Below are 72089 nucleotides of genomic sequence, written 5' to 3' on the forward strand. Positions count from 1 at the left end.
TACACTGATAGATGGTGGAAAGCGTCTTCGCATTCAGTCTGCCAGCTCCATCAGTACCTTTGGGTGGATCCCATCTGTCCCTATGGACTCTGTAATATAAAAGCTACAGTCCCAGTTCAGGCCCTTAGAATTTTATGATCTGATGCATTCTTTAAGTCTAGATATTTTTTTCAGTGTTGCCAGATTATTTCAAGAGAATAAGCAATCATTCCTTAATGTATGTCAGTTTCATAGATACAAAATAATATCACGGCAGGAAAACTTGTTGTTCATGTTGAGCACATAATAAACTCATTTTTCATCCCAAACCAATTCACATTCTGAAAATCATATTTGTCATAGTATTTTATCAGGGTAACTTGAAATATTATATCACTAAAATAAGCAATTTAAGTCCCTTGATTCAGTGAAAGGACTTTATCTCTCCATGAAATCAGTACACATTTAATCCAATTTACCATCATGCAGTGTCTTGGCATTGTTCTCGCATGCTGAGAATTACAAATATTCAGGCTGATAAAAGAATAGGGTGCTAACTCACAGCCTCCCAGTTCCCATTTATTTTCTTTAAATCATTGTCTTAGCTCCTGGCTTTAGGCATTTTTTTTAAGAGACCAAAAGGGAGAATATAATCTCTTGATAGAAAGTACAAATTTAGCACACTTTCTGTATTCATTAAATTTATCTTCACACACCTGAAGTTCTCTCAAAAGAAGGAAATGAAAGAAAAACAAGAAAGAAAGACAGCCTTTCACCAGTAAAGAATTCAAAGCCAGAAAGTTGATGAATTGCATCTACAATACCACATTGTAGCTTCTGTCTTGATCCTGACTGCCATTTAAGAATGTTGTTAAAAAAATATTCAGGAAGCACTTTTAGCCTACTCCTACTAAATGTTATACAAATATACAAAAGCAGTTTTGGATAACTGTAAGGTATACTATGTATAAACATAAACTTTTTTGGAAAATATTCTGTATTATATTCAGCAATAAATTAATGGCAGAAACCATACGTAGCACAGCTAAGGACTAAAGCTAGTGAACAGGCTAGCGATGATCAGACATAATCAGTGTTATGTAAGAGGTGAGAGAATACAGAAAAGGAGGATAAAAAATAATAATAACAACCTTCTGTTCTTTTTTGCACACGTGCTGAATGAAAAATGAGATTGTCTACACTTTGTCACAGACATCTGTTTTTTGACCAGATCATAAATGGATAAAGTCCTGTCTCATACTCAGGTCAAGATACTTGTTATTTATTTTGGTGGAACTAGGCCACTAATAGAGACCTTATTTTCTAAGCTTACTTACGAAGATGCTATGGGAGACAGTGTTGAAAGCCTGTAGAAGTCCTGCAGAGAGGTAGACAACATCCACTGCTTTTTAAGAAATGCTACTTATGAAAAGCATAATTATCTATGATTTAATCTTGTAAAAAAAAAAAAAAAAAAAAGTATTATGAGAATATTGTTTCCCTTTGAATCCAATCTGCAGGAAATATTTCCACTGAAATGTACTTTCAAAGAGGAATTACTTATGAAACTATACATAAAAAATATAAAAACAGTAAGACTGACTGATCTGCCTTCATCAGTATTGCGCAAAAATTCTGTATAAGAATTATTAAAACTACAATTAGCAGCAAAAGGAAAACAAAGTTGCTGAGCTTAAAACAGATGGGAAACTACTCCATTAAGAGTGGCTTCTTTTTAGGGGGGAGCTGGAGGATATTCTAACATTCCTTAACAAGCTCTATTAAGTGAAGAATCATCTCAAAAGCTGATTGTATCATATCAATTGTAAAAGCTGTTTTTTCCCGGCAAGACCATAATATTCTTGTAGTAATGCATTTTTAGAAGAAGCTCAATCTATTCCAACCCTTGAATCAAGGAAAGATGACAGAAGGTAAAATTTGACATTGCTTTGCCTACCTAGCTGTTTAGGTGGTGTGGAATAAATATTGGTTAATTCATACATCTTTGCCTTCTAACTGTGAAAAATCTAGTAGCCTTAAGAATTAAGACATGCTTGCAAGAGTACATTCTGTGGAAGTTAAGAACGTGGCTGTTATAATCTCAGGTAAAAAACCTAAAACTAGAAACATTGTTACAATTGAAAAAAAATAAAAACACATTCAAGTTTGCTCTCCTGATTTGAATTAAGTCTTATGTTAATAGTGCTAGGCGATCCTTGATCGAGGTTCGCTGCTTCGGAGCTGCTCCAGCCAGAACCGCAGCGACTGACCGCGACATGCAGGGCGTTTCGGCCGGTTCCCTCATCCACGGATCCCCGAGACAGCCGAGCGGCCGGGCAGCTCTCGGCCGGGCAGTTCTCGCGAGAGCGGCTGACGCGAAGGGGGCGTTGCCAAGGCAACGGCTCTGCGTCCACTCCCCTCGACTAGACTAGAAAACGCCTCCGGGAAGGCAGCGAGACGTCTAGAGACGGAGAGGAGTTGGTGTGCGAGATTCGCCTGGAATATTTTAACGAGGAGAAACAGTAAGCCACCCATACACGGGACTACACAGCAAGGAGGGTTGTTATCACTTTCAAGTGAGAGATAAGTGCGCGGGCTCCTGTTAACGACCCGGCAACGGGGCGAGGGCAGAGCCAGCCTACGGGCAGTGGGTGGGGCTGATCATTCACACCCCATTAAGGCTACCGAGTGGTGTTACTGTGCCTGCTGGTTTGCAATGGCTACCGCCACAAAAATTGTGGGGACCCAGACAGAGGTCCCATGCTTATGCAGAAGGCAGACTGCAGCCAAAAAAAATGTGGAGACCCAGACTGAGGTCCCGTGCACACTTGAAAGGATAGCTGATGCTAAGAAAAGTGTGGAGACCCAGACTGAGGACCTTAAACAAGATGTAGTTAGCACTGGTGAGGCTGCACCTCGAGTATTGGGTTCAGTTTTGGGCCCCTCTCTACAGGAAAGACATTGAGGCCCTGGAGCGTGTCCAGAGAAGGGCAACGAAACTGGTGAGGGGTCTGGAGCACAAGTCCTATGAGGAGCTGCTGAGGGAGCTGGGATTGTTAGTCTGGAGAAGAGGAGGCTCAGAGGAGACCTCATTGCACTCTACAACTTCCTGAAGGGAGGTTATGGTGAAGAGTACTTTGGCCTCTTCTCCAGGCAATGAACAGGACCTGGGGAAATGGCCACAAGTTCAGATGACATTTAGGTTAGACGTGAGGAAAAACTTTTTCTCTCAGAGAGTGGTCAGACACTGGAATGGCCTGCTCAGGGAAGTGGTGGAGTTGCCATCCCTGGCAGTGTTCAAGAGACACCTGGATGAGAAGCTACGAGATATGGTTTAGTTTGTGGTAGCAATGGTAATGAGGAGATGGTTGGACTAGATGATCTTACAGCTCGTTTCCAACCTTGTAATTCTATGATTCTATGATTCTAGTATGCAGGTCACTGGCTGTGATGAGTGCCAGAGCCTGCCCTTTGCAGTGCCAAGTGATGGAGGCAGCACTTGTATAAGATGTGACCAGCTAAATGACTTACTCAGCCTTGTGGTCAACCTGAAGGAGGAGGTGGAGAGGCTGAGACCATAAAGGAGTGTGAGAGGGAGATTGATTGGTGGTGCCAGTCCCTGTCAGCTCCGAGATCTTGGCACACAGCTGAGGCTCCACATGGAGCATGTCATCCCCTGCTATCTTGCAAACAGGTGGGAAAGAGGAACCAGATGGCAGACCGTGCTCCAGTGAGCCCCCTGTCCTCTCCTTCCCCTAGCAACAATTTGAGAAAGGAGGAGGAGTGGAAACAGATACCAGCTCAGTGAAGTGGGCATCCCCCATCCCGACCATCCTTGGCTCCCCAGGTGCCTCTGCGCAATAGGTTTGAGGCCCTTGAACTTGAGGGAGAGGTGAGTGGGGTTGTGGAGGGAGGTCCACCCATGAGGTTGCCTCGAGTGAAACGGTCGACCCTACGCCCCAAGACCACCTCCATCCGGAAGGACAGAAGGGTGTGGTTGTCATAGGTGACTCCCTGCTGAGAGGAATTGAAGGCCCTATGTGTCGGCCTGACCCTACCTGTAGGGAGGTGTGCTGCCTCCATGGGGCACGGGTCAGGGACACTTCTATTCCTGGATTGAATCACCCTTCTGATTATTACCCCCTATTCTGATAGTTCAGGGTGGTAGTGACGAAGTCACTGAGAAAATCCTGAGGACTATCAAGAAAGACTTCAGGGGACTAGGGCGGGTAGTTGATGGAGCAGGCGTGCAGGTAGTTTTTTCTTCTATACTTTCAGTGGCAGGGCAGGATACTGAAAGGATCCAAAAAAACACCTCATAAACATATGGCTTAGAAGTTGGTGCAAACACAGAAATTTTGGTTTTTTTGACCATGGAGCAATTTACTTAGCACCTGGTATGATGGCTGCAGATGGAAGGTAGCCTGTCTCCGAGGGGTAAGAGGATCTTAGCCGAGGAACTGGTGGGACTTCAAACTAGGTATGAAGGGGGAAGGGGACAAAACGAAGGCCACTGGGGCTGAGTGGGTCATTTGAGAGTTTGTTCCAAACTTGATGAGCGAAGATGGTGGAGTACAAAGGGAGGGACTAGGGCAGGGGGATGCTGGGGATGCTGCTGTTCTAGGGGATCCTAAATCCTCTATAAAACCGGTGAGACGGAAAGCCCAGCTGAAGTGCCTTTATACCACACACAACTTTGGAAATAAACAGGATGAGTTGGAAACTGTGATGTGCTTGGAAAGTTATGACCTTGTTGCTATCATGTAAACATGATGGGATGACTCCCATAACTGGAGTACCATCACTGAGGGATATCACTGCTTTAGAAGGGATAGGCGAGGTAGGAAAGGTGGGGGAATTGCCCTCTGTGTCAAACAGTGGATAGACTGTGAGGAGCTCCCTCTGAGAAACAGTCAGGAACAAGTTGAGAACCTGTGGGTTACAATTAGGGATGGGACTAACAAAGGCCGTATGGTGATAGGTGTATAGCACAGGCCACCTGATCAAGGGGAGACTGTTGGTGAGGCTTTCTTGCTTCAGCTGTGGGAGGCATCCATCCTCACAGGCTCTCGTCCTGATGGGGGACTTCAACCATCCGGATACCTTTGGAAAGACCACATGGGAACCTCAAGAGTCCAGGAGGCTCCTGGAATGTGTTGATGATAACTTTCTGGTCCAGGTGTTGGACAGACCGAACAGAGGTGAAGCGTTGCTGGACCTGCTGCTCACCAATGCAGAGAAGATCATTAAAGGCATTAAGGTTGGAGGCAGCTTGGGCTGCAGTGACCAAGCCCTGGTTGAGTTCGTTATCTCAAGGGATGTGGGCCTGGCAAAGAGTGGCATCAGGACCCTGAACTTTGGAAGAACAAACTTTAAGCTGTTCAATGGACTGTTGGCCAAGATCCCCTGGGATGGTGTCTTTAAGATATTGAGGAGAGCTGGCTGCTCCTCAAGGATGCCTTCCTGAGAGCACAAGAGGAGAAAAGAAAGCAGGCAGAGAAGGAAACTGGCATGGCTCGGCAAGGACCTGCTGGGCATGCTGAAGGCAAAGAAAGGTGTGTACAAGCTCTGGAAACAAGGGTGTTTCACCTGGGAAAAATACAGGGATGCCATCCGGACTTGCAGGCATTTTACAGGTACATTGCCCAGAAGAGACAGGCCAAAGCGAGTGTACTTCCTTTGGTAAATGTAGAAGGAGAACTGGCTTCAATGGACAAAGAGAAGGCTGAGGTACTGAATGAGTTCTTTGCCTCGGTCTTCACTGGCGGCCAGGATTCCAGTGTTTCTCACATCCCTGAGCCCTGCATCCCTAAACCTCTAAGTGGAGACCGGTGCGGTAAATACCCCCCCACTGTAAGGGCAGAGCAAGTCCAAGACCACCTCATGAGAATGAATGTGTTTAAGTCTATGGGGCCGGATGGCATGCATCCCAGGGTTCTGAAGGAGCTGGCTGAGGCAGTTGCCGAGCCACTCTCCATCATATTTGAGAAGTCATGAAGAAGTCGTTGTCAGGTGAGGTCCCGGATGACTGGAGGTAGGGTCACATCACTCCCATTTACAAGAAAGGGAGCAAGGAGGACCCAGGGAACTACAGGTCAATGAGTCTCACCTCTGTGCCTGGGAAGATCATGGAACAGATTCTCCTGGACGACATGCTTGATCACATGAGGAATGAGTGTGTGATCCAAGACAGCCAGCACAGCTTCACCGGGGGAAGGTCATGCTTAACAAATCTGGTGGCCTTCTATAATGGAGTCACAGCATTGGTGGACAAGGGAAAGGCGACCGATGTCATTTACCTGGACTTGAGCAAGGCCTTTGACATGGTCCCCCACCACATCCTTATCTCCAAATTGGAGGGATGTGGATTTGATGGGTGGACCACTCGATGGATAAGAAATTGATTGAAAGACCACAGAAGAAGGGTGGTCATCAATAGTTCTATATGCAGGTGGAGACCGCTAACAAGCAGCGTCCCCCAGGGGTCTGTCTTGGGACCAGTGCTCTTTAACATCTTTATCAATGACACTGATGACAGAATCGAGTGCACCCTCATCAAGTTTGCTGATGACACCAAGCTGAGTGGTGCAGTTGACGCAATGGAAGGAAGGGATGCCATTCAGAGGGACCTCGAGAGGCTGGAAAGGTGGGCCTGGGTGAACCGGATGAGGTTTAACACAGCAAAGTGCAAGATTTTGCACTTGGGCCGGAGGAATCCCAGGCTTCCATACAGACTGGAAGGAGCAGTCCTTGAAAGCAGCCCTGCGGAGAAGAACCTGGAAGTCTTGATGGATGAAAAGCTTAACATGAGCCAGCAGTGTGCTCTTGCAGCTCAGAAAGCAAATGTTATCCTGGGCTCCATCAGAATAGGGGTGGCCAGCAGGGATAGGGAGGTGATTGTCCCCCTCTACTCTGCTCTTGTGAGGCCCCATTTGGAGTACTGTGTCCAGGTCTGGAGCACCAATGCAAGAAAGACAGGAGCTGCTGGAGAGGGTCCAGAGGAGGGCCACGAAGATGATCAGAGGGCTGGAGCACCTCCCCTATAAAGACAGGCTGAGGGAGTTGGGCTAGTTCAGCCTGGAGAAAATAAGGCTGCAGAGTGACCTCACTGCAGCCTTTCAGTACCTAAAGGGAGCCTACAAACAGGAGGGGAATCAACTCTTTGAAAGGGTAGATAGCAGCAGGATAAGGAGAAATGTTTTTAAGTTGAGGGAGACAGGGAAGATTTAGGTTGGATGTCAGAATCACAGAATCACAGAATGGCCAGGATTGGAAGGGACCTCAAGGATCATGAATCTCCAACCCCCCTGCCACATGCAGGGACACCAACCTCCTCATTTAATGCTAGACCAGGCTGCCCAGGGCCCCATCCAATCTGGCCTTCAACACCTCCAGGGACGGGCCATCTACAACCTCTCTGGGCAGCTTGTTCCACTACCTCACCACTCTCTCTGTAAAGAATTTCCCCCTGATGTCCAACCTAAATCTCCCCTCCCTCAACTTAAAACCATTTCCCCTTGTCCTGCTGTAATCTACCCTTTCAAAGATTTGATTCCCCTCCCCTCTGTAGGCTCCCCTTAGGCATTGAAATGCTGCAATGAGGTCACCCTGCAGCCTTCTTTTCTCCAAGCTGAACAAGCCCAGCTGCCTCAGCCTGTCTTCATAGGGGAAGTGCTCCAGTCCCCTGATCATCTTTGTGGCCCTCCTCTGGACCCTCTTCAACAGCTCCCTGTCTTTTTTGTACTGGGGACTCCACACTTGGACACAGTATTCCAGATGGGGCCTCACAAGAGCAGAGTAGAGGGGAACAGTCACCTCCCTGTCCCTGCTGGCCACCCCTCTGTTGATGGAGCCCAGGATACCATTTGCCTTCCGAGCCGCAAGGGCACACTGCTGGCTCATGTTAAGTTTTTCATCTATCAAGACCCCCAGGTCCTTCTCCACAGGGCTGCTCTCAAGGGCTGCTCCTTCTAGTCTATATGGATGCCTGGGATTCCTCTGGTCCAAGTGCAGAACTCTGCACTTTGCCATGTTGAACCTTGTCAGGGGGACATTCTTTACAGAGAGAGTGGTGAGGTGCTGGAACAGGCTGCCCAGAGAGGGATGCCCCGTCCCTGGAGCTGTTGAAGGCCAGATTGGATGGGGCCGTGGGCAGCCTGGTCTAGTATTAAATGTGGAGGTTGATGGCCCTGCATGTGGCAGGAGGGTTGGAGATTCTTGATCCTTGAGGTTCCTTCCAACCCTGGCTATTCTGTGATTCTGTAGTGGCTATAAAGAATGATACCAGAATTACAGTCCTGGAGCTCAGACCTAATCTTTTAAGTGGTTTAACATCTGCCTACTCTTCTGTGTGGTGCAGATTAAATTGCATGTGAAACCCATTCTATTTAGTTTAGGTAATTCAGTTGCAACCATTTAGGTTCAGAGAATGATCCAAGTCACCTAATACAACTGCATAAATTCCTAAAACAGTCATTGAATATTGTGAGGTAAAACTGAGGATCAGTAGAAAACAATGTTGAAGGTAATTCCAAATCATTATATTGTTCCAACTTAATTCAGTCTCTACTCTAGCCAAAGATAGCACTGATATTCAGTGAGATGTGGAGGTGACTCCCATTCTTCCCATAGAATACCAGCTCATCAGAGAACAGGAAGGTAATTTCCACACTGGCAGTCTGTTGACTGTGGCTGGAACTGACCCCAGGGGAGAGGAAAATAAGAAAGGTTGAGTTTGTATGTTCCCAGTGTTCTAAGACAGTGCCAAAACTACCAAGGAAGAAATCACTGTGGATGAGGACATTTTTTCCTCTTAGTACTAAGCTACCAAACCACAAGGCACATTTACTGAAGTGACATAATCCAACTTCAAATGAGGGGGTCACTTGTACCATATGCCCTGTTAATCAGGACATTCTCCAGCAGTTTGAAGATGAGGATTCATCACTCTGCTCAGATTAAATCTAGTCTCTTACTGTTCAGATTTCTTATCTATTACCCCTTATTTCAAAAAAATGGTTCCAGAATTTTAGAATGCTTTATAATTCACGTACCTGTATTCCCAATCTTTGATCACAACCTATTTCTTTATTTATTGCAGACTTTATAGGACATACCTTAAGAGTTTTTAAACAGTTGTCAATGACTTCTTTAAAGCAGCTCAAGAGGTACTCCAATCTAGCAGGGAGGCACTTAATGAAAGTTGGAATGAAAAGAGTTAAGTAGACTTTGAAAATTGCTGACTCCAGTTGTGATGGGTATTAGGCACCTGCATACTCAAGCTATATTTAAGCCTACTGGATACCATCTAGTTGTTTTGCATTCAGTTGGCTTCCACACATACAGATCATTTTCCTGCAAAATATCTGACCTTTGAATACACATACTTAAAAAAAAAAAAAAAAAAAATACTGGTAAAACACAAAACAACACAGCAGAAATACATGCAATCTAGTCAGAACATCATACACCTGTCAAATCTTTATAGCTATCCCACAGTGTCCCACCAACTAACTAAATCTCTGATTTCTGGATCATCTTCAATGGAAAATGTATTAAATTTAAATGGTTCTTAAATATTTAAATTTAAAGTAAATGCTTAAATCCTGGGGGCTCCTCAGGATCTGTCCTTTCATCTCACAGACTTCTGTCATGATACTAATAATTAACTCCACACTTGTTTGAAGAGATTCCTCTTCCTGTGTTTTGACATCTTCCATCCCACTACTGAACCTGCCAGTAATTCAGGAAAACATGTCAATTCTCCTTTTTATTCTGTGCTGATGCTATCTTGGCATTTCCTTTTCCATAGCCTTTTGCCAGAGTGTTCCTTCAGTCTATGGCCTTTACTTGCACTCCTGACCACTGTACTTTCATTCAAGTGGTGGCAGTGTAAGGACAAAGTTTTTAACTAAGATTTTTTTTTAATTATTTTTTTTTAATTAATGCTGCCTTTGTTGCACTAAGTGCAGAAAAAAATAAAAATTGAAACAAAGGTCAATATGTTCCATAGCTGACATTTTTATCAATTCCTTCAGCTGGGAAATCATTATAGTTCTTACCACATAACTTAGCAAAAGTACTGTGTTAAAACACTCAACTGAGTGTTAAGAGCTATAATGTTGAAAATCATTCTAGTCATGATGCCAAGAAAGATTTACAAAAATAAGAAAAAAGGAAATAAGAGCCTAAGTTAAAGAATTTCCATACACTGTTCTATGTCCCGTAGAGTTCTACACATTTTGTAACATGCTTCACACAGAAGTCAACAATCTAGATTCTCTTCGTGTTACTGAAAAGAGTAACAATGATAATAAAAATTCCTGAAGGAGTGTTTTCCATTGTCTGAACTCTGAATGGGAATTGTCAGGACCCAAAACACCACCAGCTGCATGAGCCAGAGAATCTTCAGGAGTTAATTAACTGCAGGGTTCACAGCTTTGGCTGGCCCAGAGACAGTGCCATGTGGTGCTGATTAAATTGCTTCCAGGTCCCAAGTTGTTAGCCTTCTTTTGAACTGTGCTGCCAAGGAGACCTACCAACAGAAGAGAACCAAAGTAGAAATCCCTATGTGATCGTCATGTGATCTAGACATACTCCAAACTGTCAGCAGTATAGAAGTTTCCATTCTGATATTTTTGAATTCCAAGGATGTATTAAATTTTCTCACATACTTCAAAATTATGTAACACCAACACTCTCAGAATGTTTGTTTGCCAATACCTTCCTCATAAAGTAGATGTGGATTTCATAACATTTTTTTCCACCATTTCCCAACTACTGATATTCTCACATATTCCATAAAGGGAGCATGATTTCAAATTATAGTAGGCATATTTCTAGCTTGTCATTAATACCCACATATTTTTTGGAGGACTTAACTTCTGAATTATATTCAGAGTGTTGTTTTCTTCTGCTATGACATGTATTATATTTGACTTTCATATTTACTATATCCTTTTCGTTTCCTAAAAGTAACTCATAGATTTTCTAGTGATCTTCCTGCTGCTGCTGAATACTGACCAGTTTGAAAAGTAGGTAGCTAAATTGAAGGATATTGGAGGTAATACACTGTTACAATTAGTTATTTTCACGCTGAAATCTTAAACTGAGTTTAGGAACACAAAATTATTCTGTGCTCAGTGAAGATTGAACATTTGGTGAAGTCTTGCTCATCTGTACATGAGAGCTTCAGTGAGTATCCAAATACTCTATTCCTCAGGAATCTTTCCTTTACTAGATACAATCTCTGAAATACTTTCTATAAAATGCAGTACTTCATAAAGATAATATTACCATAGCATTATAATACCACATGCAATAACAAAAATAAAACAATAATATTACATACGATAAAACTTCATCTATTACTTGTAAGTTTTATTATCAGCCTGAAGCTCCTATGGTAGTAACTAGTCATTACCCTTTGGCTCCTATGTAAAACTGTAAAGACTGCTTAAGCAGTCTTTAAAGCAGAATGTAATCTGTCTCTTTCCAGAGTGACAGAATGGCTGAGGTTGGAAGACGCTTGCAGAAATCATCTTGTCCACCCCACTGTTCAAACATCCATCTAAAGCTCCTTCTTTAAGACAGTATTTCAATATCTCAAAGGGTGGAGACTCCACAGCCTCTCTGGGCAACCTGTTCCATTGCTCAGTCACTCCCATATTAAAAATTGTTCCCTTATGAAAAAAAAAAAAAAAGTGTAAAAGTGTTTCCCAATGTAAAAAAAAAAAACCAAAACTTTTTTTTATTTTTCCCTTCTCAAAAGAAATACAGATCTTGCTAACAAAGTCCAAGGAATCTTTCTGTTGTATAAAACTATCCATTTGATTGTGAAGGCCTTTCAAATCTACTGAACAGACATTAGTAAATGTCCTCTTCAGATTAACTAAGGTTTGTACAGGATCAAACAATAGTCACGTTGATGCTATCTGATCACAGGATTGGCTGGGGCACTACTGTCAGTGTCTTGATCTAAACTATCACCTGAGAGAAATTATTTCCCCAGAGATATTTGTGTATTCTAGTGCATTTCAGTGCCAAATTTCAATTTGCTTACATTAATAAACTTCAATATTGATAGACAGCAGCCTGAAATTGTATCATTTTGGATGAAGGTAACAAGAATTCTCCTTGTTGAAGATCTGTTTCAGCATCATATCTTAGAGCTGGGTTGAGATTTCTGAGAAATGAATATCTCAGAAGATTTGAGAGAATTACCAGCTTCATATTAACATCCTTCTAGTCAGTATGGTATTAATCACACCCCTTTATCTATGTTTGCATCACTGTGATGACTACAAATATGTACTTGAATATGTATGAACACACATACACAGAGACAAACATATTTGAAGATTACATGTGTGTGTGTTTAGATGAATACATTAACCATTGCTTCCTTCAGGTTTTCCATCAGTGATTTCTCTGGAAACAGACCTAACTTTCAGAAGACAAGGAATGAAAGATGTGGAGAAATGGGTTAGAAATATTCACTCTTATCAGCTTTGCCATATGTTGCCATCATAACATTACCAATTTGGTCTCATTATACTTATAACACTGGTATTTTTTCTTTCACATCTAGAAGGTAGGGCTTAGAAGGTCTGTATCGCTGACTTAGATAATGGGATTGAGTACACCTTCAGCAAGTTTGCAGATAACACTAAGCGAAGGGGTGCTATTGATAAAACATAACAAAGAGATGCCATTCAAAGGAACCTGGACAAGCTGGGCCTACAAGAACTTGATGAGATTTAACAAGGCCAGTGATAAGGTGTTACGCTTGGGTTGGAACAATTCCAGATATGTGTACAGACAGGGATAAGAAATCATCGAGAGCAGCCCCACGTAGGTCCTGGAGGTTCTGGTGGATGAAAAGCTTGATGTGAACCTACATCATGTGTTTGTAATCCAGAAGGCCAACCATATCCTAGACTGCATCAACAGAGTGGTGGCCAGCAGGATAAGGGAGGTGGTTGTCTCTCTTTACTTTGCCTTTGTGAGAACTTGTCTGGAATACTGCGTCCAGGTCTGGGGCCCTCAACACAAGAAAGTTGTGGAGCTGTTGGAACAGGTCCAGAGGAAGATTATCAGAGGACTGGAGCATGTTTCTTTTGAAGAAAGTTGGAGGGAGCTGGGCTGGTTCAGCCTGAAGAAGGCTTTGGGGAGACCTCATTGCAGCCTTCCAGTACTTAAAGGGAGCTTATAAACAGGAGGAAGACTGACTTTTTGCATGGACAGACAGTGATAGGACAAAGGGGAATGGTTTAAAGCTAAAATTGGGAAGATAATTAGACTAGATATTAGGAGGAAATTTGCTACTCACAGTGATGAGACACTGGTGCAGCTGCCCAGAAGAACTGTGGATGCCCCATCAAGGCCAGTTGAGTTGGGACTCTGGGCAGCCTGGTCTGGTGGGTGGCAGCCCTGCCTATGGCAGGGGGTTGGAACTAGGTGATCTCTAAAGTCCCTTCCAACCCAAACCATTCTGTGATTCTATCGTTCTATGATTTTATGATTCTATCATTCTATGATATCTCTCACCTTAGCTCTAAAAAGTCATATATAATAGAATGTTCCCCTGGAATCTTTTGGAAAAAAAACTTTAGAACTGAACTTTACACATCACAAATCAAAATGAGAAACTATTTGAAAGCTCAAATGTTAGTCAAGGCAAAAAAATTCCACACGTCATTATTTTAGCAGGAATGATATGCACCAGAGAGATTCTTCTTTAACAGATAATTTAGACAATGAACTTTAGTTGGAGACTCAATATTTATTTGACAAAGGAAAATGTAAAGATAGATAGAAATCTCAAAATGACTTGGCCAGTATTTAAATTTAGATACTCATAAGTGTAAGAAATTATCTCAGTATTTTGAAGTGTGGAATAGAATACAGATAATGTAAAGTAAGTCAGCAATAGTTCTAAAAAAAACAGGAACAAATAAATGAACCATCATTTGTTGAATGCAAAATCAAAACAGACTAGAAAGCTCTCTTTAATTTTTTCTGTTTCTACTTCATGAACGGTAATAACTCAGTCCATTTGTCCAGACTCAAAATGGAAAAGTGTGAGAAGTTCAATGTATATTGGAAATATAGCATCTTGCCAATATGTATTATTACTCATTTGAAACAATTATTCCTCATAATTCAATAAATTCACTGTGCTTTATGCAAAGTCAGTGACTCATAAGGGAAAAGTACCATGTTGCAGCTCTTAGATTACTTAATTGTGATGTCGAGTAAAAACAGTATTTTAGTAGTTTACTCCTTCAGTTGTCTCTGTACAGCATGCTTATGACATTCTTAAATTGTCTTCACCAAAATTTCATAACAAAGCAGGGTTGCTGTGTCTCCGTTTTTAGTCTGGGAAAGTAAGGGAATTATCTGTCTTCTCCTTTGCATTAATTTGCTTGTATTATTCCATGAACATTGAAGAATCTAGGAACACCTATACCAACTTTGGTTTCTAGGAGTTATTTAAATGAAAAAGACAAATTACCCACATCAGTTTCAGTCGCTTAATGACCACACAATTAAGACAACTTTTTTTTTTTTTTTTTTTTTTTTTTTTTTTTTAATAACTGCAGCATTGATATGCATCTGGCCTGTGTCTGCATTAGAGAATTCTAAAAAATTCATAATGGAGCCAGTAGTAACTCTGCTGCAGCAATAACTGATCTAATGGGGACAAACTCTGCTAACTTCTACTTTTCCCATCATTATGTCGACTAATACATTATCTCATGTAGAAAAAAGCACAGTCAGACTGAGCACCAAACTACTGCAGTAATCTGTATAAGATCAAAATGATCTTCGTCATGTGACATATTACTGCATAGAAATTGAATGTATACCAGTTTCTTAACTATGCTGGGAGAACTGTCCCAATTTTTTCATTAAGTAAAGTTGAACTGAATTCTTCTTAACTTACTTTCACCAGATGTAAGACAAATTTTAGATATGAAGCAAGCTCTCTCTGTCATCAGTAAAGAACATCCAAAGGACAATTTATGTGAGTAATCTTGTGCAAATACTTTGAAAATGCCTAACTTTTCCACTGACTATAGAAGAAGTCTAGATGACTACCTTAGATTAAGTGCTTAATTTCAGTACAGCTTAAAGAAGGTGAGGTCAGTCATATCCCATATATAATATAATTTCAGTACATAATGCAGGTATTACATAGTTCTGTGCAGAAGTAGTGTAGTTTTCTTCTGTGTTTATATGTATATACACATGGAAGCAATATGGGTGGATGTGTGTATGAATATGCAAACTTAAATATAGAATCTGTATGTCTTAAGAGCTTCATAAACTTAAATTAGCACAGATATAATGGAGCACACAAAAATATATTGCTGGATCTTTTTATACAATAAATAGTTTAAAACTTTGAAGGTAGAGATCAATAGTACACCAAAGAATATTTCCTTTCTGATCTCTGTTTCAGTAGCTTAACATGTACTTAAACATATTCAGGGCCTTAATCTTGAGACCAGTCACAGCATGGCATAAAAATAATGCTACAAAGAGTGAGAGAAAGCATGAGATTTTAATCCAGCAATAATGAGATAATCTTATTCATGTCTGGTGAACAGTGAAATCATTTATATGGATTCTTTTTGTTGTTGTTTTGTTTGCGTCACAGAATCACAAAATGGCTTGGGTTGGAAGTGACCTCAAGGATCATGAATCTCCAACCCCTCCACCACAGACAGGGGCCACCAACTTCTACATTTAATACTAGACCAGGCTGCCCAGGGCCCCATCCAACCTGGCCTTGAACACCTCCAGGGCCATGCTCCCTAACTGATTTAATCTGTGCGTTCCAAAATCTTTGTGCTTAATCTAAGCCCACAGACTCAGTTTCCTTAACAATCACTGACCATTCTTCAGTATATTCTCTACAACAACACACATGGTGTAAACTGCATAAGGAGGATGCAAAACAAAAGTAAAACGAGAAGCCAAAACTACTGCTACTGCAACAGTGGGACAAAATTTGCTGATTTATCATTAAAATGAGATGTTGGTTGTCATTTTCTTTTTGCCAGATTTTATGCATATATACGTTTGCATAACTCCCACTGATTTCATTAGAATTTATTATGTACTAGAGAAGTGGGTTTGGCTTAAAGTTTGTAATCATATAACATTGAAATACTTGTTCTTCAGGTGTAGCCAGAAGTTCAATGAATTAGCGTCACGCAAACCACAATATATAAATATTTAGGTCATTATTTTTTATTTTGCAAAACATCTCAGAGTGAGTAATGTATTCTGTTACACTGCTTGTCTTATCAGGGACAGTATTTCTTGTCAGTGTATAAACAAACCAAACAGGAGAACTAAAAACCTATAATGCAGAATGCAGGAAATAATGTATACTGAGAGGAGTCACTGAGAAGCAAGTGACTTGTTCTGTTCCACCAGATTATATCAGGAAGATGATAGGATGTTCTTAACAATGTCATTACTTCTTGCTAGTGACACAAATACTATATGTAATAGAAGAATTCTTTTTCAAAATCACTTTGACAGTATCTTTATGAGAAAAGACATTCACAGGAGGCATAATCAGTGCTGTAGGTTGGAATAAGATTATTTCTCCAGTTCTCAGCATTGTACAAGTGATATGAATGTTCCTCTGAGTAGGATTTAATTTCCAATTAAAGCACTTAAATTTAGGTGTTCATTTCAATGTATCTATGAACTGTGTATTTATTTTATCTCATATTATAGACACAGCACCCTATTCAGAAACCTAAATATAGATGTCTGGTGTCCTCTATAATATCAGAGGGTACCTGAGACCCCATATAGTGCTGACAAATATGAGACAGAACCTACACAACAGCTGAGTTCTTCTAATTAATAGCAAAAAGCCAAGCAGAATAACCTAGACAGTGGAGTCAGGCGTTGGCCAATGCACAATTATAATTCGCTTCCCTGAAGGTAGATATCATGTGGCGTTAGACACTCCTAGGATGTGAAAATTTCTGTACTTATCTGATGGACGTGAATCAAGACTGGAAATTTTCCACAAAAGTGACTATATTCTACATGTAAGACTGTAGACAGTCTGAAATGGTGCAGAAGATACATATTTAAGCAACTGCAAATGTAGTCTGAAAATCTATTGGAGTAGACATCCTGGGGTAAGATTCATTTTGCTAAAAATAGGTGTGATATTTGAGATTCCATGGGAGATTTGAGAAACCTTCATGAGTTGAGGAAGGTACGAGAGCACATCTTGTGCTCTTCCAAAGTTGCAACTCACTGAGCCTAAAATGACCCGTCACCTATCAGCATGCAACAAGGTTCATCTCTATGCTAGTTGAGCTGAATAGCTCAGTGCTGTCTTGTAATGGGCTTTTTTGACTACAGTGGGATCTTGTATTGCATATTGGTATTTATAAAATGGACACATAAATTTGTGTGACTGAATATAGAGTTGAAATCAAATCAGTTAATGTGTCTGGTTAGAGTCATTCCAATATTTGATGTAAGACTGTATATAGCAGTATTACAATGCTATATAACATGAAACTCAAATTTTATACCAGCCACCATGATGCTAGAGGACATCCCTAGTATTCCTGTAATTCCATCTTGCATCTAAACTTTTAAACATGAGTCATACATATAAATGGCCCTCTACAGTGACCTTCATATGAAGCCAACTCTACTTCGTAATCATGGTCAATACTGCTGAAAAAAACCAGCTTTTAACGCTGCAATATGAGCAAGAAAATCCATGAGACATTGTTGAATTCAATACCTTCTATACAAAGTATGAATTTTGTAAAAATTTTTATGATTTCTTTCACACAAGAAATTTGATACATTGGAGGGAAGGGAAGCCATCCAGAGGGACCTAGACAGGCTGGAGAAGTGGGCCCATGAGAATCTAATGTTGTTCAACAAGACCAAGTGAAAGGTGTTGTACTAGGGTTAGGGCAATCCCAGGTATTTATACAGACTGGGAGAAGTTCTTGAGAACAGTCCTGTGGAGAAGAACTTGGGGGTCTTGGTGGATGAGAAGCTGGACATGAGCCAGCAGTGTGCGCTTGCAGCCCAGAAGGCCAACTGTATTCTGGGCTGCATTAAAAAAGAGGTGGCCATCAGGGAGAGGGAGGTGATTGTCCCCCTCTACTCTTGTGAGGCCCCATCTGGAGTACTGCATCCAGACCTGGAGCCCTCTGTACAGAAGGGGAAATGACTGTTCACTTGGGTTTATAGTATTAGGACAAGGGGGATTGCTTATAAACTGAGACAGGGTAGGTTTAGGTTAGATACTGGGAGGAAGTTTTTTATTCAGAGGGTGGTGACACACTGGAACAGGTTGCCCAAGGAGGTTGTGGATGCCCGATCCCTAGAGGCATTCGAGGCCAGGCTGGATGTGGCTCTAAGAAGCCTGGTCTAGTGGCTGGTGACCCTGCACATAGCAGGCGGGTTGAAACTAGATGATCATTGTGGTCCTTTTCAACCCAGGCCATTCTATGATTCTTTGATAATTTTTCCCTCTCATTTGTACTATCTAATGTGCTCATTAATCTATACAACGTAAAACAAGCCAAGTGACGAACTGCAAACTGAACACATCAGTTTAATATTCTGAAGTGTGGGTACTGATACATTGGAAGAACACAGATTTGATCTTACATTTCTACTCTGAAAACAAGACAAATGCTTATATGTCTGAGAGGCAAACAGACATTTGTTTCTATTGAAAATAACTGGTCCACACAGTTTTTATACTATTGTATACACATGATGTAACACGATCTAAACCTCAGAATCTTACCTCTATCTTCTTGCTAATAAAAATAAATGACTTAAGATTCATGTCTTTAACCAAGAGAATTTAAATTTGGAATCATTTTTAAGCTGAAATATAGCTTACACTGTAAGTCATCTTTTTTTCTCACTTTTACGAGTTAGACATTTAAAAATTAAATACCACATAATTAATCATCAGAAGGTCAGGTTTTGCACTCACTTGTGCCAGAATGCGTTCATAAAAGGACTAGTGAAAGCAGTGTATTTACATTAATGATATATTTATATCACTGAGAGATTAATCACATTCAGTGTATTTAAAAAGAGCGGGACACTAATCTAAGCAACATACATTCCCACGAGTATTACCTTCCAACCGAGGTTGTCAGATTAGATACCGAGAACTTACGTGACACTCCAAATAAATGGAGCCTGATGAAAATTCTCCAAAGGTGATTTCAAGATCTATGTAAGTTTAGATGATTGGAGCTTCATTAAATGCTCTAGCGAAATCCAGTGCTCAGCCAAATACAGCACCAAATATTTTTCTGTCAGCCTGGAAAATGACATATATTATTATGAATATAATGAACAGGGTCACTTAGGGTCTGTGTCCTTCAGTGGCATGGGGTTATAGCCTCTGACTGCAGCTCTCAGTGTGAAGTCAGTGTCTATGAAAAGCAAGAAAAAAATATATTGTATATTACAGAGTCCACATTCAGAAGGTCCAGGCAATTGTTATCTTTTGCCATTTTGTGTTTGAAGTGCCCAAACTGCAGCCCAGCACAATGACCATTTGGTAGCAGGGAACTGAGAGTGTGTGGTATACTTCTTGGAGTGTGACTGCATGAGTGACTTTTAGGCTTGAGGATTCCTAAACTGAGAGATTCCTTGGGAGTACAAGAGAAGATGTGGCATGGGAGAAGCCAGCTATAGTGCTTCCACATGGAGAATAAGCATGAAGGTCTACAGTGAAGAAGGAATCAAAATGGAAAGGTTATGAATGTAAAACAAGATGCATAATAACAAAACCAAATATGCCTTGTTTCTGTGCCTTTTTATCCACAGCAAAAGTGTGTACCCTAGCAGTTAAAGGGCCTACCAAAAGAAGTGCTCCGACTCATCAGATACCGTTTGAGGAATAGCCAAAACAAATGCAGATAGCTGATAAATGCACCACGTATGTCATCTACAGATAATGTTTAGTAAGAACATGTTAGTTTAGAAGAACACTGAAACATGTAGATGCTGTCATAGTCAGCCTGACTTAATCATCTACTTCAGAAAACCCACAAAAGAGAAAAGAGGGCAGTTACTGTTCCTATTGCATTCCCATAGAAGCATTTCCAGGAAAAAAAAAAAAAGTTTACTAAACTTTTCCAAGGTGTACTTTTCAGAGAAATATATGTAGTATAATTGTTCTGAAATAGCACATCCCACAGGTATTGTGACCATCCTCTGATTATCACTCATCAGTCAGTTTTAAGGTAACACTGAGGTAAACACAAATTCTGCAGTCATTTTGCATAGCGGCAGTCTGCCCTGGAAGATTCTTTCTTATCATCTCTGTGTCTTTCCTCTGTGCCTTACCACAGGTATCAGGAATGATTCTCTTATGTTATTATCTTTTTGCATGAAATGAGAAACTTGCTGAAATTAGTGTTTATAGCAGTAGTTCATACTGTAAGCAGTAGTTATATACTGTAAAGGAAAGGCAACACAAGGAAGGTCCTGCTTTCTTGTAGTCAATCTAAAGCTATCCAGATATAGCTTGCTGGCTCCTCCTTGCCCTTTTCAATATCTAAATTGCATTACAAGATGATAAGAAATACACTGAATACTCCCACAGTGGTTGTTACAGGAATGCAATGAAGTTACGGATGAGAAGAGAGATGGTCTGTCTGAATATAAATGAGGGGAAAGGCAGTTCCCCTAGACAATCTCTCCCTCTCTCAGAACACTGCTGAGATTCATATTCTGGGACCATGATAAACTGTGGGAAAACAATGAATAATTGGCAGTCTCTTACAGTTGCTTCAGAACTCAGAGCTACCATACAGCTAAGTGACCTCTGGTTCTGCAGGGTCGCAAGGAGGTAAATAATAGGACAAAGGCAGTAAATGAAGTATTATTGTGCAGACTCTGCCTGTACTGTATCAGTTCTGTAGAAAAATAAAGGTTTCCTGTGTTCTCTTCCTCCATGGTCTCAATTGTGTGATTAAGCACAGCACTGTGTGGTGTGAGTTGCTTTGCCCCAGGCTAAGCACTGGGAGGTTCAGAGAAACAAAAAAATTCCCAGAATGATGTAGTTTACATAATGAAAGCTTGGGTAAACTGCTTTATATCTGTGGTCTGGGACATATGGAGTGACCAAGGGGCAGTCCCATGACCGTGCCAAGCAGCAAGAGGTGAGACAAGGGGAGAAGTGGTCGTGCAGCCTGCTTTTCCTTTTCCAAGATATGTGTGCCTCCTCTACTCTTCTCCCCAAATTTACTCAGGTCGTAAGAGTATAATCTTCAAAACTATCCCTTCAATGCATGAGCACATTTGCTTCAAATCAGTGACTGCATTTCAATATGAAATACATCACTGGGAGAAGGGAGAAACAAGATGCATTATACTAGACAGAATGCAATAGGTATATTGTCCTTCCAGAAATCTTGTCCATTCGGACATGGCACTGCAGAAGATCTTGTAGTGATATTCCCTGGGAAGTTCTTATCTCTTTCTAGCAAAATGAAGAGTTAGAAAACTGTGGAATTTTAATAATACTCAAAACTCAGAATAAAACAGATATACAAAATATAGAATTACAATAAATATATACTTTTTTTACTCCAGTGATTTCTAGACTCCAGTGATTTCAGTCTCACAGATCATAATTTACAATTTTTAAACATTCAATACCCATCACATCATGGTAAAGTTATTTTTATCTAGCAAAAGATGGTTGGCTTGTCAATCAAAACACGCACCATTTTCACAAATATGCAGTATCTCTGCTGCCTTGAAACAAGATCTGGGCTTCCTCCTAGAAGCCTTTACTGTTGTCAGTAATCCTCCTACACATGAACAATACCAATGAAATAATCAATATTATTCATTTCAGATTAAAAATATTATGTCAGGAACCAAATTTGAATTTTAGGCAGTGTCTCTTCCAGTTAAATGAGTCAGAATTGCACGTTATACTTGCACTTCCTTTGAACATCAAGTCAGCTCCAGCAAGTTTTCGCAAGCAAAATTAACGACTTTCACACCCCATTTTAATCTAAGTCATTCATCTAATACTCTCTAATGATCCAGACAACTATTTATCCTCTACTTTTCTACTACAAATGAAACATCATATGCTTAATGGGAAAAAGGAAATATATAACTTCTAAGAATCAGAAGCAGATTTGAAGTAGTTGTAGCTGTGGGATGTTTTGTTTGTAGCTTACTAATATTTAAGATAATTATAAATGACAAAATCTCCAAATTGTCATCTGAAATCTGGGAAGAGAACTCAACTCCGATGTGGTGTTAGAGAGCAGCATTCCTTTATTCCTCACGATATGTACTGGGCGACTTGACAAATCAAGCACACGCACTCAGAGTTCAAGGTCTACATTTAGGCAGTTAAGACATACATATGCAATACATTTGTCCTTAAACTAATATACTGATTCCTAAATTGCTAAACCAGCATATATGAAAGTAATAGAAGACATTTCTCATCAAAAGCTACATGCTACACTTATGGGCAGAGCTATACTATGGGCCAACAGTATAAACTTAAATAGCTCTTTTGTATCCAGTAGCCTTCTAGGAATAGTGAACAAAATGTGAACTTGATGTGGTGGCAATTCAGTGAACAAGAAAGAGAAGAACGATGGAAGACGTGCGTTTACAAGAGAAAAAAGGGAGGAAGCTGATAAAAGGGCCCACAACAGACAGAGTTTTTGGAAAACGTGCAGAGTATCTGTTGAATATCTGAGTCTGAAAATGTTTTTCACAACAAGCTTATCTGCTACAAGAGAATTAATAATATATTTCATTACATCTGGCTTTCAACAAAGTATCTGAAATACATCAGTAATGGCTTGGGTGGCCAGTCTGCTTTGGTGGTCACTTATTTTCCCATCAGAGACATTCAAGTTTATCTCGGATTAAAGTTCTACTATAATTAAATTTTATGATCAGTAACAGCAATCCATTTTCTTTTAGATTAATGATATATCACTCTGAACATTCTGACAAGACAGAGAAGGTCTTGGAAAACAGGCCAAAAATGCTGTAGATGTTTATGTACATCATACCATTCAGCTGTTTCACAATGAATTGGCTTGGAGATATTTCTATCTGTGTTTTTATAGGAGATTTGAGGTATTTATTTTTGCCTCCAAGAACTGTTGATTAAATAATTCTTTTCAAATGAACTTTAAGTTTACTCAGTTTTCAAGAAGCAATCCGACAATTAACTTTTTAAATGTTGAATCAGATTTTCTTGTAAAATGCGAGAAAATCTGCAGTCTAATAACTGAGGCCTCATTAAGGACAACTATGCTCAAGCTAGAGTCTTTGGGTTTGAAGTTAGTTTAATTTTAGTTATTAATGGAGAGGGTGACCAGACAAATACAATAAACGAACCTGGATTTCATCTGGAGACATCTGTCCGTGTAAACATCTCTCACTCAGACAAGATCAGGGGAAAGAGCTAGGTATGCCATCCAGTCAATAATAATCTGACCAGTATCAGTGTCAGAAATATATCTCTGTTTCTGACAGTATACAGGCATAGGAGGAGCTGAGCGACCCAAGTGAATACAGATGAGCACATAGTCACACCACTTTCTTCTTGCTTTTTGACAATTATCATATAGCTGATATCTTTCTCAATACGCAAGTGCCAATTATGCCCACACGCTACAACTTCAGTTTGGTCCTTGACAGAATGACTTTGTTCTTGTTTCTGTGGTTCCTCTCCTTTGGAAAACATTGCAGTCTAACACATTCTCAGCTGGAAGACTCACTTCATGAAACTGTCAGAATAGCTTGGCATATCTGCACAGAGCCAAAGTCCTCAGCTGTTTTCTAGGGGAAACCAAGCAGGTGTCAGACAAAAGACATACTTCAGAATATGAAACTCTTAATATATGAATCTATAACTCTCAGTCTGCAGTGACATTGTCACGAGAAAAATACTTCATATGCTGTGAAGAAAAACCATAATGGGGGAACTTTGACAGCATGAGCACTGAGGCTAGCCATGAGAAACTCTTGCCTGACAAAACATACAAGCATTTCATTTTCTAAATAATTGGTACTTTATGAAATATTTGTACACACTTATCATTGTGTCAGAGATGTCAGGGCCAATCGAACGTCTGAGGCATTCTGCAACTGAGATGACAAAGGCCCTCCACTGTGCAATTCACGCTGCTGTACTTCAGTGAAACCTTTTATGTCCATGTCAGACAGACATACTCAAATGTATCTGCTCCGCATGACATTGGTGACATTCTCTTTTGATAGCAGTGGACTTTCATTAGGCTGGATGTGTTAAAGTTATGTGAGCAGGAAAGGATGTGAACCCCACACTGAGTGCAGTTTACCATGTGCTATACACAAGGTCTTTGCTTAAAAAAGCTTTCAAATATTTCTCATATCTGTAGGTTGTTATTCTATCTGATTGTCATTTTGAGTCATTTCTGCACTCTTAACATCAGTGCATAATATGCAGAGGAACACAATTTAAGCAATAGTAGAATATACACTAAGCTGGAATTTGTTTCATATCACCAGGAATTCTATTGCAAGCAAACACCCTCACTCTTTATCTCCAGTTCATCATTAAAGAAGAGAACACTCCCTCTGGTATGCTCTAATAGCCCCATGCCATGTCAGATATGCAAAGCAATCATAAATCCACTTTAGCTTGTTAGTTTACTGCTGTTTTCTATCACCAGACAAGCACAAAGCAACTGGAATTTGTCAGTGAATCTGGCCCTAAATCACACTTCCTTTTTTTCTTTTTCAAGTGGTATTTTCAAGCCATGCCAAGTAATGACATTCCAGGGAAGAGTGTTACACCATATTCAGTGGCTTTCTAGTATGCAGATAGCTCAGTTCTCTGGAAGCACTGGTTGCATGGCACTCTTCAGGAAAAGGCAATCTGATCCCAGCCCTGTTGATGAATTAAATGGAATTTACTAGAGTAGTATGTACAAGTATATTCTTTGTGAAAGAGGTGCAGCAGCATTCAACAACTTAACTCATTTATTTGTTTTATTAAAACGTTCAGAAACATTAATCAAACTATAATTGTAGTGGAGAAAGTTTCTTCCTATCTTCCTTCTATTCGAACTGCGCTACATCTACATTGTACTGTTGTTTTATCAAGAGAAAACCAGAAGTATGAGTGACAATTAGGAAGATAGTACTGCACTGCTGAGTTTAAAAAGTCAGATCTGCACAAGGTTAAAAGACATGCATAGAAGATGCAAAGACATCTAGTGGCTAGTAAGCCTAGAGAAACAAAAGGTTTTCTTTAGCAAGACATAGAAACCTATAAAAGTCTCATTAACACCACATTCCAAAATTACCATGCTGGTTCCATAGCCAGACCAAATTAAGTGACAATACATTTGACAAGGATGCTGCAGGATGCTGCTGATACAAAAAAAAAATTATTTCTTTCACATGTCACTGACCCAAAGAAAACTATGAGATTACATCACAAGCTACTGAAACATTAGGATGATGAATACTCCTGTGGTCAGGGAACAACTTCATAAAATGTATCTTTGGAAATCATGGGACTTCAGTATTATTTTATTTTGCTTAATGTGACAGGAAAAAGAAGTCTGACTGTTTTTCTCAAAATCATGTATAACAACTTTAGTTGCCTTAAATAAGTACGTGGATCAAATTATCTACATGCTTAAAAAAAGAAAAGGAAAATTCAATACAAGTACATTTGGTCCATTGATAGACAGCAATCCAAGTAACCTAGGACAGGAGAAAAAGTATTTATATGGGGAGCCACTTTCCACATTTGTGACTTAATTGTCCAGCCTAGCAGGGCTTCAAATACAGGCAACCGTTTAAGGTAGTTAGGGAAATAAAGCCTATAACTGGGGTGGAGGACCATGTTTGTTAAAAAAAAAGAGAGAAAGAGATTTCATTAGTGTATATTCTTCTGCTCTTATTCCATGGGTGATCTATTTCATAGATATTCCACAGTGCTATAACTTAGTGGCACATGGCTTCTTAGAGTAAATTAGTGACGTAGAGGTTGGTATATATTAATGGCCTGATTTCACAAAGTCAAACAATGTGATCCATCTCCTCTCCAGGCTGAACTACCTCCCATCCCTTGGTCTTTTCAAAGGGCAAGTGCACTGCTTCCCCAAAGCATCCTGGTGGTCCTTCTTTGGACCATTCTCAGGAGTTGCACAATTACTTCTTTGGCATAAACAACTCAGAAGAGAAGTTAGGTAGAAACACTCCATTTTAAAGTTAATTCAGCATGTATTTGAAATATATATTTATAATCCAGTATCTGCAGGAGTTGTTCTCACCTAAACCTTCCTTTACACTGTTGAGCTTGAAATGTTTTTCTTTAGACTTTCATATCCCAAATGTCTCTGTATAGTATAAAACTCTATGTAGTATTCAATCACTCCCTTAGGTCTTTAACATCTCTCTCACTCTTTTTCTTTCTAATGATCTCTTTCTCTTTACATCTTATCTCCTTTTATACAAAAAAGGTATCCAAGAATATATTTCTAGATACTTTCAGAGAGAGCACTTTTAAACTGATAAGACTGTAAAGTTGCATCATGCCCCAAAAAGTTTCAGCTTTTTTTTCTCTGGTGTTTTGAGACTTACTTGGAAGAAGAAGAATAGCAGTAATAACTATAGTGCACTCTGAAGCAAAACCTGGCAATCTGTGATGCAATTTGAAATGAAACAAAAGAGAAGAAAACAAAACAAAAACAAAATAGTCCTTTTCTGACAGATACAAAATGTTTCTGTAACTATTTTGAAACAATTAAATTTCAAATTATTTTGAAAAAAATATATCTGTAGTTAGTTAACGTTTTAAAAAGAATACTCACTGTAAGCTGACAGTCTAAACCATTTTCTATCATATCCAATATTCATAATTAGATTCCAGAAGATTTCAAAGACCTATTAAAAAGAGAAGGATGGTATTTCTTATCAAAGTATTATAATTTTGATTATTACAAAGAAGACACTATTTGGCAGCTTTGGATAGGGAGTTCAAATTCAGCTTTAGGGGAAATACATTTTGGAATTGGCTAGTCAATTTTTTCCTTTGGTCCTTACTAAGATGACCTCTAATATATTCAACAAGCCAGAGAATGAGTGAATTGAGACACTTTATTGTGCCTTTAGATCCCTGTGCATCAAAATACTGCTTTTTTGAACTGAAATATTTCCTTCTGTTATCTAGACTCCTATGTATAAAAACACTTCACTGACCACAGCCTAATCTTTAGGCCAGAAAGGGAAGATATCCCTATGAGCATGATGATCCTTACAAGCTAGATGGTCAGAGCAGATTCAGGAGAGGAGGCCATATTTCTTGTTCCTGTTCCTAGCTTACTCAAAGCCTAGAAAAAATTAAACACAGCAAAAGTCCTTGTAGCTGATGCCAAAACATTCTTAATTGTTGCATAAAATATATCATCATATAGTCACTGGCTGTCCTTCTAAAAAAATGAAAGCAAAACCTCTTAGCATAAGTTACACTTGTCCAGAGTATATTGGTTGTATCAACTTTATCAGGGCAGATAGGCAAATGAATTTCAGATTCAGGACTCCAACTCTGATAGGTCAGATGCACAACCCTGTAAAAAGCAGAGTAATGCTGGGTATAGTTGGAAACATGAAAGTCAAAGAGGGAATTTTCTGTGACATTTAAGTACTTCAAGTTATGAGATACCTGAGTGTAGACAAATTTGTGTATATATATAATTTGAGTTTAAACTCTCAGTACCTACATAATTCCTGAGATGTGATCTAGCTCCTACTGTAATCATACCAGTTTTTCTCTTTGGTTTCCCTGGTTGTTTACATCTAACCTGCGCTCTCAAAGTCAGAAGTTTTTTTCCAAAATTGTAATTTCAAAAGAGTGAGATAACTGCAGATGAACCAGCCTTGTTTAAATATCTCGGACAAAAGAGAATCACATGTGCTAAATGCCAAAACACATGCCAAAGGTGGTTCTATCCTACGTTTGTGAAATATTTTCTAATGAAAATTTAATCTAACATAGCACATTTCTACTAAGGATTTTAGTTTTCTAATAAAATTCACTTTCCTAAGCATGCCTAACTGCTTCTACTTACAAGCAGGATTTCAGTGTCTTTAAGAGAGTTAGATTATGACACACCGTCTTCAGTTAAGGAAGGGTCGTACAGGAATCCACTGCAGCATGTTTTACTGGATGAGGAAAAGTGTGACCAGTGTATGTGAAGATGAAGTCCACCTGTGCAGTACTATTACAGATCAAAAATCTTACGAGACTTCTAAAGCTATTGAGTACATTAAGGATTTGGAACAAAAAAACTGCTTAGGATTTGCAATGGGAAGATCAAGGCAGCAATTTATCTCCTATATTACTGGAGAGAGGGAAGAACAAATTCTCAAGGGACTGCAAACGGACTAATCTTCATGAGGAAAGAAAAGTTGTATGAAATCCTAGATGTCTCATGAAGAATCCAAGTCACTTCTGAGAGATAAAGAACTGAGCATAAAGTATTACCAGCATTTTAATGTATTTTAACAACTCCTTCTTGCCTCAAGAATTATTAATATCTAATTATTTGGAGCTTTTAATTCTTTTGCCATTTTCTGCATTTCAGCCACCATCAAAGGGAAAAAAAAATAAAAGAAAGCACAATAGCAGGTATGTATAAATGTTCAGAATTCAAAACCTGTTGACAGTGTCTTATATATTAAATGAACTATCAGAAACCTTTAGATCAGTTTTTTGATCATAAATTAACATAAATAATCATAAATAACACAAAGGATAATCAAGTCTAGACGTATTTAGGCATGTATGGATCACTTCTAACATGCTTTTAACACTAAAAAAAGATGTTGTTGGCATTACTGCTGGTGATAGAAAATGTTTTCACAAGTTTATTAAGTAGGAAGCAGAGTGATCTCAGCAGGCATAGAAAAAATCTTTCGGATGCTCTAAACTTAGCATTTGTTACCGTATGATTTCCTCAGACAGAAAATTTATTACTGCTGAACAGACCCTGAACTATGCACTGAAAAGTATCTATTAAAGTCTTATCTCTGTATCAATGGCACAAATATATTTTACCAGGACCAGTATAATATCCATCTATTCAATTCTGTCCACACGGCCATAATTTGAGACCAATACTAATTCTCATTCAGTCTGTTCATACTGACAAATTAACAGATGTAGGCTTTAATTTCCTACCATCTCTGTAGCCTTTTACTGAAATATTAATATCAGAGCACAGAAAAGCCACACAACTGTATGTAACTAATGATAGGATTTGCAGAATTACCACAAAGCTGTACCAGATGATAGATATTCAGACTAGATATTAAGAAAAATTTGTTTATAGTAAGGGTGATCAAACACTGGAACAGGCTTCCTGGTGAAGTGGTTGATTCCCCAAGCCTGTTAATATTCAAGAAGCATTTGGATAATGCCATCAATAATACACTTTAATTTTTGTTTAGCCTTGAAGTGGTCAGGTAGTTGGACTTGATGATCTTTGTAGATCCCTTTCAGCTGAACTATTCTCCCCTCCTTTCCTTAGAGTAGAAATCCAGACTACTCTCATGATCTCTGTTCAATCTCAACATTACAAAATACTTATTTGCTGAAAGTAACTGGCCACTGGCACAGGTCTCCCAGAGATGTGTGGAATCTCCCAGCCTGTAGATACCTAAAAGCTATCTAGGCATCATCTTGGGCAACCTTCTCCAGGTGGCCTTGCTTGAGAACTGGTTTGGACCAGACAGCCACCGGAGGTCCCCTCCTATCTCAGCCAGTGATTTGTGATCTTTGATGACAACAAATGAAGCCTCACAGATTAAGGCTTTTACCATCACAAGGAAGGATGGTAAGTAACTGGGAGAATGTAGGTAAGTTCCAAATATTTAGTATGAAAGAGCACCTCAAGCTACATCTTACCTAGTTTTCAACTTATCATATCCACCACATATTTTTCCACAAGCCCTCTAAACTTCAGTAATTGTCTTTTACTAACTCTGACTACTGAGAATGTGGGAAGAGAGCAGAACACAGGTCATTGGAACTCCTACATGATAATCCAAAATGAACCACAACAAACATGAAACACCTGCCAACTTTAAAATGCATTTCTTATTTTAGCAGTCGGTTACTCAAAGTCTCTCTATCAGTGAGAGTTACCTGTTCATGTAAGATGTAGAAGCTGTTTCACATTCCCTCTTTAATAACTTCATTCTGGTAAAGCCAAATTCTCTTTCTTTCTAGGTTGATTAATGTTTCAGGTGAGAAGTCCAAAGACGTTTTCACCCAGTGAGGTATAATTCCCTTTTCAGTCCACAGCTCTCTAGAAGCTCTTTCATTTAAAAAGGAATTCAGAATGAATCTTCTTGTATTCATCCATGGTTATTTGTGGTGATGTCTGAAGTCCTTAACTCCATAATTTAAAATACATTACACACTTTTTTCAGCTTCCTGATTATTTGTTAAGTACTTTTCTTCTGATAGCATTCAAAGAAACCTTCCAAGCCTACATTTACACATCAGTTCAGGGACCAGCTGTGTTTTATAATCCTGGCAAGAGTTTATCTTTCTGGAATTCACAGGAGTCTTTTGAGATGGAACAAGATTTCCTTTATTTTGAGTGGTCTCATGAAGGAAATACAACGCATGATCTGTAAAACACCTTTTTCTGTTACATTCCCAAATCACAGTTTAGGTAATCAGCAGTTGAATCTTGTAATTTGCTATGAATATGCTTGCTTTGGTTGGATATTTAAAACCACATAACAAAAATTTGTGATGCTTCTGTCAAGTTGCATTCATTTCAGACTTGGGAACTACTTAAGTACTTAATGAAGTGTTTTCACACAGAAAATCATGGGTGAACTCTAGTAAGCTTGGATAAACCAACAGATGTCCAAATGATTATTTAAAAGTCTTTTGAACTTAATCAAGTCATGTTTCATGACAATCTTACGTCAAGCTTCTCTCAAAAGGTTCCTGTCTTTGACTGGAGTATATTCCTTAGAATATATGACAAACACATAAATAATCCAATAGTAAATAACACCCTGTAAGTATTTTAAAATGAAGTTAACCCAATTTGATAGGTTTGATTTTGGAAAGGGTTTTAGTTCAATTCATTTCAATGATGGAAGAAACTGTATTTCCTATAATCTCTCTTTTTTTTTTTTAATAACATTAATTATTTTTAAAAAGTATTAGGAATTATAATGAAAAAATATCAATCAGTTATGCTGAAGTAGGAAATTATACTTAGAAAAGATTCTATAGTGACCGCATGTTCTTTTTATGTTACATTTAAACACAGCAAAAGAAATAGCAGAAGAAAGAAATTAAGAGAGAAGAACAAGAAAAGAGTAAAAAATTGAAAAGGGAAAAAAATCTACAGAAAGAAAAAAAAAGAACTTATGATTCAAATTCAAATGCCTAGAATCATGTTAGGAATTAGGAGCTGATTTGTTGTATCAACAGCCAACACCAATGTGGCATTGTTGAAGTCACTAACACCTTTGCATCAGTTTTTCCACCTTTAACAAGTATATTTGTCAGCATAGAAGTAATGGTTGAAATTAGATTATCTTTTGTAAGATGAAAACTAATGCTTGGAATCTTAAGCCTTCCAAAGGCTGTCCAGTTATTATCTAGCTTACTAGAGCTTTAAAGCATAAAACATTGTGACAAGATTGTCTCAGTAGATCACAAACAGCCAATACAAATGTTTTTTCCTCACATATAGAAATAAATCATTTGTATAAAATAGAAAATGCCTGCTGTGCTTTTTATGAAAATAACAGTAGCACTTCAGACAATGAAGCTGAGGGTGGGACTACTAACAGTTATAAATACAACATTAACAACGTCATTGTATTTCCCTTGACTTCCACACTTCTATCTCTGGGGAAATAAAGGCCCTGTTACTTACTAACTTGAATTCCTGTCATTGTGCTTTGAGAATCAGTTGCTTGAGATGAAAATATACAACATATACCTAAGGTTATCATATCTGGGGTCATACACAAGCACGAATGTATAGTTGAAATAAATATTTTTATTTTATTATTTTCATTTCTTCTTTTTTTTTTCTTTATTTTTTTTTTTCTTTTGTGAAAGGGACACAGGCGGAGAGAGCTTCAATAAACCAGAAATTAAAAAAAAAACTATTAAAGTGGTAGCAGAAATGTAGTGAGAAAGTGAAAGATTTCCCGTAGTAATTTTACTAGAAAATAACCACTCTGTACTGTGATAACGATAATGTCATTATTAAGTTTTTGGTCTGTCCAAAGCGATGATGTCTCAAGTTTTGCAAAAATAACAATTCCATAATTTCTTTTCCAATTTCTTTCCCTCCTTCTTGTCACTATACTGTTAAAATGGACTGATGACATCAAAACACACTGTTCTCACACTATTTAGTTTTCTAATAGATGTATGATTAAAGAGATATCTAAATTAAGAGCATTATTGCTCTAAGTTTCCTTTGTTGTCATTAGGACAGGGAGGTCCTGCAGATTCTTACTCAGCAGATGTTGATTTCCCAAATCACTCTTCGCAGATTTTATTATTTCCTACTGAATCTAGGAGTTCTAGGAAAACAAATTCTAAATTCAAATGACTTTCACTATGTATTTTTCAAACAACTTGCATGGTCTGCATGACAGTTTAAGATTCTCCAGTCAATACCTTTTTTCAGTGTAATTTGTGAAATCTCCATTCAATTTACTTTTTGAACAGTAATCATTTCTACATTTTCAGACCTTCTGAAACATTTTCATTATCATGATGTTCAATACAAATTATCAGAGCACACTGCCTTTTCAAATACACACACACACAAAATCTTTTTTTTTTCTATAATGTAGAATATCCTGTTTCCTTTACTCATTACATATTTATTAAACCTGGATTTTGTCCATAAAATATGTCACTGCTGCTGATTTATTGCTTTTGTTATCAATATTTTTAACAAAGATAATTGAATTAATCAAATATATTTATTATTAATGATGCTATCTGTCCCTCCAGAAGCCCAATGGGAGAGATGTTACTGATTTTCAGAAGAATAGGACTGAATCAAAATTATTTGACTCAGTGCCAATAAAAAGTTTGTTTTGATCTAAGCTTTTGGCTAGTTTCTACCACCAAAAATAGAGATAAAGGAAATGTTTCCTCTTGACCATGAATATTAACCCATTTGAATCAAAGTATGTGTTACACTCTGACAGCCAGTTTAGAAATGGAAATTGTAAGGAACAGGCAATAAGCTGTTTTCTAGAAAAAATAATCCTAATTTACTAGTGGTGACTGAAGTTATACATAGCTAATTAGTGTGTCAGGGCACAGATAGAGAGCAGAGACTTTAATGACAAAAAAGTCTCTGTCACGTAGTTTACTTTTGATTGAGTAAAAAATGTATGTGATAAAATGTGGAAAAATGAGGCATCTCAAGAAGTTTGGCTAACAGGAGTTGAAAAAAAGCTTATTATCTTTTTAACTTATGTATCCTATCCTAAACATTCTCCCTGAACTAAAGCTTAGACACTGGTGTTCATCTCACCAAGTTTGAAATATCTAGAATCTTGACAATTAATTCTGAGCTAGTCACTGTGCTCTCAATAGTCTCAACAGGAAGAGAGTAGTAGATAATCCAGAAGGCAAATCTCCTGATCAGTCTTTTGCCCTACTCTGCAGATGCAATTAATCACCTTCAGAGGCACCTGTTTTCATTCAAGCACAGAAATAGAAGATACTTCAGGTTCAGAACCCTTCACACAGATGTCTAGCTCTGAAATTATTCTCATGTGTAGCACAGCCTCTAGCATACGTTTTGTAGAGAAGCAAGGAAATCAGGAAAAACAGAGCTCCACTTAGCCAGAATCTGTCTGCAGTTGCCTAGTCATTGCTGAAGGCCTCATTTGCATCAGACTCTTTGAAACATAACACTGAAATGACAGATATTCTACAGCCAGCCTGCAGTGACCCATTAACTTATTTAGATGGCTCTGCATCTAGATCTAAAAATGGATAGACTTTTCCACTTTCCTACTCTACAGCTGTCAGTCCCCTCAGTTGAGTCTGAAACTCCCCTCTTTTTTGCCAGATGACCCTTTTCTTTCAGCTGCTCATTTATATGTTGCCTGTGTTATAAGTTGATCCAGACCTCACTGTGAAAGCTCCACCTGCTTATATTTGAGATGAGTGGCTCACAGCTGCATGACATTCCTCCCTAGACAGAAGACAACTCCAATTTCAACCATAACCCTGTCTTTGAGGCTTCCCTGGAACATGCAGTTCATACCTGCATCGATAAATACAATTATCCTGAGAACCTGGCATGACCCAGCTTACTTATAGGCATCTAAGTACTCTTTATTCACACACAAACCAAGGTGGTTGTGTCCAGATTTCTTACTGTAACAGTCTATATCACGCATTATCCCCATAAAGCACCCAAGAATTATTTAGCACAGCAATAGTTAGCACAGACGTAACTACATTGTGGTGCAGGTGTCTGCTAAACAGCTTTATCCATACATTAGTTCATAAGAAAAAGGTGGAATTACTCCTTGTTTGTCAAATCTTGCTCTTATACTACAGTGTTTAGGTAGGTAACTGTTCATGGTACTTAATAGGCTAATGTGCTCTTGAAGCAAATCACCTGCCAAGGGAGAGGCAATAAGAGGGATGTGAAACTTTCGTAGATGTCCTCTGACTAACATTCTCAAGACCATTTTCATCAATCAGCCATTGATATGTAGGAACCACAGATGTACATGTTTGCAGCTACCATCAAAAAGTTAGGGAAGGAACAAATTTCTCTGTTACCTACTTTTTGTTCCTGACCCAAGAAATATACACATCAGTTTTCTCTTTGGCCTATTGAGCTTATTGGAGTTTAAATATTAAAAGGGTTAGTGAAAGTGTTCCTTAAAACAGCAGCTGAAAGAAAGAGTGATGAGAAAGGCAGCAAACTGTCTCTTTTCTTATCAGTAAGGGCAAGCACAGAGATACTCTGGCAGACACATTGCTGGTCTGATGTATATCACTACTAACTAGCCCTAACCAACAAGCAGCAGTAAATCTGCACTGCTACACTTCTCAATTCCTAAAAGAGACACAAATTTATTAGGAATTAAGCTGGTTACATTGGCACTAACAAGTAACTTTTGGCAAATTGGATGTTGCTATAAAGGAATCATACAACAGAGAAAACTGCAATTGCATTCTGAGATATTATAGTATTTTATCTTCCTTGCCCTAATTCTCATGGCTTTTTGCCCTTTGCATCTGGGCTTCTGGCATGACACAACTATGAAAGAAATGTACATTTCAGTTAAGTGATTCAAAGGAAGAGTTGCATCAATCATAATGCACAGGAATCATGTCTGAGGGATCCAACTTGTATTTATCCAGGAAATTCCCACTAAAATAAAGTGTCTTGTTTGCAAGGGCATTCTGTGTCTAAAATAGAGGAAGCAGTGATCCTCATTCACGTCATCAGAATAAGGAGGCAATGCATCTGTAGTGAGGATATGGGCTAAAGGGTTATCATTCTCTTACATTTGACTAAAAATACAACTTTGGCACTTTATTTTTAACATAATAGAAGCAAGTTCTTTCTGCTGACAATGAGCAGAAATAGGGGAAGTGGCTCAGATATAAGAAAACATTCTCTGTCATTTCTCCCAAATTAGAATGACCCTTTGTAATCTGCAATATTTATACTTGCTTTTCTTTATTATCACTTAAGTTTCCTATACAAATCCTATAACAAACAAACAAACAAACAAAAGCAACAACCACAGAAGGGACAAGGAAACAAGTGAAATATATCTATTGCCAAATTACTGTCCTGACTAGAAACCAGAATTGTGGAAGTGACCATGTACTGAGTTTTCTGTGAATTAAAGTTGTTTCCAAAAAGAACTCTGCTGAATTTGCTTAATCAAACTGAATGCATACTGCAGGTAATATGATGTGATGCAATGATGTGAATTTTTGTTCAGTTTATAAGTACATTTTATATGGTCTCATTCTAAAAGTCAGTCACATATCAATGTCAGACACACCAGAGAAGAGGCATACAAGGCAAAGAGGTAACTTAATTAACTATTTGCTCTACTGTGCACATTAATGAGCACAGAGAGACAAAGGTGAGCTAGAATTGGCTTTGTAAGCCACTGGCATCATGGAAAATGAGAAATGAGTGGTGGTTAAGACTTGGAATGGTGAGAATGATATGAGGCAGAAGAATCATGAAACCACAACTACATGTCACTTTTGAAGATGTAAGCTATGTACATGAAGAATTTATTCCTTGAGAACAGAGATTATCAAGAGACACTCATTTGGATTGAAGCTTGGAACTAGCTCTCCAAGGCTTTGTCACATAGGTGTAGAGTCCTCCTGGAACCTAAAGCTGAAATTTCAGAAGAGAATTAGAAGAACTTTATCCTGCCTGCTTATGGTAGAATTACAACCCTCATTCAGTTATGATGAAGACAATAAATATGTCTATAAGAAGACACTGGCTTTGTGAAGGACTTAGAGGAGTTTCAAGCCTCTGAAAATAGAAAATGAGCAAAATCAAGATTCCAAAGGTAAAAATTGACATAGTAGAAGAAAGATAAACAAATCTAATTTATGAAGAATAAGTAGGAATAAAGCAGTAAATCTGAATACCATTTTTCTTCCAGAACCTGAAAATACCTGGATCATGCTGTTAGCCTGCACGTATGTGAATATGGAGGTTTCTCTGGGTCTTAGATTCATGTCATACTCAGAAGCTTTGAGGAAAGAGAACTAGAGAAGAAACCAGAGGATTGCTCTGAGAAGAAACAGTATTCTGTGTCTTTGGCTTCCGGGAAAGTTCAAATTCTTCTATGGAAAAATTTCAGTAGATGAGGTCAAGGCTACATTAAGTACATGAGATATCACAGGAAGAGAAATGCCAGAAGTGCAGTTTCAATGACTGGATGAAAAAGCCAAAAAAGATCAGGAAAAGTGAAAAAAAGAAATTAACTTCTGAGTATAGTTAACAAAAGAGAAGAGATAGCACTGAACCTTGAATACTATATTTGTACCCAATGCAAACAATGGAAAAATTAAATTAGAATGGAGAGAGTGCGATATTAGAGAAGCTTATTTGGAAAGACGAATGCCAGCTGTAGGGTGTCCCCAGCTCAAAAAACTGTGAGAGGAGTGGTAAGGAGCTCATTTCTAATTGATTCTGGGGAGAATATGATTATGCTGGCCTGGAAGCTTAAGAAAAAAAGGTATAGGGACACTTCTTTAGCAAAGAAGAGAGGAAAGGAAGGGTCATGAAGGGAAAGTCACTGAAAGATGATATGTAAAGGTCAAGGAGGGGGAGAGAGCTAAAAATAAGTTGGGGGAACTTTTACTTGAAGAAATCAAAATGTATTTTTGAGTGGGAAGTAACTTTGGAAAGTTCTTCCTGAAACAAGAATACCCTACTTCTTGGAGGAAAAAAAATAAAAAATAGATTGCCATTAGGAGCAAAGAGGTCCACTTCAGAGAACAGTGGCTTGATCTGAGAACGGATACATAACCAAATGAATCTACAGAGATTTACTGTTAAGTCTGCAGACTCAAAAACAAGCAAGGGAATGTTCTGTTAATGATTATAAGTGGAATGGGCATAATGGAGCACAAGTGTATGCAAGCCAGATGGAGAGTTCTGGGCACCCCCAAACAAAAGAGATATGGAGCTACTAGATAGAGTTCAGCTTAGATGATTAAAGGGTTAGACAATCTTTCATACCAGGAGAGACTGAGAGAGCTGGGACTGTTCAGCTGGAGAAGAGGATGCTCAGAGGGGAATCTTGACAACATGTATAAATGTCTGCAGAGAAGATGCCAGGCCCTTTTAATTGGTACCCAGTGCCAGGACAAGAGGCAATGGGAACAAACAGGTTGTTTCCTCTGAACACCATGAAACATTTTATTGTGAGGATATCTGAGCACTGGCATAGGTTGCCCAGAGACACAGAGTCTCCCACCTTGGAGATATTTAAAAGCCAACTGGACATGGGCCTGGGCACCCTGCTATGGGTGTCCCTGCTCAAGAGGGAGTCAGAAAAGCTGGAAGCAGGAGTCCCTTCCAACCTCAGCAATTCTGTAATTCTGTGAAGTGTAGTCATGATGGTACCAATGGCTACCAAGAGAAAGAGAAAAAGAGAAAAAGAGAAAAAGAGAAAGAGAAAGAGAAAGAGAAAGGGAAAGAGAAAGAGAAAGAGAAAGAGAAAGAGAAAGAGAAAGAGAAAGAGAAAGAGAAAGAGAGAGAGAGAGAGAGAGAGGGAGAGGGAGAGGGAGAGGGAGAGGAAGGAGGAAGAGGAAGGAGGAAGAGGAAGAGGAAGGAGGAAGAGGAAGAGGAAGAGGAAGAGGAAGAGGAAGAGGAAGAGGAAGAGGAAGAGGAAGAGGAAGAGGAAGAGGAAGAGGAAGAGGAAGAGGAAGAGGAAGAGGAAGAGAGAGGGGTGGTTCCAATACACCTGGGGGGGGAAGGGACAGTAAACTAAATAAATGTCTTTTGTGTAGCAACAGGATGATTTCTTTTTATAGAAGTCTTTAAGCTCCCAATGTGCTGAAATAATGAGAAATATGTGTAGAGCGAAATAGAAGATTTTGAAGCTAGAATCATATTGGTAATATCAATAATAAAGTTAGGGTTTGAGACTTCTTACAGAGGCCATCTTCTATAAAACAAAACAAAAGCAAATAGAAAAAAAGCAAAACAAACAAACAAACAAACACCACATCCCCAACATCTGAAAACAGAATTCTAGTATTCTTTTAGCTAACAGCATAGGATCTCCTAGCACTAACGACAAATGTCTGTAAAATGAACACTCAGTTTGAGTATCAGATGAAGGGCAAAGTAGGTCTTACTTTACAACCACATTTTTTTAACTGGTGAAGACTACATATTGCTGCAAAACACCCAAAATAACAAAAACATATATCTGTGTTCAATATTGTAAGGACTGAATTTGATTAGTCCCTAAGAAGTAATGCATCTGTAGTAGCTACAGAATGTTTATGTCAAATACAAAGCCTTCACCAGTACCTTGAAAAGTATAACTGAAGTACCAATCTCAGCAAATATCTGTACAGATGTGATAAAAGGCAGTTTCCGTTCATGAGATGATGATCTAGGTCTCCCAGATAACTCTTACAAAAACTATGATCAGTATGGCAGGTAGTATTGAGAGATTCCTAAAAAGTATCATGCAGCTTCAATCTTCACCAGTGGGACAGAAGAGACTGCCCTACCCTTCTCTGCATTGAGAGCTAGTGAGCTACCCAGCTTTTCCCATGGAATTACATTGCCAACATCCAAGACTGAGAAAATGACTAAGCATTTTTTATCTACAGTTCAATGCTTGTTTGAAATAAACGTGTGTAGCTTTTCCAAATGTATGAACAGTGGAGACCTATTTAGACATGTAAGATTTCTGCACTTCTTATATGTATAGGAGCATATATTGATAGGGTTTGATAGAAGTCTCCTTAAAGGAAAAACCGTCTTATAAATGGAGGTGACTCTTGAAGACATGCAGAAGTTCCCAGGTATTACTTCGGCTATTAGGATGGGCTGCCATAATACTGTGCAGAAGATGTTCTGGTGTCAAGAACTGATTCTCTTCAGCCCTGTATAGGGCTGCCCCCACAGAAACAGATTTGGTATGGAGGTAGTTGGAACAATCCAAAACAGGGGCTACATGGAGAAAAATAGAGTCTGCATCTTGAAAGATCTCTGTTTGGCCCTCTTTTATTTCACAACTTTTTTTTTTTTCATTCTAGCAATTTTTAGCAAAAAAAAAAAAAAAAAAAGAGAGAGGATATTTAGACTGAATATAGGATGAAGTTTTTTACAATAAGGGCACTTGTAATAAGGATTGCACAGAGGGGTGGTGAATGCCCCATCCCTGGAGACATTCCAGGCTGGATGATGCTCTGAGCAACCTGATGCATCTGTAGGTGTCTCTGTTCACTGCAGGGCAGTTGGACTAGATGGTCTTTAAGGGTCCTTTCCAACTCAAATGATTCTATGCTTCTATGAATTTACTGCTACACAATTGTATCTATGCAATTTAAATTCAGTACATGCTGGTGGATTCATTCTACCAAGATGAATGTTGTGTTTGTATGACATGACCACACTTGCAGAAAAGTATGGATGAGTAAATCATTGCACCTCTGGTTGAGCTCAGACATTTTGTCTGGAAATTAATTTAATTCAAACTTGAAAGGTTTGCCTGGAGTAATTTCTGAGCAACATCGTAAACAATGTATGGTCAGTTATCACCTCCTTTGTACAAACTTATACATTGCTCAGCAACACTAAAAAAAGAGGGTTTTGTTGTTTTTTTCTTTTTTTTTTTTTTTTTCCTGGCTAGATCCTATCAATCTTATCTAAATTTCCTGGGAGAATCTGTTTCAATCTCCTACTAGAACTGGAATTTACATGTAAGCATGGTCACTTTCCGTCTTGAAATGCTATGAAAAATATCTTTAATCATTTCAGTAAAATTCAAAGCTACAGCTCATACAAATCCACAGGAACCTATAGCTACACTGTCAACCCCCCTTTGTAACTTTTTCCTTAGAAGACATTGATTCAGTGTATTTTATCACATATCAATTACATACTATTAATGAGAAATGCGAATTGTAAATTTAGCTTTAAATTTAGCTTGTGATTTTCTCTGCTGATGCTCAATACGAAGGATGAGGTGGATAAGTTTTACTAAGTCCCATCATATTTTTTATCTTTGATTTCGAAGGGAAAATATTTCAGCTTGACTTAAAGGCTCAAACTGTATTTAAAAAACTCTTGAACTCATAACAATAATGACCATAAGAGACAGACAATTCTTTTCTGCCTAGTACGGATCATAGAATCAAAGAATCATAGAATCATAGAATCATAGAATGGCCTGGGTTGAAAAGGACCACAGTGATGATCTAGTTTCAATCTCCCTGCTATATGCAGGGTCACCAACCACCAGACCAGGCTGCCCAGAGCCACATCCAGCCTGACATTGAATGCCTCCATGGATGGGGCATCCACAACCTCCTTGGGCAACCTGTTCCAGTGCATCACCACCTTCTAAGTGAAAAACTTCTCCCTAATACCTATTTGATATGATTGTCTTTCACCAAAATAAAAAAGTAGGTCAAAATAGGTATCTGAACTCAGATTTCAGGTTTCATTTGTGATATCTTCTGATATTGTTTTAACTTATAACTTTTAACGATAAATAAAGTTCTACTGTTTCAAGAATTAGGTGTAACATCAATACACTACAGCTGACAGACAACACTACAATTTATACAAGTTGCTTCACTTCTAAAAGAAGAGGCAAAGCACAGCCATGCATCACTCAAAAAAAAAAAAAAAAAAAAAAAAGAATTTCACATTTTGGCATGAATTTAGAGCAAGGGAAAAAAAAATGAGAGAGTTAATGTCATTCTTTTGTGCTATCTGTCCAATATATAAGCATGTGCGGTTACAAAACTGCTGTGTCCTTGCTTCTGAATTTCTCAAAGTAAGTTGTATTTATTCTTTTAAAATTGTCATTGGTAATGTTTCTGTGGCTATTTTGAAAACATATAAAACTACTTTCCTGACTTTTACTGGCCACACAAATCATAGAATCATAGAATCACAAGGTTGGAAAGGACCTACAAGATCATATAGTCCAACTGTCCTCCCATCATGATTACTATCACAAGCTAATAAGCCATATCTCATAGCTCCACATCCAGATTCCTCTTGAACACTGCCGGGGACAGTGACTCCACCACCTCCCTGGGCAGGCCATTCCAGTGCCTGACCACCTCTGAGAGAAAAAGTTTCTCCTTATGTCTAACCTAAACCTCCTCTGGTACAACTTGTGGCCATTTCCTCGAGTCCTGTTCATTGCCTGGGAGAAGAGGCCAAACCCCTCTTCACCACAACCTCCCTTCAGGAAGTTGTAGAGTGCAATGATGTCTCTCCTGAGCCTCCTCTTCTCTAGACTGAACAATCCCAGCTCCCTCTGTCGCTCCTCATAAGATTTGTGCTCCAGACCCCTCACCAGTTTTGTTGCCCTTCTCTGGACACGCTCCAGGGCCTCAATGTCTTTCCTGTAGAGAGGGGCCCAAAACTGAACCCAATACTCGAGGTGCAGCCTCACCAGTGCTGAGTACAGGGGGATGATCACCTCTCTGCTCCTGCTGGCCACACTATTTCTAATGCACACGCACGCAATGAGCAGCTCACACAGCAGTGACTATTCTTTCTGTTCTTCCGGAACTTGCACAGTTAGTGGGCAAATTTCCACTGGGCTCAATAAAAACAAAAGCAGACCTGATGCAGCAGATTTCCAAAGCTACTTGGTTGCTGATCAATACAAACAGAAAATGAATGAGATTTGCAAAAGTACCAGAAAGCTCATGCATTTGTTTAGTGAATACAGCATGCATTCCTGAGGTGTGTCTCATCATCTTCATAAATGGAATTCTGATGCCACAATCTTGACCATTCTGCATGATTTATTTTCTATATAATGGCATCATTCTAAAAACCTTTCTTTTGTTGAAAATCATCCTGGTGGTGGCTACAAGTTATCCAGTCTATCTAGTTTGTGTATGATATTCCAAAACTAATTTCAGAGCATTATCAGCCATTATATCATAGGGCACCTGCTTTAGCAAAAGGTTGGATTCGATGATCTCATGAGGTCCCTTCCAACCCCTGAGATTCTGTGATTTGGTGATCAGCCATTGATAAACATGTTACATCTGACTTACAATTAAGGGAGTCACTTATGAACTATAGTTCATAAACTGTTAGTAGAAAATGAAGTGGAAGTACAGAAAACATTTAAACAAGTGTCAGAGAGCCTGAAGGATATATTAGATAGTGACTGAACTTCCCCCATTTTGTAGAAAAATGAACTTTAGGTCAGTCAGGAGTACTTCTGCTTTCTGGGGGAAAAAAACGCGAGTCAGATACATGAGCAGAACCTCATCATCTGTGATGAATTTCATACAGTTCAGCATAGAATTTATTTCATAATTAGCAACCTTAATCAGCAGTTACTTAATTAGAAATTTGGACCACTTGAGATAAACAGTCTATTTATTTACAGATGTTTTTCTCCTGTTACAATCTAGATGAATGACATTAGCTGCTTCTTCATTTATGCTACAACTGATTTGCCAGTCTATATATTATGTGGAACTGAGCTTCCCTTTTTCACTATTTAAAGATTTGTATCATAGCATATTTTAAATTTCTCAAGTATTCCAAACTCTATAAAGTCAGAGAATGAAGGAAAAAAGAAAAAAAAAAAAAAAAAAAAAAAGAGGCAAACATAGCAGCCTTTTGGCTTCTCTGAAAGTAATGCCTCTTATTTTATTATGTTGGTCCATGATGTCAGAGGCAGATGTTAGTGATATAGCAGCAGAGGTTGAACCTTCCCACCAACCAGTATTCCTCTACATTTTGTTGCTGTGTGACAGATGGCAGCAGAGGGGCAGTCTGACAAAATCGTATCCGACATGGAAGTGCATATGGAGCAAAGGTGTGTGTCACTGAATACCTCCATGCAGCAAAAATGATTCCCACTGACATTCATCATCACTTGCTAAACGTTTATGGAGACCAAACAGCGGATGTGAGCACTGTGAGGCTGTGGATGGTGTGTTTCAGCAGTAGTGACAGAGACAGTACAGCTTTGTATGAGCATGGCATGCAGACTCTTGTTCATGTTTGGTGAAAATGTATTCCTAATTTCCTAATGGCAGTAATTCTGTTGAAAAATCTTTTTTTTTTTTCTTCTTTTTTGTAGCTCAGCATTTGCTCTATCAAATAGTGTTATTTTGCTCTTTGTATCTGTTGTAGTTTCCATGGAAATAAATAGGAGGCATTACTTTCAGAGTGACTTTGTATTTCCTTGTCTATCCCTTCATTTCTGAAGACCAGTGAATTTTGTCATTACTGATTATTCACCATAACTAACAATAATTATGAAAAGAGCTGGTCCAGGAAGACTGCTGGCAACCAGAAAGACACCAAGTGTTTTGTTTTGTTTTTTTTTTTGCAATGCTACAAAGTAATTCTACCTCAAGTATCAGCAGCTTTCTGGAGTTCTGCCTGCACTAATGATATTACTAAAGTTTTCTGAAGCTAAATTGCAATTGCTAATAATTCTGAATCTGAAATAAACACTCCCAAACAGTAAGAAACATATCCAGCGGAACTGAGCTAACAAAAATGTTGGCAAACATATCTCTGTGTAACCACTCTACATCTATTTCTTGATGGTCAGGATCAGCGTAGAAACCCTCTAGATGTAGAAAACAATCTCGCAGGTCAGAAGTATTTCATAGAATCATAGAATAGTTTGATTTGGAAGGGACCCTTAAAGGCCACCTGGTCCAACTCCCCTGCAATGAACAGGGACACCTACAGCTCCACCAGGTTGCTCAGAGCCCCATACAACCTGACCTTGGATGTCTCCAGGGATGGGTCATCCACCACATCTACGGGCAACCTGTTCCAGTATCTTACCACCCTCACCACAAAAACATCTTCCTCACATCCAAACTAAATCTCTTTCAGTTTGAAGCCATTTATTTCCCTTTGTCCTATCACACCAGATCCCGCTAAAGAGTCTGTCCCTTTCTTTCTTACAGCCCCCCTACAGATACTGAAAGTCCACTCTCAGGTCTTCAGCACTTATTTCCAACTAAAACTTAATGCTATGCTAATTGGCAAGAGCTTGTAATAAAAATCAGCGCTGCAAACACCGACTGCAGAACTGGAAATGCAGAAATGCGAACTGAAGGACATGAAGCGCACATATCTCGGGGTTCTTTCAATTTAACACTTGTGTCGCACAGAGCTGAATTAGCTCTGCAAAATGTATCCTACTGCAAAATATAATTGGAAAAAGGCTGAACTTGGAAAGATCAGTTTTCCAGCTGGAGTGCAAATAACCTCCAGCTACACTCCTGCAGCTGAGAAGTGAGCACGGTGCCTTCATTTTACAAATGCAAAAGAGAAGAAAAATGAAAGTGCCACTACATTAGGAAATGGATCAAGAGTGATTAATTGGGAAAGATGCTGGATATGGCCAACTTCAACAAAGATGAATATACAAAAGTGCAGTTAAATGAGGAAGGGAAAAGGCTGTCTGCTACTGTGGCTTCAGGAAATGTTAGCAGGAGATGCTGGAAAGATGAGAGATCAGACCAGCAACTGAAGTGAGCTTAAAAGAAATGTTTCTTTTTTGTTGTTTTCCCCTATAGGTGTATATCAGTGATGTAGGTGAGTTGGTCATAAGCACAGTGTTTACTCATCCACTCTCTGCATATGACTTTTAGCTTCCGGCATGATTAAGAAGCGACTGGGAAGATGCACATAAGTCTGTTGGAAACAGCCTCACATCCATTTCAGCTGAATGTGCAGTTGTTTCCAACATTCAGAGGCAGCTCTCGCTTACAGAAGACCCTGCACAGAGATCTCCTTCCCTTCGCTCAAGGAAGGGCCCCATAACTGGAAGGAGCTGAGATGAGAGGCATCGCCGAGGCTGCCCGCAGCGGTGAGATAACCGCGCTACATCACACGGGTTCGTAGCGGTCACGACGCTACTGCAAGGGGGATAAAACGCGGAGGGAAACGCCTCCCCCTAGATACTGGGGAGGGGTCCCGGGGAGACCGCCAGGGAAAAACCCTCCTCCTTTCCACAGGCGACCTGTGACAATGCCAAAAGCTGCGTCGCTTTGAAAACTGCTGTGACACCTTCAGCGCTGCTGCGGCTGAGGCCGACGCACCTGGTGCAGGAGGAGGAGGACGGACGCAGGGAGGCGCGGGACGGACGGGCAGCCCCCAGCGGGGCAGGCGCAAGGCGGCGAGAGGGGCGGGAGGCGCGGGTTGGGTCTGGCGGTGACGGACGGGTCAGATGCGGTCCTATGTTTTAGAAAAGGGGGGGAACTGCCCCGCCGCCTGGGTTTTAGCCGCCGGCTTTGGCTGCGCCGCTGACAGCCGCCGGGTCCCTTCGGCCGTGGCGCGGGGCGAGTGGCGGCAGCCGGACGGGGCGGGGAACGACCTGCGGAGCGCGTTTCCCTCGCTCGGCAGCCGCAGCCCCGTAGGCGGCGGGCGGGGAGACCCGGCCCGACCCGACCCGGCCCGGCAAGGGAGAGCGGAGCGGGAGGCGCGGGAGCAGAGCGGGTCTTCCCGGTCACGCTTTTTCCCTTCGCCCCGGCGGGGCTCGCTGCGGCTCCGCATTCGCTTCCCGGCCCCGCTCACCGCGCGGCTCGGGGCCATGCCCGCCGCCCGCCTCTGGCTGCTGCCCGCCCTCTTGCTGCTGCTGCTCGGCCGCCGCCCCGCCGCCGCCGAGGGCGACGGAGCCCTGCGCCCGCCGGCTCCCGGGCGGTTGAGTCCGGCGGCGGCCGACAGAAGCCCTCCGACGGCCGCACCCCCAGCGCCGCGCGGCGCCGAGCCCAACGCCTCCCGGGCGGCCGCGCTGCCCCAGGGCGGCGGGGGAGCGGGCGGAGGGCGGCCGCGTTCAGGTTCGCCCCCGATGTGCACCGGGCAGACGGAGATCAAGGAAACCTTCAAGTATATCAACACGGTGGTGTCATGCCTGGTCTTCGTCCTGGGCATCATCGGCAACTCCACGCTGTTGCGGATCATCTATAAGAACAAGTGCATGAGGAACGGCCCCAACATCCTCATCGCTAGCCTGGCGCTGGGTGACTTGCTGCACATCATCATCGACATCCCCATCAGCGTCTACAAGGTGAGACGGGGGAACACGCCGGGGGCAGAACCCACGGGGTGCGGTGTAGATGTGGTCCCTTCACACCCAGACGGGCCCTGTCCTGGCTGGAAATAAGGCAGAGATTTGTGCCTGGAGGTGGGCGGGCAACAGAGTCACCTGGAAGCGGGCACTGAACTAGAGATGAAGGATGGTCGGGCAGCAGGTGAATGCTTTTTCACAGAGTCGTAGAATCATGGAATGGCTTAAGTTGGATGGGACCTTAATGCCCATTTGGTTCCAAACCCCTGCCGTGGGCAGAGCTGCCGCTCACTAACTAGATTAGGCTGCCCAGGGCCCCATCGAACCTGACCTTGAACGCCTCCAGGGATGGGGCATTCTCAGTTTCTGTGGGCAGCTATGCCAGCACTTCACCATCTCTGAGTAAAAAATTTTCTCCTAACATCTAACTTAAATCTCCCCTCTTTCAGAAAGAAGCCATTCCACCTTGTCCTATCACTATCTGCCCTTGTTACAAGTTGGTCTCCTTCCTGCTTATAAGCTCCTTTTAAGTACTGGAGGGCACACCTCTCCTTCCCCCGAGAACATAGGGAAGGCACAGAAGTGGGTACTGCTCAGACCCATCTGTTCCACTGGGACAGGGCTGGTAGTGTCCTTCTTCACAGGGATCCACATAGTCAGCATACAGGGGCTTTGAAATGTTTGTTCCATTCGTGTGGTGATGGTGGGTGTGGTGCTGTCCTGTCTGGAGCTGTGAGCTATTTCCCAGTGCTGCAGCACGAGCTGCAGGACGTAGCCACACCTGCTGCTTTCTGCTTTTTAATGTGATGTAGCTGGCACAGTCTGTCCCATCTACCAGCTTGAACAGCATGTATATCCTCATGGATTCATTGTGCATGTGAATCCAGACTCTAGTGGGATGAGTGCTATGAAAGGGGATGCTGGTAAAACAGAGCACCTTCTGCCTGGACAGTGTGCATGTCCCTGAGCATCCACTGGGTAGATGGACCATATGACCTTTTAAAAAGCCCCATCCAGCTCAAGTCTCATTCTTTGATCAGCTGCTGCATAAAGTGAGCAGAGACTTCGTCTCTTGCTTCTCCTCATACGTGTGGTTTAAAGCTCTGGTCTGCATTACTTTTATCTTTGGAAAAACCTGTTGGAGGGACAGGTTTTGAGTTTAGTCTTTTGTGTCTGCAGTGATGAGTTGCAGAAGCTGTTGAAATGGGAGAATGCTGAATCTTAGATTCAAAATCGTAGAATGGCCTGGGTTGAAAAGGACCACAGTGATCATTAGTTTCAACCGCCCTGCTATGTGCGGGGTCGCCAACCACTAGAATATAGAATAGAAGGATATTTTATCCTTCTGAGGTACTGCAGTATTACCAAATAGGGAACTTAGAGCTCATCCTGGTTGCGTTAAATTCCTGAGCTGGGTAATTTGGGTTATGTGAAAGTTCCTCAGCTTGTAGTGTATTTCCCGTACGGTGTGTTTATCATAGTTCTTGTGAGAGCTGTGTGAGTCTGGAATTCACAAAACAAAACAAACCGTTGTGAAAAGCTGTATTTTTGTAGAACAGATGAAACCATTTTGTTTCCCTTCTGTTTTCAAAAAAAGAGTACGGGGGTAACAGTTGCTCAGCACGAGACTTCGCAATCTCAGTGATGCTATTTCAAAATTAAATCAGTGATAAAGTGCAATAATATGCTGCTGTCCTTATCTTGATTGAATGCCATCAGGTATATCAGCGTGGGTAGGTTGGAGTGGGAGGAATAAAGGGTCAGAGGCAAATTGGTAAATATTATACCAGCTGCAAGCCCAGGGTTTTGTTGTGCTGGGAGGATAAGGCTGGGAGCTGAGCAGTGGCTCGCAGGTGCTGAATCTGCTGCGTGGCCGCTCGTCTTGGTGAGCAGCCCATAACAGAACTGTGTTATCCATTAGAACAGCGAGTGAAACATTGGCTGTTTTAAAACAAGACTTTTAAATAAATGGGAGTAAATATGAAGGCAGACTTTATGTGTGAGCACGTGTTCAGTTTAAGGTGATAACTCTTTCTTATCAATTCTGCATCCATTTAATTCCACCCACGGAGTGCCCACAGTACTGCGAAGCGCTCACGCTGCCATAATCACCCAGCAATGTGGGAAAACAAAGCCTAGCAAGGACGCAGTTTGTAAAACAAGTGTGCTTCACTGTTGTAATTTGCAAGCTGAAACAATTTCCAACTGAATGAAACAGATGTTCAGAATTGCTACCAGATCCTCACTTAGCCAGCAACATGAACAAGAATGTGAAAGGATTTCTTCTGTTAAAAGCCATCAGCTTCCTTAACTGCTCTTTGAGTAGAGAGCATGGAAGTGTCCCTGAACACTTTCCAGACAGATCTGTAAGAGAGAATTCAGAATTCACACTAGGAGCATCATTTTTTTAGCTATTAAATGTGATAACTGCAAAAGATGTCCCCTGTGAGTATTTAAGTTAAGTGAGTGGTGTCCAAGGAGCTGAAAAAATACACAAATGGACGTTTACATCACTCATTTGAGGGTATTGAAGAAAACCAGATTTTCTGTATACTGTGAGATAAATGCAATCCAGTGTGTAACACACTAATTAGTCCATTGCAGCTGATAAATGTGATGAATGCGTTCAGTAGAAGATGGGAAGCACTGGAATCATTCATACCATCAGCAGAACTGATACAAGATTAGGGAAAGAGGAGCACTGTGTTTTAGGAAGCAGAACCTGGAAGGCATTTCATCTTTCAGGGTCCTGGGAAACAAGCTAGCTTTGGCTGTATCCCCAAAACTGCAGAAGTGAAGTAAATAAAAGCCTGAGACTCTCATTCTGCAGCAAGGTGCTTTGCCAAATTGCTGCCAGTTGTAGTGGTTGCAAATATGCTTTATGCCTAAATCGGCTCCACCACCATGTCTTTGTTCATTGTTAGATTTTCTCTTTAGTTTATTAGACTTTCTCTTCACTTTATGGAAAATGGAAAGCAGTGACAGTTTGTTCTTCTGACGGTACGGACCTGGGAGGCTGACACTTTGCTTCCCGAAGTGACAAAGGTGATGTCTCATGTGTCAGATGCCAAAACAATATCAGTACAAAGTTAATGCCTTTCCACAACAGTTGCTCTGCTTCTTATATGTATATCTGTAGTGATACCAGATTGTGTAGCTTTAAAAACTAACCAAACTGTGTAACACCGTCCTTTCTCTTCTTACGCCATCCACTCTCTTCCTCTTATTTTTAATATTCATTATCTTACATTAAACTAAATTTATGGTCATGTTCCAATGGATATCACACTCTTGTGAGGCTTTCTGAACTCTGGTTATCAATCTACTGTGACATAAATAAATGAGGAAGAATGTCTACCTGGAAATACTGTGATGGATTCCTTTATCACAGAGTGTAATTTAAGAATAGAGGAAAGGAATTTCAGAGAAGGATCTAAGGCCAAATTCAGCTTTGTAGGGTGTTTAATTGGTTTAGGTTTTCTTCATTGTCAACGAATGGAGGTTGTAGGCACTTGGCAAATCACAGAATCCTTAGAGTTGGAAGGGATCTTCAAAGGTCATTGATCCAACTCCCTTGCAATGAACAGGGACACCTACAGCTCCATCTGGTTGTTCAGAGCCCTGTCCAGCCTGACCTTGGGTATCTCCAGAGACGGGGCATCAACCACATCTTTGGGCAACCTGTTCCATCGTCTCACCACCCTTACTGCAAAATACTTAAATTCAACCTAAATCTACCCCCTTTAAGTTTGAAACTGTTTTGAATGGTCCAGCAAAATAACCTATCTGGACTCCACAGACAATGGGGGTAACTTTGTTATGCAGTTAAAAGGGAAGAGTCTACACTGAGATCCAGTATATGGAGTAGCAGTAATGCCTGTATGGTGAAATTGCATGCAAACAGTTTTCACTGTGGGTCTCCAAACCACAGTACATTAAACAACATCAGCATAGATTTCTAAACTTAGATTAATTTTTTCACTGTGCATATATCTGTCATGCATACATTCACTTAAAGATACATGTGACAAATTTCAAAACTTCAAATTTCAAAAAAATTTTTTTTTTTTTTTTTAGCTCTGTTCTGCATTTATGGTCCCCGGTCTGACAGTAGAAGAGCTTTCTTTATGGTTACTTTTGATGCAGTCCTAACACTGGGTTTATGAGACTGCAGAAACTCTTGAGTTTGACAAGCCATTACAAGGCTTCTGTCATTTTCAACATGCGTGTGTGATACTGTTTTATCTTAATTCAGTTTTTTGGTTTGTTTTTTCCAAAAAATACAGTTGGTAGGCAAAATTTATGAATAAAGGCAGATGAAAAGGGAATTAATCATGTGTCGCACATTGAGATTTAGACTGTTAATTGGATGGATCAGTAAGACATTCGTAGCTTAACTGTGGAAAAAAAAATTAATTCTCTTGTCTGAAGAGAAGATCCCATTCTGACATATGAATAAATCCTAATTACTGTTAAATACTAGTACATTTTGTAATATTGTCTTGAGTCATCTCTGACCGTAAGCTTAATTTCCTGGGCAAACACATGTTGTGGAGAATGCTTGCTCCTGTGAAATACTGAAAAATCTTTATCCGCCTGACCTCCTGTCTAAAAAGTGAAAATCTGCCAATTGTTTTGCAGACGTAACGAAAAGTTTTGCTTGTGAATTAGTTGTACACCTGCATGTCTGATTTCACGTGTAGCTCTGCAATTCATAAATACGAATATCAAGTCCTACCCCACTGAGAACTAGACGTAGTGCAAATGCCAGGAGGAAGTAAGTTCTGCTTAGCATTTCCATCTGCATTCATTACTTTGGATTAGGACAGAGATGTAAATAAGCATACACCTTGCTGCTACTTCATGTTTAACTGTGGAAAGCCAACAGTGATGGGCTGGAGCTGTGGCATCAGCCCTCGGGCTGCTGGCTGCAGCCGCTGGGCCAACAGGAGTGGTGCATTGCTCTCACATGCTGGGATATTCCATAGCAGATTACTAACATCCCTCTTTTCCTTCGCAATCAAGAGGGAGCAGGGCAGGAACTGTAACTTGCAGGTGTGTCTCTGAGTCACAATATCTCTTGGGGCTACTTTCATTGCTGAGCAACTTTCACATCAGCTGAGGCCTGGCCTGAGAAAGTATTTGCTAGGAGCACATCAGATGTAGAAACAGGGATTGTGATAGAAGTAGTTCATTTCAATTTAATTTCTCATCATTCTGCAGTGTGCTGTTTCATAGAATCATCTGAGTTGGAAGAAATCATTATAGATCACGTAGTCCAACTCTCCTGCGCTGATTTTCATCACTTCAGTCTTAGCAGCTGGAACGGCCCATGCAAAACAAATGGCAGTAAAACATTGGAAAGCACTCCTCTGAATACAGCAGTGGTAGAGTTCTTTTGACATTTTACTTCTGAAAATGCAATATTATTTTTCCCTTTCCTGCCATTTGGCATTATCTCATGACTCAGAGTCATTTGTCATTTGTAAAATGGGACTCTTGTTGTTACAGATACCCTGCCATGAATCATAAAAAAACTGTTTATACCGTATGAAATTGTATTAGCCTGTTTAATACAAAATTAAGACTAAAGTCTGCAAACACTTTATAACGATTTCTTACTGAATACTTTACAGAAGTTTTTCACTATACTTTAAGACAGCGTTTTGAAGAGATGGAAATACAGAGGACAAACAAACAACAAGGAAGCATATGTAATTCAGCATTTAAAGTACTTCTTCCTTTTACTATCTGTATTTTCAAGCTTTTGCTGCAAAGTATATCATTAGCTACTTGCAATACCATGGTAAGGAAATGGATGACTCATGCATTAAAATGCTCAAATTTCATAATACATCAGCTGCAAGAGATAAAGGACGTGCTTTTCCAATCCAAGGCAGACAGCTGTGCATCCATTCTGCCTCTGATTTAAAAGCTGGCTGAATGCAAGTAATGTTTTGATGTGATGCTAAACCCAAACTAATTCCCCCTTTCTCTCCGAAGCGCACATTCACTCATGTGCAGTGCAGTTATAATCCAGCCATATGGCTCCCAAACTGGAGCTGGCTCTGATCCAGGCAGCTCGCAGCACAGGTGTGACTGTCTGCACCTGAGAGATAAGCATTAGTTCTGGGAAGTTTCATGCGTGGCTAAATGGTTGTGATTTTAGGAAGAGAGAGAGAGGGAGTGTCTTGTACAGACACCAGCTAGCTGTAGCTAAAATTCTTTGGTAGGATCTGTCAACAGAAACTTGATCAATGCTCTAGATTTCTGTTTGGTGAAGAGCAAAATATTTCCCTTTTAACATGCTTTTTTATGAACTGGTTCTGACTTAATGTATACAAATGTACAATATACAATAGATACTGTAAAGAAGTGTACAATGCACTTTCTGTTAAGTCTTTGATTTCTCTAGCAACTTGGTGTTTGGTAGAGTGGAGATTCACTGGCTAATTGATATGTATAAATTAGTCCAGATGTCATTTGATTCTTTAGAGTGTACATTTAGAAAACCTGTAATTCACATTGCAATTTTAATAAGAGTTTGTTACTCTCATCCCCCTTCAGCAATTAAAAAGAAGTCTCAGGGAGAGGCTTTGCTGAAAATACTTTAATTACAGTCTGAGTTATTTTCCCACATCACAGAAGCAAAACATACTGTACAGTCCTTACAGCCTTCTCCATACTTCCTTTGCTTTATTGCTTTCCATGAAACTCAAGAAACATAAATCCTTAGAATTTATTTTTCTGCTTTGCTTCTGCAGAGGCATTACACTCCTCATCCGACTTAAGGATATCATGGAAAAAGTAGATCAAAGCAGGGTTGTATTACAATTTTCTTACCGCTGTTCTTTCAAAGATCCCGTTTCAGTATATGACTAAAGCAGGGTTTTGATGGTATTCTAGTCACTTCATAGGGATTTCCAACAGCACATGGTCATGAAATGTATTTAACTTCCTTCATGTGGAAATAAAATTATATTTAAATTATACCAGTGCTCTTGAAAAGCTTTCTAGCCCATGTAACTGGTTATCCTTTAATGCATATGCAGGTGTGCTTGAAGACTTCCCTAAACAAAACTAGCATCAGTGGGCAACGCTGTGGTTATTTTCAGTCATTTTGATCCTCAGCAGAATCCATGCTACATAGTGATCTATTTATTTTCTTACATTCCCCTTAAAAAAGATGTCTGAGGGGATCTGAGCTGAGGGAAGGATTTTGTAATCTCGTGCTTCTTCTCTCTGTTTTTACATGTTGAAGTCCTCTCTCTGCAATAGATACAAAAGACCTCATTTGAAGAAAGTTATGAAAAACAGATCTGCAGAGATGAGCTTAGATAATGTAATTAGTTACAGAAACTCAAAAGGTTTACTTTTGTATAAAACAATTGCGACTATTTCTTGGCGAAAACCCCTGTTCTGGAGAGAGGAATTGGAAGATTTGGCCGTGGCTGTGATGTATTTGAACCATTAAAGCAGCTTGCAGTGGAGTACAGAGATTAAATATTTCTAAACTGAAGCTACAAGCAAACAGTTCATAGCTTCATCTGTGAGGAAAGTCTTTCTGTGTCCAATAAGACTTGTTCTCTAAATTAGAGTGCAGCACTGGAGATTTGTCAGAAGATTTCTGTGCAAGTATAAAAAGCAGGGATTGTGATAGAAGTAGACACAAGGTGTAGTATTGCAAATTATTGGTCAATCGCAAAACTGATCAATAAAGATCTCCAGTACAGCATTCATCTGATCTACCTTACATGCTGTGAAATCTTTACATCAAACAAATTAGTTGCATTCCTTGAGTGGAAGGTAGAAGGACCCTCAAGAAGACCCCACGTGTTCAGCAAAAAACTATGGGACACATTGCCCTCCAGTCTCACCTGTCTTCTCAGCTGAGGAAGCCTCGACACTCAGGTTTCAGATAACCCCCACCCAAGGTGTGCGGCTGTTGGTTGTGTCTCTGTTCCGGGCAGCCTTGAGTTGTTTTCTCTGTTTCTAGTAAATGGAGAGTTACTTTCAGTAAAAGCCATGAACACTCAAGTCAGATAAAACCAATACGAGGAAGTGGGAAATCCTCACTTTTTCACCATAAACACTGAAGTGGTGAAGTTGGAAGCGAAATGAATTGAATTTGCAGGGCTTGAGAAGTCAGGATTAGGTCTTTATGCATATTCATGCTCAGCCTGTGGCTGTGTTGCTACTGTTGAGTTTTTAGGACGTGCACTTTAGGGTCTCCTTTTTGAAATGGTTCTAATGCAGTTTTACAAGCTGGAAAAAAAAAAAAAAAAGACAATATGTTACATCTAAGGGAATTATTTTTTAAAAAAATTGTTCATTTCTAATGGCTGTTTTCCTTTTACAGCTACTTGCTGAGGACTGGCCCTTTGGTGTCGAAATGTGTAAATTAGTGCCCTTCATTCAAAAAGCTTCAGTGGGCATCACAGTATTGAGTTTGTGTGCCCTCAGTATAGACAGGTGAGACCCATTTTTCCGTCAAACTCTGCACTCTCTTAAATAAGGGCATTGCCCCAAATTCTCTTTTCCATTCAACTAAGAAGCTGAATTTAAAAGTTAAACCAGACGGCTTCTTTTTATTCTTTGTGCTTTTAATCTGCAAATGTATGTTGTTACTTCAGGTACCGAGCAGTTGCTTCTTGGAGTCGAATTAAAGGAATCGGAGTGCCAAAGTGGACTGCTGTTGAAATTGTACTCATCTGGGTTATATCGGTGGTATTGGCTGTTCCTGAAGCTATTGCATTTGACATGATAACAATGGAGTACAGGGGAAAGGATCTCAGAATCTGCCTGCTTCACCCCACACAGAAAACATCCTTTATGATGGTAAGACACCAAAGTTGGTATCACAGCTCTCTGGAACAGCTGCTTCAACCTTCCCAGCGTTCTGTGGATCACAGTGTTCACAAGTGTCTGAGAAATGCATCTGAACGTGTTCAGATGAAATACTGGCAAATTTCTGAAGTATGTTAGCTAAATAAGCACCTTCAGAAGACTGTCTTTTTGTGAGTTGAGGACATATTGCTTTCTTGTCCTGTTTTCTCAGCTGTAACATACACCTTATATAGACATTTTTTCAGGACAGACTGACCAATTTTTTATAGTATACTTTTCAGAATTGTCAACAGTTAATTCTTAATGCTTTTTTTTTCTTTTTTCCTCTTCTAGTTTTACAAGCAAGCTAAAGACTGGTGGCTGTTCAGCTTTTATTTCTGTTTGCCACTGGCTATCACAGCACTTTTCTATACTCTCATGACCTGTGAGATGTTACGAAAGAAAAGCGGGATGCAGATTGCTTTAAATGATCACTTAAAACAGGTAAAAATTTATCCCTGACAACTCTGATGACTTTATTGCCACATCGTTGTCTTACTCTTTTATGACAACTTCAAGATTACTACTAAGGAGTACTTCATAGCAGTGGTGCTAATAAACTCATGTGTGTATCAAAGCTGTTAGAAACCTAAGAAGTTCAGTGATGATCACAAGACAGTTGCTCTTATCTGCTGTCAATACTCCAGATTTTATAGGCTTATTTCTTTGTAATAATGAGAGCTGGGTATTTTGTGATTAAAACTAAGATCATCCCATGATATAGAAGCTGGTGCCATAGAATTGTTAATTATTTTGAATTAATTTCATGCCAAATTGTAGTAAAGTTATCAGCGTATCAGAACAAAACACATTACAGAATACATTCCGAGTTAGTAGTGTATCAGAGGGAAACATCATGTGTCATGAATGGAATTCTAAAAACAGAGAATTAATTTACATTTGTACTGTAGAATATATTTGTGATCCATGCTTTTCTAATAACCTTTTATTTTGCATGGTTTGCAGTGGTGGTGTAAATAAGCATGATCTTCTTACCTTGATAAAGCTATAATTTCAATCTCTTAGAACCATGAATGAAAGAACTGAGATCAAAGTGCAAGAAAATGCAGTTGAAAACTAGCTGGCCTTTGAAAGTGATTGAGCTGATGACTATCTTCCTCATTTTGATTTAAAAGACTGTTTATGTCTGTAATTTTTCATATCATTACATCATACTTCAGTAAATTAGAGATACAGAGAATTGGTGCAAGACATCTAAAACAACAAAGAACACTAAGTACATATACCAAGAAAATAAAGTACTCTGATGTTCTCATAACTCTTATTTTCATAGGGATTTTATTTTATTTTATTAAACATTTGGATATTAGAAGGGAACAACCATCAAGAGAGACACAGAAACTATAACGATGTTCTTTCCAATTTTCATCAGAGACGTGAGGTGGCCAAGACTGTGTTCTGCCTGGTACTTGTTTTTGCCTTGTGTTGGCTTCCACTTCATTTAAGCAGAATATTGAAACTCACTATTTATGATCAAAAGGACCCCAATAGATGTGAACTTTTAAGGTGAGACTACAAAAATAAAGTACATATGTGCTGTTGACATTCTCCATAAGGGTATTTGGATTTCCCAGTGAATAACTTGTTCTGTATATCTGAAGTTTTCTCTTCCTTATCTAGAACATTCATGTTTCACTCCATTAACAGTTGGGAAATTAAGAGGAAGAACACAAACTATCCTGTTTGCGCAGTCTTTTCCTGATCCCTTTTGGGGCTCTCATTCTGTCTTGTGACATTACATGGATGTGGGGGAAATTCTGTCCCCATTTTCCATTTCGACTGAATAGACAGGATTAAATCTGTGAAGAAAACATTGGGAATGTTTCCTCCCAGAAGTTAAGGCAACTGGATCTTTTGAAATTACTTTCATGAGAATGGTCTGCTGATTCAAACTTTGTCATTAAGCACAATCATTACCTGCATGAGTTAATCTTATTGACAGAGGTCCCTTTACTATCACATTTAATATTTTTTCTTTGTTGAATATAGTGGAATCCAGTCTTTTTAACTGTAAACACTTTACAAGAAAATGAGAAGTCTCCCTTTAATTTTCACGCAGCTTTTTTCTTGTGATGGACTACATTGGCATTAACATGGCCTCATTGAATTCCTGCATCAATCCCATTGCTCTGTATTTGGTGAGCAAGAGATTCCAAAACTGCTTTAAGGTAAGAGACTTGGGAGTTGCATGTCTGGTTAAGAAATGGTGTCAGCTGTAAAATTCATTCTCTAGCACGCACACAAAGTGTTTTAAATCTTCATTGAAGTTTACTTTAAATTTCAGTTGGATTATGGTAAGTATTCTCACCCTGTCCCTCTGAAGCTATGTAGAAAGGTACTGAGGATTCACAGAGTTAAAAAAAGAAAGCAAAATAGCATAACGTGTAATAAACCCTCCTAGCACCATGCTCATAACGCTACATCATTTCCTGACTGGTCCTGGCATGTGGCCACTTTGAGAGCCCTGACAAAGCAGTCTTGGGCTGCTCTGCAGAGATTCATGTAGTCATATCCTCTGCAACCCAACAGAGGGGACACACTGACCCTGTGTTCCCCAGAAACTGACTGAGCACTTGGTTCAGTAGGTGCATAGGTAACAAAGAGCATATGAGTATTCCCTTGTCACTTTCAAATGCCAAGGGAAAGGTCTGATCTGCTCGTAGTTTTGTCTTGGCTTGTGTCAATAGCCTTGGGCACTCAATCCCCACATAGGACTTCAGACTCTGGTTTGCAGCCCATCTCCCATACTACAGCTTTGCAGCCAGCCAGATCTACGACATCTGCTCATAAAATGTCTAGATCTGACATCCAGCAGCACCAAACAGCACCAGTGTTCTTTGAGGTTTTTTGAGGCCACTCACTGTCTCCAGATAATGAGGTTCTTATCAAGATTCTTACACTGCTGTGCAGAAATTCTTAAGATTTTTCTTTTGTTGCAAGGCATTTAACAGTTGATCACTGCTAGACCTATTGCTTAGTTGTGTAAATTCTTCAGTGGCTATATTTTTCAGTCAGATACCAGTCAGCTCTACATCTAGTAGTCTAGTAGTGCTGTAATGTCTCCCTCATACACAACATGTTGCAAAAGCTTTAAGTGTTGGGCTCATCTTCCCTGTCTATATTGCTGGCACTCTGAAGGAATAACTGGGGCTAAGAACACACAACAATCAAAGTTCTGATTGTGCAGAGAAAAAAAGCTTGGGACAGAAACCATGTAATATCCCCTCCTGTTAGGACCATAGGAGGACTTTCAGAAGCCAGTCAGTCTGTGACACCAACAAGAGGGCTGAAGTACATCTGCTACAATTTGTGTAGTTTTTTACCATTCTCCTATTTAGTTATCTTTTTTTTTCCCCTCTAAAAATGAACTAAACAGCGCTTCGTTTAGGAAGCACAGATTACTCCATAATTTTTTTACAGTGAAGATTATGGGAGAAAAGAAGTGATTTTGTTTTCAGATGCATATAGAATTGCAGACCAGACTCAGCTGGTATGTATGTGGCTGGAATATTGGTCTTCCTGCCACCCAGCACTCAGCGTGCTGCAGCTAGTTGTGATCTGAGCAGTGCAGAGCATAACCTTATTATTTTTGGCTTACATTGCCTTGCCAAAATGGAAGCTTACACATTGTCTCTTTCATAGAGTACCACTGAAGAAGGGCAGTGTTTCCATGCGTCCTGCAACATGTGCAAAACAAAATGATGCTAGATGTTCATTGTTCATTCCTCTCATTTTTACAGTCATGTTTGTGTTGCTGGTGCCAATCCAAAGATCTGTTGTCCCTGGAGGAAAGACAGTCGTGTTTAAAGTTCAAAGCTAATGATCACGGATATGATAACTTCCGTTCCAGTAACAAGTACAGCTCCTCATAAAACAGGCATAAAAGGTATATTCTCATATATTAACACTGGTGCCTTTTGAAGAAAAAGTGGCAATTACTTTTAATGAGATGGTAGCATTCAGAAAACTTTAGTTTTGTTTTTGCACAAAGAAGACTTGATAAAAAGAATTGCCCCAAATCTGTGTAGCTCTCAAAATCATGGACATTTATAATGTTGTCATTTATAAATCATGAAGAAAAGCATAAAAAGTCATTGTTAGCACTTGAATCCTTCTGAATCGGCACTTCCGAACAATCTCTGCTTCCTGTATATTAAATCATCATTTGTATTCACCGTAACAGTTGTAGGAACTGGAGTCACAGTAATTACTAAGCAGTATAATATAACTTTAATTGGGTCAAAGCCAGTATTATGTATAATTCAATATATTATATTATCTTTTATAAAGCAGATTAACCACCATCACTGTTGTTTTGTTCTTGGTTTTTTTTTTTTTTATTTTTAAATAAAACCTGAAATATGTTGTAATACAAGTTTAAATGTAAAAAAGTAGAACTGTTCATCTGGGTTTTATAGATGTAGTTAATGAATTATTAAAGGATGCAGTCAAATTGAAAGTGTATTTTGCTCAGATGATTGTTTTTACCCACTGTTGTAGAAGGAACCTCCAAGGCCTGTATAAATACTGTAGCCTCTTTGCTTATTCAGTGCATTTAGCAGCACTCAAGTATGATCCATTTAACTGTTTCCATGTTATTTGTGTTGAATGACAAGAGAAGAGAGAAAAACACACAAAAAGCAATAGCATAGAGTAATAGATCCATACAAACAATGGCTAGTATTGGAAACTACTTTTAACTGAAAACAAATTGTTTGTATCCCTTTGTAATGAGTGGGCATTCAAGAGCCCTGACAGCATTCTCAAGATACTTTTGAGACGATCAAAGCTGCAATTGTATATTGTCCTTCAGAAACAGCAGGTGGAAAAAATGTAAGAAAAAATCAACGGGAAAATTTGAACAGTTGTTTTCATATGGATTTAAATCTTCACAAAGAAAAATAATTCACAAATTGTACTTTGAAAGAGCAGTATTATGTAGCATACTCAATGTTGTTTTAAAATGTTCTGTTTTGGTAGCGCCACATTTATAGGCTTAAGAAGATGTGTGATTAGTTTCTGCTTCTGTAAATAGTTTAGTGAAGCTTAATTAATTATAAAGCATTAAAATATGGGCAGGACCCTGTAAAAAGCAGAAAGATAAAGATGCCTGTAGTAAACATGGTGTGTGTTGCCAGGAGCAATACACATTTTGTACATACATAACAGGTCATTCTTTGGCTTTTCATGTCCTATGAATTTGTTAAAGATGTCCCCAAAGACTTACTAACATATTTTGTGCACTAAGGCATGAGTCTTCCAAGAAAAAAATATCATATAACATGTTCTTATAAAAGACATTTTTTCAGTAGGCATGGTATTTTATTACAATAAAATTATTTATCAAAACTCAGGATTTTTTTTTAATTTCCAAATTTCATATATAAGGACTTCTACCTTTTTTTGTCCAGCCTTAACTCACTTTAGATTTTTTTTTATCAAGTGCCTTAAATATGATCGGGATGAAAACAGTTTTCATGAAATGTTCAGCTGATGTTTCTTTGGATGAGGTTCATCTCACTGGAGTTGAGGTAGTTGATACCTTGAAGACAACTGAAAATAGGAGAGGTGAATTCCATCCCTGGTGTTGCCCCATCAAGAATTAATAAGTTTACATCTGTATAAACAAAGGAACTAAGCACATGCATTTGAGCGTGTTTCTGTATGTGTGTGTGTGAGAGTGTGTGTATATACATTTGTTTTCTACCATTAAGTTGCTGTTACCAGCTTTCTCTGCAGCACAAACACCCAACTGCTATAATACTGAAATTCTGAAGAACAGAACTTTTGATAGATTTATATTTATGAAACACTTTTGGCTTCACTTTCATGGAAACTCTCATGGGAAGCCATGACTATCACTTCACCCTGCCTGCAGCTTTTTTCTGTGAAGTGTGTTTCTTCTGTTAAAAATGGATAATCAGTTAAATCCCAAATTCAATACTGGTCAGTGCTACTTTCATCAAGTTTTATATCATTACAATATTGTACATGTATATGATCGTTGTTTTTGTTTAAAATATAGCTGTTGCATTGTGTAACATTTTTCATTTCTCCTGGATTAACTGTTTAAGACAAGTCTTGCTAAGTGAGTGAAAATAAAAATCACATATATTGCCCACTTTTCAAAGTAGTACATACATATTTGTACACTTTGTCTTTTTAATTTTTTCTGCAGTATTTTTCAAAGCAGTATTTTTGCTGAAGGTCTCATTTTCTGTAAAAAAAAAAAATTCAAGAATTCTGCTCTCATATACTTAAAAGAATACAGAAGAGATCAAATGCATTTGTGTTCTACATAAACCTGTTTGTCTAATAGTGAACACAAATTCTGTAAAATTCTCAGTAGAGATCTGTTCATAGAACCTCTGAAATCAGCGAATGTTAAACATTCAGTTCAGTTGGAACAGCATTAAGACAGAACTTTTTAAAAAAACACATACCTGAAATTTGCTGCCTTGAATTTAAAAAAAAAAAAAAAAAAAAGATGCTAAATGCTCTCTTTTCTGGACAAGAGAATTGAAAAGCTAAAAAGAGAAAGAGGGTAAAATCATTTGTTGGGTTAAAGCATCCCTTGTAAGGCTCATTTCAGCCTCAGACAGGGGGTTGCAGATAGCAGAACAACTGCAGAGAGAAGTTCGGTGTAGCGTGACTGAAGAAGAGTCATTGGTCACAGTGGACTGAAGAGCTGATGCAGGATGAAAACAAATGGAAGAAGCTACAGCACAGCTCTGTGCTTTGGCCTTCAGATGGCAGTTAGATGTTTGCTGCCCCTCTGGATTCTGCCTGCCTACAGCTGAGTTAGGAGAGCAGTTTCCAAACTGGGTGGACTGAACTGACACACTGGTACTACACCTCAGAGAAACTAATGGAAAAGGCAGTGGGTATGGAGCATCTACTGTGAGTTGTGGTATTTCAGTGTCCCAAATGCCTCTTAATTGATTAAGATACAGTAGGCTTAGCAAGAAAATGTTGTTTGTATTGAAATAATGTTAAAAGAGCTTTTTTTTTAAGTGTTTTGTATAGCTGTGTAAAATAATTCTGTATTTCATTTTCTGTGGTCTGTGGAAATAGGAACTCTTGTGGTATAGGCAGTGTAAACTAATGAAATTATCAATAAAATATTCAAAATTTCAATTCATTAAAACATGTTTCTGATGTTATTTCTTCTCTGGGGTCTCAATTATTTACCAGTAGCAGGTAAAAAGTGATTATTTCAGAACTGAAAATCAAAGACTTTGGTCAGGATAACTTTATGCTGCTAGTTGAAAATTGGAAAGAGTTCAGACTTGCATACCCGTTGCAAAATTGTTTGTTAAAACAATCAGTCATGCCTATCTTTGCTGTGCTTGTTTTTGCTCAAAATGCCAGTTGCAATCTCTCTACATACCCATATATAGTCAGAAATCCTGCTGTATTAGGGGCATAACAAAAAAAAAAAAGGCATGAAACTTAAGATCTGCGTGCATTCTGTACTGGAATAAGCCTTGTGAAAACCATCATCTTTGTATGATGACTGTAATTTCATGCATATTTCAATTTACCTTCAGTAAAGCTTAGAAAATTATATCAATTATATCTGTTCAAATATATAAGTTTTTATGCTTGTAGTATCTCTGCATTGAAAAATACATTTCCTGCTATTGGCATTTGGTTGCAGGCACTTATGTTTCCTCCTGTTTAGTTGGTGACCTGCTGCACTTGTTATAGATTTGCCTTTCCTTGTGGTCCTGGGACTTTTATCACATAGTTTCAAGTTCCTTGTGCCTGGAACAGAAGCACCTGTAGAGAAGAAATCTCTTGTAAGTAAATGTTTTATTTAATACCTCTCCTGACCTCTTCATTTATTTTCCCTTCATCTCTGGTCCTCAGTAAGGTTGTAGATTTGCATATTTTTTTTTTAAATCCTACAGATTTATGTACTTAGAGCATAGCATTCACAGCCCAGCTTCTGCTCCCTTGACACAATTTGCTTTTCTTGCTCTTGTCTCCAGTTTTATCTACTGCAGTCTTGACTGTTTCATTTAGGGATTAACTGTGCAGCTTGTTGTTGGTTTTCTAAACACTAGAATTTACATAGCAACAAGGATATACATGCAGTTTACGTTCCTCAAATACTGACTCATACTAGCCACTGAGGGGGTATATTTGATGCTGTGGTGTTGATGGCTGACTGGTCCATGAAGTAGTTCAGTTTGTACTATCCCTTCCTCTAGGTTGCTGTTCTTGTGGTCTGCTCAGTGTGGCTGAAGAGTTCTCAATATACATGTGCAAATCTGCTATATTTCAGTAATTGACACCTACAATAATCACACGTACATAAATTTGATACATATTTATGTATATGCACCTCTATTCCTATACACAAACATAACATATTGGACCAGCCTATTTGATTTTTTTTTTATGTTATTTTCATAATCATTAATGTAAAACTCATAAAAGCCTACATAAGGAAAATGATGTCTCACATATAGTTGAGGTCATCTGAGATTTGTTTACATATGTATGTAGCTTATGCAAGAGAATTTAACATAAAATCTTCTTCAGTTGATTAAAAGAATAAAACAATATTATAATATACAAGCACATTCAATATATAATTTATATTTAAAAACAGTGATGCATATATTTGTTTTTATCTGTCTATACATACATACATACATATATATATGTATATATTACATAAGTGCAGGTGTAATTACACTTATCTCTATTTATTTTACTTGTAATTACACTAACAAATCATTACAGTGAAAGAAGCAGAAAAGACTAGAGAAGCTATAGTTAGGAGTTAAAATACCAGAGATTTCTTGCATAGAAATTCTAGTGTAGATATACTGAGATGTCTGTTCGAGCTTACAGCTTTGATTCAAATAACCATTTTTCCAGCCAATATGATTATTCCAGCTTTTCCAATGAGTGGTAAAACCTGGAGTACAATCGTGTTTCATGGCAGTCTTACAGAGGAGGAGAATTGCTGATGCTGGGCTCTTTGCCAAATTCCAATTGAAATAATTACAATCTGCTTCTTTTTTCCTATCAACTGTGGTGTGGTGGTGAAGAGCATACTGCTTTGTTCTGTAGTTTAGCACCCTGCACAGAGACATCTGCTATGTCTCATTCAGGAGGTAGGTAACTATTTCAGTGCTAGAAAGTGGGAGCATTCCAATCTGTTGGTTTGTAAAGTACTTGAGGGTGTTTCAGAATGAAAAGCAGAATTTAAACATAAAATCTGTATGTTACCATTGCAGGTTTCTTTCACTATATGTCAACTCAATGTCAAATGTATCTAAATCACTCCTTTTCCTATTCTGTTAAGTAGTTTTACAAACATACGCTTTAAAAGACTTCAAAATTTTCAGTGTATCTTTTATTTGTATGGTTAGAAAGATTTATTATTATCTACATTCCATTAAATAGTACTGAAGTACTTTAAATAGGTATTAAGCATATCTACAAGGTTGAATGTAGAAAGTCAGGAGCGTTAGGACTCAGTGGGAACCAAGCTGAGGATAAGGTAGTTGTACTGCTTCTAGGGCAGAACAGGCTAACTTATATTCAGCTCATATCTTCAGTAGAGTGAACTAGTGTCAGTTTGCTTCCATGCTTGCAGGTAGATCCTAAGTGATGCATGGCTACTTACTCAGATAAATGTTTGAACCATTAGAGTATATGAAAAGATCATCACCTCCAATTTAATGGATTTATAAAAAACGAACAAGGAAACAAGGAAAACCCCAAACAATTATCATGCTTTGAGCAATTCTAAAATTACTGATTTTTTATTGACCTTTTGTTTGTTTTCATTCAGAAATTTCAAAAATTTTAGTGGAAATAAAGTATTTTCCAGTCAGTGATGTTTGTGAAATAAAAGATGAGTTGGAAATAAACTTGATTTGACTGTGTTTGTGTAACAGAATTGGTGTAGAACAGGCAACACGTATTTTCATTCCTTGGACACACATTGGGTCATCTGACATGCAAGGAGAGGTTGAGAGAGCTGGAACTGCTGAGTCTAGAGATGAGAAGGCTCAGGGAGGGTCTCATCTAAGCATACAGATATATGTAAATAAATAATGAAGGGAGGGTACAAAGAGGATGGAATCATAGAATCATAGAATCATAGAATGGCTTGGGGACATCAAGGATCACCAAGTTTCAACCCTCCTGCCACAGTCAGGGCCACCAATCTCCATATCTGGTACTAGACCAGGTTGCCCAGGGCACCATCCAACCTGGTCTTGATAATCGCCAGGGATAAGGAGTGTGTCTAGTTAACAGAAAAAAAAGCAGTAGCGAAAAACTGAAACATAGAAATTTCATTTATAACAAATATTTTCCTAATAGCAAAACTGAAACTGGTTGTCCAGAGAGGCTGTGAAGCCTTCATCTTTGGTGACACTTGAAACCCAAGTGGACACAGCTCTGAGCACCCTTGTGTAGGTGACCCTACTTGAAGAAAGGAGTTTGGACTAGATGATCTCCAAAAAACTAAGCTGATTTCAGCAGTTCTATGATTTAAATCTATTCTATGTACTTTCTGAAACTATAGGAGCTTCCACTGTCAGAGAATAGGCATATGATTAGAGAGATAAGTTACTGCATTAAAATAATGTGAAAGTTCCCTTTTTGCCTTTACCCGTGTCTATTTCAATCCTGGTCTTTTTTTTTTTTTATATATAACTAAAAAGACACAGGGAGATCTATAGATATAAAACAAATGATTTGATAATTAATGAATAGATGTACATACGGCAACAAGAGTCCACAGACATTTTGCAAAGCTTGTCTAACAGCCTACCAAAAGGGACTTCATTGTTGTTTAACTGGGCTGCTGAAATCAATGGAAGTTCGGAAGGCAAAGGTGTACTGAACTGCAAAATAAGGTTTTATCTCCACTTTTATGGGCATCAATGTGGATTAAGTTATGATTGTGTCTGTAAGGGTTATATGCGTACTGATAATGCACTGCATTAATTAACTCCTTGCATAGTAAATATGAAGCCATCATCTCCCAGGACTTCCTTTTTTTGGAGGAGCACACGAAGCAAAACAGTATTTGTGAGGTGGCACAAGTGATTAATAATGTACAGTTTTCTTCATTTTGCCTCATTAACAATTGAATGCATTTGAGGAGACTTTGAAGTAATAATTCTGTTGTTCAAAAACCTTTGATTTTGCTGGGCTTCTTGAAAAGCAGGCAGGAAGTTGTGAAACACACATTGCATATACACAGATGTTGAGTACAGTTAATGAAGATAAGCAGATGCATTCCTTAACAGTAATTTAAACAAGAGGAGGGAATATATTGTCCACTTCAATTAAGCATTTTCTCGTCAAGACTCTCTACCTGACAACAAATGTCACTTCCTTCTCATCATCTACACCAATATTTTTAAAAAATTATTTCTCAAAATATACAACATATTAAAAACAACAGCAGACTTCTCTGTAATACAGGATTATACTTTTGCAGCTGCACCAGCTCAAGTACTTAAAGTTCATGCCTTATTTTGCTATAACAAGCACACAAAAGACACTGACAAACTACATAGCATACAGTACTTGAAAGATAAAAAGGTTATCTCGGATTGGAACTCCACAACATATTTATCATAAATATGACTCTCCTTTCAATATTTCCCACAATTAGATTTCTCTCTTTTTTACAGTGTTATCATGATGTTGAATAATATTTACACATTGATCTATTACCACCCTTGATCTTTCCTGATTTGTTGCCATGTAACTTTACACTGCTGCTTACAGACTGTTCTCCTGGTCTCTCATTCATCAAGACAGTCTAGAGTCCTAATACAAAAGTAAGCATGCATATTCTGTGTTATTTACAATTCATTGACTACATTACCTGTAATCAAGTCATTTGTAAAAGTACTGAAGAGACATGTTTCCACAGCTGATCTTTGCAAGAGTTCCTACTTAAGGGTGATTTTAAAAATCATGTGAGTTTAGAATAACTGTATGAATTATTTTAGATAAATTTTCAGGGAGTTCATGAGGCTGTCATGTGTGACAAGGTCAAAAATCTTGAAAGGTCAAAAGTCTTGACAAAGTCAAAGTCTACCCATAAGGCTAGTCAGCCCTTATTTATCCCATGTAAATCAGATATGTGATTTCCCCCTCCCTCCCACCCACTACTGCCTATGCAAGTTCTTTGGTGCTGTGGTGTCTCTTGCCCAAACTGCCTTCCCAGTCTGATTTTGAATAACATGGATTGTGAGACACAATAGGAGAGGAAAAGAAAATTAATCCTATGGCTGCCATGGCTATCCCCAGAGGGCATTACTTTGACAGAGCTGTCCTCTGGGATCCTCTTTTCTCTCAAACAGGAAACAAGCAGCTTGTGATTGCTGCTGCTTTGAGTACAGTCAATTGGATGCTCTGAACCTGAAGGAAGGACTCATGGTTTGTTTGTAGACAGGATCCATAGTATTGGCCTGATCAGTATTTGAAGGTGCTGTGTTCATGGAAAGGAACAAACTGCACAATGGGATTTTAGTACAAAAACCCTGGAAATCTGTTTTCAGGGCGGCTATGGGCAGTTCATTTGGTTGCTACAACTACAACAGAAAAGCATTCTTAAACAAAGAACACAAAATATTTTCTGATGCAGCTACTTGATATATACTATTTCCTTGGCTCTTGGTCCTCAGGCTTTAAAACACCCAGAAACACTTGTTGTCAATATAGCACAAGAACCATTTCAGAGTGCCACAGGATGTATACTGCCACATCCATCAGATATGGACACGATGTGATGATGAGCACCACTCAAAGGTTCACACCTTAACATCAGCATCAAGCAGTGGAGGACACTTAAAATGAAAATTCCAGTGTTTAGTTTACTCAAAAAATAATCTAGTTGGAAACCACGAAAACTACTGAGACCCAAAACACGTTCCAACAAGTGAAGAAAATCAAGTCTTTTCCTTCAAAACCCACCTGACTGCTCTGAGCCAAGCATCTGTAGACAGAGACCAAAATTCATGAGGTACCTAAATTTTGTTACTAAATTATCGCATCTTAATTTAACCCACTTAAGTCTTTACTCTTTCTCTCCTCTCTAATTCTTCTATAATTCCTTTTTAATTTTTTGAGGTTATGTAAAAGTGTTTCTAGGCTTGCATTTGGTGAGAGACCTGTAACTTTAATTCTGAAGTTTCACTGCATATTTATTTATTGGGGTTGTTTACTGGGCAAGACTTTTTAGATGCTGTAAGATTCCAAGTGCCTATCATATCTGGAAACTCTTGTTTCAGGAAGAAAAAAACCACGCATCCTCCCTTAGCCCAGAGGTATCTTGAAATCGGAGGATATATCTGTGAATTCCAAGAATGAGATCCAATAATACAAATAATTACTTCCATGTTGCAAATATTTATTTGGAGTAAATAAGGAAAGAGATATGTTATGGTGCAATCAGCGTCCGACTGACTGAGATAAACAAGTACAAGCAACTGTGAAATGGTTTCCATTATTTTTTGTTATTTCACGCAGTTTTTCAGAGAAGTTATCCATTTTCATGTCATCAATTTCCTCTTCTCAGTATAAATGTCACAATAAACCCTCTGTTCAGTGTTTCTTCTTATAATGCAAGTAGGAGCATCAAACACATTAGAGCCATAAACCGGAAATAGTGTCATAGTGTGGCTGGTTTATTAAGGAAACCAGGCACTCTGAACTATCTCAGCTACCACTGATATTCAGATATGTAAAACAGCTTCAAATACCGCAATACAGTGTGGTATTACAGTAGTGACTTTATCTTCATTAAACAGCACTCTATTGTAGCCATTTTTTTTTAGTACATACCATTATGCTTAGGGTCTCTGTTGAATTGTGCAAATAGCAAACAGCTGCACTGCCCTGGTTTGTGTAGAGCCAGCTCTTCAAAGGGAAGCACCTTAGTCAAATTACAATAGGCTGGTTGGTCCTGGAGCCAATCGTTGTTAATTAGTCTGAGCTCACCATCAGAGCACTTTGTATTGCTTAAGGTAGACTTGTTCCTACATTAGTCTATACAGATTCAGACCAGGTCACAGTGAAGAACGAGCACGCCCACAGTGTTGTAGAAAAAGGGCAGAAGGGCTAAATATGCTTGACCACTGTAATCTCATCTGTGACAGAGGTCACAGAGTTTTGCAGTTATTTCAGAACATGTAGACCTGTTGCAAATCGAAGCTTGTCTTTAGAGTGACCCCTAATCCAGATTTAAAAACTGTTAGAAATGCCATGCTTCTCTGATAAGTGAATTTAGCCACTAATTTCACAGATTGTTAAGGAAAAAAAATGTTCTTTTTTTGTTTGAATTTTTGGCTTCAGAGGAACTTGTCAGACCTTTGACTGCTGGACTGAAGAGCACTTCACTATTTGTCCTGCTTTTGTGTACCATGAGGAGTTATCTTTGAGTCATCATGTTGATAAACAGATTGAACTCCTGGAGACTTTCCAGGTCTTTAATATTCCCATGGCTTTTCTTTGACCCCTTCTTCAAATTGTTCACATCCATCACAAACTCTGAACACTAGAACTGGACACTCTATTCCAGTACAATTGCTTTTCTGCCAAAACCAGCAATGACTTAACCTTCCTCTCCTGTCCAGTGGAAACACCTAATGATAGCATTTGTCTTTTTTGTCCAATGGAGAACTATATTATGTCCTCTTCAGGATCACAACTTCACAGAAAAGTCTTATCTCTCATTTTAATGGCTTACATTTTTTTTTCCTAAATGTGAGACCCTCTATTAAGCTCTACAGGATATCATTTTTTCTGTCTGCTTAACCAGTGTCTCCAGATCTCTTTTCACTGATCTCTCTCTTCTTAATTTTCCTGTTATATTTGTGTCATCACCAAATTTTGTCATACAATATGTTGTGTCTACCCAGTAGAAGTGGTGCAATTGATCAATGATATGGAGCCAAAATACTCTCTCCAGAATCTCATGGAAAGCAGTTAATCAAACAAGACAGATACTCTCATATTTACACTTACCATGGAAATAAACAGTTTATCATCAATGAAATTTGTGTTATGTTGACCTGCTAATGTGCTTATGTGTGTTAATGAATGAATATGTCATGCAATGTCTTGTCAAAGGTTTTACAGAAGTTTCTCAGTCAGTGAACAAATGTTGAATTAAATTATTCAGCAACTTAGTAAAAAAATATTTACCTCAAATCTGTTGGTTAAAATAAATGATGTTAGCTTTTCTTAATATTAATTGGTCATTACATACAAAGTCTTCCATTATTTTTATTAATTTTCTGTTTTAAAATATGTCATGATGTTAGCTTCTCTTGAATTCTCTGGAAATTCTAAGACTTACTGAAAATTGTCACCAAAGAATATTCATATTAACTTTGGCAAAGGTTTGACTGCAAGATTACTTAATCTTACAACTTAAAGACATGCAACTTATAGAACAGGTAGCTATCCTATGTACCACTGGATATGAAATCACTATTAGCCAATGGGAAGACATCATCCACTTTTCACCCCAAGTTATAATAGAGAACTGAAACATTTATTGAATTATTTTATTTTTTCTAGAAAAGCCATTGTAGCTCTGTCAGGGTCATCTAGTTTTTAATATTGTCAGTATTTTATTTGGATCTACTCAGAAACTATATTTAATGGAGAAAATTATAGGCTTCAATTCTTTAATCTTCTTTCATCCATTTTCTTAATGTTCTTGCTTTCAAGTTGTGCACTGATATCACTCATAAAAAAGTTCTTCTTTTTTATCATTTATTCTGCCATGGTTTATTTTCATCCAGACTGCTTCTTTTTTTAGATATAGAACTCTATCCTCGGAGCTCAGTAGTGTTTTCAACATCTAGTAAAATATGTTTAAACAGATCTTAGTTATCATTCATGCATCTTTTCATATTGTTTCTTCTAACTGCATGTGTGCACCATCTTCTATAATAAGATACAGTAGCTGTGGACAACTAAGGAATTCAGACCATATGACAGCGATTGTCACGAATGAATCAGTCATCCAGCAACTGCAGGCATCTGGTAATAGACTAGTGCACGTTTAATGGGAACAAAAAAGTCAAAGGATCTACTTGCTATTGTTTTGTGCAGAAAGCCAGTCTCCACCACATTTCAAAGATAATGCTGAGAAATACCACAATGACATACTGATGATGGAGAATGGCATCACAGTGACATAAGCCAATTCCTCCAACAATCCTTAGTGTATTCTGTTCAGTTCCATGGTCTTGTATAGGTTCAGTCTTCTTAAATGGTCTCTAATTATAGCATCCTCTCCCATGGGTAAC

General features: G+C 39.0%; 1 protein-coding gene and 1 long non-coding RNA gene across 3 annotated transcripts; both read left to right on the forward strand.

The window, feature by feature from the left end:
- The first annotated feature begins 2329 nt into the window (after positions 1-2329).
- Positions 2330-30467, forward strand: LOC149920167 (uncharacterized). Its single transcript, XR_016461362.1, has 3 exons — positions 2330-2501; positions 28656-28699; positions 29771-30467. It is a non-coding gene; the product is annotated as an uncharacterized LOC149920167 (long non-coding RNA).
- Positions 30468-45471: 15004 nt separating this feature from the next.
- EDNRB (endothelin receptor type B) lies at positions 45472-62881 on the forward strand. Of its 2 annotated transcripts, XM_090130352.1 has the most exons (9): positions 45472-45696; positions 45818-46869; positions 55229-55341; positions 55503-55707; positions 56050-56199; positions 57149-57282; positions 57836-57944; positions 59517-59662; positions 61220-62881. In XM_090130352.1, exons 2-8 carry the CDS (start codon positions 46030-46032, stop codon positions 59646-59648), a joined length of 1683 nt encoding a protein of 560 aa, XP_089986478.1. In that variant the 5' UTR covers positions 45472-45696; positions 45818-46029; the 3' UTR covers positions 59649-59662; positions 61220-62881. The 2 variants fall into 2 exon arrangements, with proteins under 2 accessions (XP_089986478.1, XP_031465990.2); XM_031610130.2 differs by having other exon boundaries at positions 45473-45669; positions 59517-62881.
- Positions 62882-72089: the final 9208 nt, after the last annotated feature.

This window comes from Phasianus colchicus, chromosome 1, assembly GCF_987193195.1.
Source record: "Phasianus colchicus chromosome 1, bPhaCol1.hap1.1, whole genome shotgun sequence".
NCBI lineage: Eukaryota > Metazoa > Chordata > Aves > Galliformes > Phasianidae > Phasianus > Phasianus colchicus.

Coding starts and splice junctions, on each gene's coding strand:
- EDNRB (XM_090130352.1), top strand. CDS start 46,030: ATGCGGTCCTATGTTTTAGAAAAGGGGGGGAACTGCCCCGCCGCCTGG. Junction 46,870..55,228: donor TCCCCATCAGCGTCTACAAG/GTGAGACGGGGG, acceptor TTCCTTTTACAG/CTACTTGCTGAGGACTGGCC. Junction 55,708..56,049: donor AGAAAACATCCTTTATGATG/GTAAGACACCAA, acceptor TTCCTCTTCTAG/TTTTACAAGCAAGCTAAAGA.